Source organism: Melanostigma gelatinosum (genome assembly GCF_949748355.1).
Source record: "Melanostigma gelatinosum genome assembly, chromosome: 8".
In the NCBI taxonomy this organism is placed as follows: Eukaryota; Metazoa; Chordata; class Actinopteri; order Perciformes; family Zoarcidae; genus Melanostigma; species Melanostigma gelatinosum.
The window spans coordinates 11082859-11153403 of record NC_136641.1 but is presented as its reverse complement, the minus strand read 5'-3'; the positions used below and the strand labels follow the sequence as shown (position 1 = coordinate 11153403).

Here is a 70545-nt window from a genome sequence, read left to right as displayed (position 1 = left end):
GCACTTAGTCTTTGATTTGTTTTTCTTTCCCTTTCTCCGTCTCTGATTTACTGTGTTGCCTCTGCTTCCTGTCTCTCTGTGTTTGCTCTCTCCCTCTCGCAGCACCTCGACTGTCGGTCGCTATGTGTGTCTGAAAGGGTCAGAGCAACCAAACATGAGGTGGGTGAGAGAGAGAGAGAGAGTGAGAGAGAGAGAGAGAGAGAGAGAGAGAGAGAGAGAGAGAGAGAGAGAGAGAGAGAGAAGCCTCAGTAAATCCAAGTACATGCAAGTGCAAAATTCTTAGGTTTTTTTCCGTGGCTTCTTCTTACATTATGGACACACACATACACACGGAACAATAATACAGATACAATTAGAGCACAATGCCAAAAAGGAACATCATCCTTGATACCAACAAGCCGTGTGTTTGTACACTCAGTGTGTGTGTGTGTGTGTGTGTGTGTGTCAGATTGAAGGAAGATGATGAGGAAGATGGAGGGGTCTGTAATTAAAACAGCTGATAAACATTTTTCTTTTACTTGACTTTTAAAACTACACTTATGACAACAACATATATTTGTGTTGTGTTAGTTGAAAACAAAGACAATTAAACCATGTCATTAAAGAGTATTAAACAAATGCTGCACTCCTTCGCTGATGTCGAATAAATAAATTTTCTCTGTTTTCATTTTGAAAGAGTTAAATATTAACACTGGCTGTGTAGAGGTGAGTGTTCAAATAAACAGGAGGCACAAATTGAAGAATATGGGCATGCCATCATGTAAATATATTTTACGTAATTCACTCTAATATTGTATTTTCCTGCTTAATTGTACTTATGTGCTGACCTCAAACATTTTATTTCACTCATTTTTGAAAACTGCAGATCAGGAGGGAATCAGTGAGGATCCCAAACGGCTAACAAGTTGTAACGTCAGTTAAAAATTGTTAAATATGCTCAACGCTGTCAGTAAAAACCACTATCCACCACTACTGCGCTCTTTCTGTCACATGACCATTGTCAGGACCACATCCGGAGAAGCACTTCAGCTGAAAAGACATGAACCAAAGGATGGAAACACTACCAAATCACATTTGTTATAAAGTTCTTCATCATGATTTAGGATATCTGGGTGACGAATGCTGAAACTAGAAAAGAGACAGAAAAAGGATCGGATATCAAGGAGAAGTGAAGACGTGAGAGGGGAAGAAAAAGTGAAAGAGCAGCAAGAATATCTTGTATGTTTGACCTGGTAATGTGAAAATAGAAACTAAGAGTGGCAGAGAGACACAGACGAGGTTGCTCTCTCTGACCCAGCACATGTGGAGAGCCATTAGGTCATTAAGTGAAATATTCAATTACCTATTAGCTATGTTTTGATCTCTACATGCTCCACTGGCTAGTTGCTAACTTCGTCTGCCATTTGGTGCCAAGCAGATGGCGTACAATGGGCTACAGCTGAAAACAACGCTATGAGAGTGGTGAGAGTGAACCAAAACTGTAAAGTTGTAGGCCTGAAAACCAACGCAATGAATGAATGAATGAAAGGCTGCATGAGCTGAGTGGATCAGCCGAACCAGGTGAGTTATCAGTGTTGCTACGAGTGACCCCTTTCTACCCCTTTAAATGAGACTAGAAGGAAACATCAACTGTTTCTTACCCGGCAACTGAACAACTTCTGAATCCTAACGCATCTGAGAGTAACGTGCCCTCTGCTTCGACTTCTGCGGTTGAGAACAAGCCTGAGGACAAACATGTGTGTTGATGTAGTTGTTATGTAGTGGGTCATTGTTGTCCTCATGCTCCACCTCCCCCGCCCTTTTTTCTTTTTCTTCCTCCTCTAGGCTATCAATGCACTGTCTCCACTGGGGGACAAGGCAAATGTGCAAAAGCCAAAAAAGGGACGCAGAACGGGTGGGAGAGGGAGAATGGGAGGAGAAAATGTCAGGGAGCGGGAGTGCGGGAGAAGAAATTGAGTGTGACAGCATGTCGGTGGTATTAGGCTTGAGAAGAGCGAGCGTGTCCTTGCCAGAGGAGAGGAGCTGTTGATTCTACTGGTCCCAGCCAAGGCCTTGTCGCCCTCGTCCTCATCTCTCTCTCTCTCAAAATCCCTTCTTACTCAGTCGCTCCGTTTCACTCATGCACATTATAAACAGGACATTTTACGTAATCCCAAATCTCTGCCCCTCCTCCTTTGCTTCTTTGTCAGCTCGTAAACTGTGAATTTTAATCTGCAGAGAACTGGTTTTCCTGGTTAAAAATACCTCAGACAATAACTTATCACCCTATGGACGATGACAACAGCTTCACCGTGACACACACTCACACAGGGTTTAGACGAGGTTCAGACGAACATCACTGCTGAAATGAGACAGTGACAGGTAATTGCTACTGTATGATGCTTTCTCATTTTTTTGACTGCATTTTACTGTCCACATATAATTTATGCACAACATAGTTTTACATGCTAGCTGCACAGCAGCTGCACCGTTTGCTCAACAATGCAAACACTACAGCTAGATGCATCAGTCAAACTGGGAACAATCTGCCAATTCAAAGCTATTTTGAGATTTTTTTTTCAACCTGACTGGAAACCAGGTTGAAATTAGGGAAAACCAGTGCCACTTAAACGGTCAAAATATAATAAACTGAGTCTTTCCTAAATAATGTGCCTCAAATTTCCAGCACCCGCTGCACTGCAAAGCAAAGCAGCTTAGAAAGCATGGATTTTCCATTTCAATTATTTGTCACCTGACAAAGGATAAAACATACCGTAAAAAGTATTTGCAGGTGGTATTTGGTTGTATCTGCAGTCTTCCCTGTCGTCTTTCTATTTATCTATTGACTGTGAATGTCTGTGCAACATTGACAGCTCCAGGCATATAAAACCAGCCAATAAAACAAGCCTGGCGCTCTGAATGCAACACTGGCTTTACTGTAATTGGAAGCAGCGCAGTCAATGTTAAACTGTGTCAGAAGAGATTTTAAAAAGGCGTGCATGTGTTCATGAGTATGTACTTTGTTACAATAGCCTTAATGGAGCGGAGTGTTTAAAAGCTGCTAATCCCAGTCAGTGGTGGAAACAAACGTACCTCGAGCCTTGGCCTTCTATTTTTGCCTCCAGCATCCACAGCGCTTCAAGCATGCATGATACCGAACTCTGGCTTAGGCACCTCATTACCATTCTGTAAACTAAAGCGTTTAACATAGCTGGGGATGCATGTCCTCCAGTGAGCAGACGGGAGTCAAAGCTGGATGCACCGGAAGTTCATATCATTTACATTTTTTATGAGCGATTGGCTGCTTCAGTGTTTCTCTGGCATGCAAGCATTTTTGGGGCAGTAAACAAAACAGGCATATTTCCATGAGCTTGAATCTCATACAAGAGGACCGGCAAGCAGCTGCTGAAGATTTCAGGAAGTTATTGAATCAAGTTTTTCAACATTTTTGACAGCAGGTGAAGCTCTTATCAGAAGCTAAACCTCCTCTGTTATTAAAGCTATTATTGACATTTTAATGAAACAATTAAAGTAATGACATCACAGTCTCTTCCCCATGTGTCTTTGAGTTTCTACAAACCAGTGAATCAGGGCCCCTCTATGACGCTACATTAGGAAAATATCCCTCAATGTGTTGCAGCAAAGCAAGAATACTTCACACATTTTGAATAGTTAAACATGTGTGTTGTTAGACACACTGTAGAAAAAAGATAAAGAATGAAACTTAAAAACACGCACATGTAAACGAATCAACAAACAACTTAGCTTCCACTGGCGCGGGACAACTGCAACCCAAACTCAGAAAGCTGCAACTTATCTTAACCTACTGTCTTAACTTATTGTCAAGCTTTACTGTTCTACTAGAAAGCATCATGAGATACAAGAATACATCAAATCAGTAACCTGGTGCAGTGATTGTTAGACCATGTGGTGAAAAGAAAAGATATGAAAAGAATTTGGCTCTAACGCAATCTGAAAAATACCAAACACAAGCTTTAACTCCTGCCAGTTTATGCGTTTCATGATCTGTAATCAGTGGTCAGAAGACAAGTAAAAAATGGAAAACAACCGTATGGTTTCTCTGCTGCAGAAATGTTCAGCCAAGCAGCAACCACCACAGCTGGTCCTGCCAACGTCAGTACAATGCACAATGTCTATGTGGAGGTCAAAGGTCAGATTTCAAACTCATCACATATCTGTCCGATACCGAGTCAAACAGCTGGATTGGGTATCTGTGACAATAAGCCGATCTGGTATTGGATTATACTAAATAACAATTCAGTAAATTTATACCTATGTTTGTTACATTTAGTTTTAGAAAGTTTGGAAAGCAATACTTAAGTCAGGTCTGATGTTTCTTGACGTAAAAAAGAATGATCCCAGTCACTTACAAAATGAGGCATACAGCTTATCAATTATACACTGGTATCGGATCGGTACCCTATATTGGCCGATACCCAAAGTCAAGGTGTCAATATGGGGACTGAAAAAGCCCAAAAGACTGGTGCACTCCTAGGGTTGTGTGAGCGTTTGAAAACTGATTTTTAAATAGTTTTACTGCTGTTTAACCTGGCCTCCATTTACGTTGTCGGATTCTCCATTGACATGCGACAAAACCAAAGTTTTCTTAATGAATTTACTGGAACACGTGTGAGTAATTGATAAACAAATGGTTGGTTTAAGGGTGAAGGATTCCTTTAAAGTCGATTTTGTAGCTCCAAACAGTTAAATCAGCTACAAAATAAGCAACCTGGTGAAGAACATATACTGTAGGCTTACATGTCCCGTACTGACCCACTTTGCAAAGGCGCTTACAGGCAGGAATGTCATCGTTATGGTCGTGACACCCATGTGACATACAAAACTGTTCGGTATTCCATTGGGTGCTAATATTATACACCAATGCTAAACCCCGTACGGGCACATTAGTGAGCTACAGAAAAACTCCAAACAGTTTGGCTCTCTTAACAGTCTGACCCAAAATATTCAGGCAGAGTGATTCAAAACTTGTTTTACTGTGACAGCTCTTGGTTAAGAGAATCAAATCGACCCAGTGGGGGAGAGAAGGAGAGGCGTCTATTTTGGCCGTCCAACTGACGGTGTGACCCCTCACAGCCTCCTCGGGAGCCGACCCCGCTGGTCATAAATCACCACGAGATGTTTGGGTCACTCTGAATGTACTGCGAGGCTGGCTGGATTAAAAATATATATATATTGTTCTCACAGTGTGCCTGGATGTGTCTGACTGAAATTCGATGACTGAAATTCGATGCCTACAGTAGCCGGATGGACAGACAGAATAGACAGGCAGGCATGACAGGACACTGGGACATTGATTAACGAGAATAAGTAACCAAAAGAAAAAGAGGACGGACAATACAGGTCAAGATATTCCTATTCTTATTGATATTCCTATAACATGATACAATAAATGAATGACCAACTACTGTCATCTCTAAGAAAAGGAGTGAGTCAAAAGCCTTGACCCAGTTCTGACCTGGTGGCGAGGTCTGATGGACCTTTATGTTTGACTCATTCAGTGCGCGTTCCTGAGGCATATGATTCACATGCAACCCTGGCCTTCAATGTCAAGTCACGGCAGGCCTGGAGAAAAAGTCGTTGATCACATCACCAACAAACTGCAGCGCCAGTGCGAATGCACATTTTCCTACCATGCATTTTCCTTAAGAGTTTACAGCCATGCTAGCAAGTATGTGAGACTGCTAAATGCTAACATCAGCATGTTAGCATTTAGCAAGAATAATGTTTACCATGTTCACCATCTTAGTTTGGGTTAGCGTGCTAATATTTGCGTATTAGCGCTGTATATAAAGAACAGCTGAGGATGATGGCAATGTCAGTAGTTTTGTATTTGGTCATAAAAGCCAAATTTCAACTATTCGACCAATAGTTGTGAGACATTACACATAAAACCAGATTTGTAAACACATTTCGCTCTTGTCACACAAGACTGACTTGAATGAACAAACAATGGTGCCATTTCTGTGACAATGGCCACTCCCAATAGCTTTTAACATCTTGAAGGAAATGTAATTCTTTTACATTGGAAATCATCTATAACTCACATTTAAGACACACTGGGTTAGAGATGTGTTAACTTCTATCAGATTGGAGAAAATCAAACTCTTACTTTCTGGTAAAGTTCATCTCTTTGCTAAGATCTATGATCTCATAAAAGGTATCGGAGGACTTCATTTTAACCAAATTGTTCTGTTAATGTTATGATGTACGTATATATTTTGTTTTATATTGTTTGGATGTGCATATATATAGACATACATATATGTGTCTTTAAAAATATACACGTTAAATATTATAATGCCACAAAAAAAAAAGTACACAACCCTTTCTTATTGGATTAAATTAAGTAGACCACAATTATCAGAACTATACAAATATTCAGGTATATATAATATATCAAATATATATTTGTATTTATTTATTTTGTAACCCATAACAAAATCTCTGCGACCCACCTATGGGTCCCGACCCAGTCTTTGGGAATTACTGCTGTACATGAAAGAGACCAGGTCATGTTGTACACTGTGGATATCATCAAGCTGTCAATATATATATATATATATAAATATATATATATATATGACCGTCACTGTTGGTGGTCTGCCCCGCAATGTCGAGGCCACTTTCCCATGCTCCTCTCTGCCTAGACGAGAACACATACACACACAATTAAAGGCTATCATTTATCTTAGGGGAGCTGTTCAAAATCAGAAATAGCATCAAAACCTCAAAATATAGGTTCTTAAATGTTTTCTCAGCTGTAAGTATTCTCAGTCAACTTTCGAGCAATAACTACGGAGGCAATCCTCCCAAACTCTGAAATCACTAGAGATTTCTGGAGTTCATAATAATGATTTTTGAGCCTCAGCATCTCAGGAAGTACGGCAAACTACAACCCTATGATTAAACTCATATGTATACTATATACAACCAATCCAAGTGCATCTATATATAAATCGACATACTTATTTTAAATAAGTATACACATTTTAAAATAGGAGGGAGGACAAACCTTTTGTAATACAACAGGAAAATATTTCAATGTTAATTGGCCAGATTTTGAACGAACAATACATTTCAAAAGGTCCCTCACAGCTAAAACACAGGAGACAGGTGATGCTGACCAAACACAAATACACTCAAATCCTTGAGATAAAAGCAGGGTGGCACTGACTGCTGTCTTGGTACCTTAAAACACGAGAAGAGCATCTAAAGGCCAGTGAGTACACCTGTACTCAGAGAGAGGGAGACAAACAAACCTCCCCAGCAGCTGGTTAAACAACACACACACGCAAAAACCTCAAGCCTCTTATTTATAACCTCGCCCGCACAGCAGAGAAGACGCATCCACACAGAGCGACAGTAACAGCTGGTTTCAGGAGGGAGCCTAATAGTTCAGGTCACACAGGAGGAACATTCAGTTTGAAAAAAGCAGAGAGAGAGAGCAGTTTAGGGTGTGTAAAACACACATTACTGATGATCTATCAATTACTTTGTCAACCTATTGTTTCGCCTATGAAATCAAGTATAATAAGAGATGCCCGCAACAACTTTCCAAAGCCCAGAGTGATGTTTTGAAATTGCTTAAGGAAGGTTACCAACATATTATATATGTATCTTATATTATGTATATATAATATATTATGCATTATTTATCATTTCAATGATTTCTTTAAAAGACGAAAATCAATTATTCATATTTGTGAAGCTAAAACAAGCTATTATTTAGTTCAATTTAGCTAATACAGAAATTAAAAATGAATATACGCTGATTATAATTAATATTCCAAATGTGTGTTACTTCACATCTTCTGTCCGTTATTTCACCTAATTGAGAAATTGTTACATGACGATAGTTACCTCTTTCATTTCAAAGGGATTATATTTATGTACAAAGAAAATCAACTTTTATCTCAAACCAAAATTACTTTATGTTCAGGACATGTTAAACTACAGTATTTTGGCATAATTGAAGACTGATATGACAAGAAAATAGTTAATTTACAAACACGTCATGTTCTATATACCCACCAGAAGAAAAAAATATGTATAACGATCCTAAATGAATCATGCAATTGTGTAATAAAATAATAACAGCTTGCAGAGGTATGGGTGTAAGAGTACACATCAATGGCCTTTTCACAAACACCTCATTCAGTAACAAGACTCTCCAAGCAGAATAACACCGGTCAATGATGAATATCAAATATCAACCCTTTAAACAGGAGTCAGACCTTCAATCACGCTAATTTTGACGAGTGACACTTGAGCACACTGTCTTGCATGTGTCATCACATCATCAGTCTTATTTGCTCTGCCTGCAGAGCAAATAGTTGGGAAGAGTATCACCTTCTTGTTGGCTTCAGATTAAAAGAATATCTGCATGAATTAATTCATCCACTACTGAAGTGAAACACATCCTCAGGGTGCTGATGTGTGTTTGACAACAAAACATAATTTAGTCATTATTCAGACAGCCTTGACACACAGACTTGTTGATGATAAAGTGTAAGATTTAGTTGTGCTGCACATCAATATGTTATCAGATTGGATCTGCATATTGATTAAAATCATTTTCAAAATCCATTATTGCCAGATTTTATCCATAGAAAACTAAATCAGAATTCATAATCAGACTAGATCCTGGACCTCCAGCAGTAACGTACTGCAGTACATGCATTTATAATAGAGACTTCTACAGCTTAACCATTATGATAAAATAAACACGATATGTCTCTTTTCTACAGTTATGTGTGCACATTTACGCACAGCGTTGGGTCTTTACCAGCTTATGTGCCTGGAGATTACAAAGACGGAAACACATGACATTAAACCACCAAACTGTGACTTGTAAACTAAAATCGGTTTCGTTCTGCAATTAAATCTTACTTTGAGCTACTCGCCAAAGGGCAAACAGTGCAGGGTCAGCTTGACACAAAGTCAATTCGTCACTATGTGACAACTTTAAACACAAAACATTTCATTGAAGCTTCAGTTTCACTCTGTCTGTGGTTGAAGATGAAACCATATTAATAAACGATCAGTTGTGCTGTTGTATAAACTCATAGGCCATCAATTATTAGCAGCAACATTACTTACACGCTTATAGGAGCTCTCTACCTTGCGTGTCGCTCCTCGTGTCCGGATTGGGACGGACTGTGTCAGTCCGGCAGGAACATGCTGAAGCAGCGCGAGCAGCTACCGGAGTCTTCACGCTGCGTCTGGCTGCGTCCGTATGTCCACCTGGGGGTGTGGCGGGGGTCCTGCCAAGCCCTGTTGTTGGGCTCGGCGGTGCAGCGTCTTCCTGGTGCCGCAGAGTCTCCCCCTGGCAGTGGGAGCGCGCAGCGGGGAGCGGAAATCAATGTGCAGCTTCGAGAGAGGGTGAAGGAAACGCATTTCAATCAATCACTTAGTTACATTCAACATTTTATTATACATTCATCACATTATTACAAGCAAATGAAGGAGAAAAGAAGGCTGATAATAATAGCTGATAATTCAATTATTAAAGTAAAGGCAGGCTAAATATATTTAAATGTACTCATGAAACAGAAACGTTTAACACTGTCTGATAACAGCGCGATCTTGAATTTATCAAAATGTGGGTGAATTTGATCGTGTGACACATTGCATGTTCCTGTAGTTTCATAACATTGTAACAGATTACATTTTCTGATCCAGCCCAGTCTGGTCATCTCCTAGGAATTTAATGTGTGTTACTGTAATGCAACATTACACAAACACACACACACACACACACACACACACACATACACACACACACACACACACACACACACACACACACACACACACACACACACACACACACACACATACACCACGATGATGCCTCACATGCCGCTGCTGTTTACATCACTGCTTCCTTTCTCGTGGGAACGATGAGGAGCAGCTTATTATAAGAGGCACAAAGGAAGTTCCATTGGTTTTGGTTTCCAAATCCCACTCTTCTTCTCATGTGATGACAGTAAATGCATTTGGAGTTTCACCTGACTAAGATACAGTTTAAGGTTTGTTGCAATTTGAAACATTTGCATGTACACTTTACACCAGGGGTCTCAAACTCATTTTCACTCCGGGCCACATCAGCATCACGGTCGCCCTCAAAGGGCCGGTTGTAAATGTAAGACTGTGTAAATGTAACTACTCCTAACATATTGATAAATAACTGTCTCTGCATTTGATTATTGTTTATTCAAGTGTACAAATATTGTACATGCAGTTATATAAATGTAAACATATATTTAAGCACATTTCTGTTATTATAACTTAAATCCTTTTAATTGAGGGTTAAGAAACCCACATTACTCTATCAAAGATCAAACTATTCAAGAAAATATCAAACACAAGTTATTACAATAACTTTGTTCAAAGCTTAAAATCCTTTCTAGGGTGCGTTTGCACAATCCGACATGAAGTATTTCATGTGTTTTTAAAGCCACGTTTGAAGTAGTCTTCAATGTACTCACAATACATTTCCATGTCAAATGTACAGTAACCAGCCAAAGAGCTGCTTCTGTGTTGAAGTATCTCATCATTATGTCTTTCTATCATAGTTTTGACTTTCTATCTTGGAATTATGACTTTCAAATGATATCAAATGATATATTTCTCATAACTTCGACTTTCTATCTCATAATTTTGACTATGGGGATATTTTTATTATCAAGTCCAACTTAAAAAAAATATATTAAAAAAAAAGATTTGTTTTCTTCTTTTTTTCTTTTTTGTGCTGGCGGATTCGCGGGCCACATAAAATGACGTGGCGGGCCGGGAGTTTGAGACCCCTGCTTTACACATTACGTGTCCATTATCATGTAACGCAGTAAGGGAAGCTACTTTCTCAGTATACCATGCTATCATCTCCTTACAGGATGGTTTTGGTGGGTAGAGATACAGTAGCTGTAGTGCACTGATGACTTTTGTATATATTTTGTTCTCCGTTTCATTTCGATTTTCCAGCTTCAACAGCTGACTTGCTTTTCATGTCCCAATTTTTGACAAAGGTCCCTTTCACAACAAAGTTTGAAAAAATAATTTCCGGTTTAGGTTAGAGGTTGTATTAACAACAGAGAGCACCCAACTCACCAGCAGTGACTAATAGCAATGAGATCATAGTTTTTAGGGGCGTTGCATTTAATAGGGCTAATACAGCTTGAAAACCAACAACTGAAATGATAGAGCGTCCTTCTCTTTCACTCTAAATGAAGCCGAACAACTTCATAAAGGAAGAATATTAGGGGAGCATGTTTCTCTTTTTCTAAAACTTCATCAATGACATTCAAACAATCCTGAAATGATTCCCTTGGACAAACTTCTTTCTACAAGTTTATTGAACTTTTTACTACAACACAATGGTTCACATACAATACAGCATAGTGATGGGCCTATATCTACAGAACTGTGATTCTTCACATAATCATGTTGACGCTACAGTATAGGCATACGGAAATAAATCAGACAAACATTTCTCTGAACAAAGTTAGCGTGTACCGTTCTTCTGCATTTTACTATGTCATGGCACGCTATTTTACTTACAAGATTAACAATATATAGCACATGTAGTTTTAGATATGTTGAAATCAGACAGTGGAACAGAAGGTGACAATATATTACACAGTCCCCCCTCCTGTAGATTCATTTATTACATTTAAAACATGATGTGAAATAGAGGGTTTGCTTGGACACGTACAGTAGGGTCTGACCAGAGGGATTTTTTTTTTGGGATGTCACATGCTGGAATGGAGGTTTTATACACTATGTATAAAATGAAGTAAGATCTGTAGATCCCTTCCATCTGCTAAGCGCTATGAGGATGGCAGTGGTGATGACCCATGGCGGCTGTGATTCTGAATGTGAAGCCCTGAGATGTTGTTAATGCCAAAGACCTGTCATGAATGAGGCTGCTAAGGATCAGACAACCTTCACTGAACATACTTGGGTCCTACTTGGGCTAAGTCCAGTCATGCAATGAAGTACTCTGAACTTTATCATTTTTCAACACAGAATATTTTTTTTGCGACACACCTTTGGTCTAATCTGTCCTTCAATTCAGTGACTAAGCTTTGTCCAAACACATCCATATCTTCGTCACCCACCTGAGACGTGCTGGTTTCTTCCATCCTGATTGGCTGGTCAGGATTTGTGACAGAAGAAAAACAGCGCGACTCGACAACAAGCTACAAACTTCAAGCTTCTGTCCGTCCTTCCCAGACTGGTGGCTGCTCAGCTGGGGACTGGTTTGCAGACACTCCCTAATCATCGGACTTCTGATGGTTCTGATTAAAAAGCACTTAATCACTGAATAAATTCCATGCAGACTAAAAGGTACTTCACTTCTGTTTTTAAAGTTCGATCACACAGTGTATTAACAGTGTAACTTTAGATTCGTAGACAAAGGATCATCATCATTTCAGCCTTAGGTACCAAATAGGAAAATGCATCAAGCATCAGACATTTGTGGAAAATATTTGAATGTCAACGTAGTATGACCTGTCCTGATGTGATAAACCCAAACTTTCTGGTCCTCTGCTGCACTAGAACATTTTGCAGGAACTTTTTCAGCCCATGTCCTGATCCTGTTACATGATGGAGGAGAACTCTGTGTCTGAATGAACTTCAGGAGAACATAACTACTGCTCTAATAACAGCTTTTTAAATCTACTTACAGCTATTGGTGTACATGACAGCGTGTTAGTTTGATCATCGTGAGAAGTCGGCTCTTATTAAGGCTCGGTATGAAGACTCACAAGGTGTGGGCGCAAAGCAGGGAGAAAGCCACAATAAATGGATGTGGACAGCATTACCTGGCATGTACAATGGCATCACACAGCTGCAACATCACAGTATCAAAGCAATTAACAAAAGGTTTCCTTGACATAGACTGTTAAGTCCGGGCTGGGTTTCCCTGACACATGTTGCATCTTCTATTGAATTAAAACTAGACCCTGCTGTGTCTTGTGTCGTTCCTTCCAGTGTTTAAGACACACTAACACAACAGCCCAGTTCTACTTTCAAGTAGAAAATCTAAAGCACGGCGACCATGATCAGGTTTAGGGAAAACCAGCTCTGTCTCCGTCTCGCTGTCTCTCTCTGACATCTGTCGAAGTCGATCAGACTGTTCACTCGCAGCATACCAACTCCTGACTGGAATCAGGAAACATGCAAAGATTTGAAAGCCAACCCGCTACGCGACATGCATGCAGGGTGTGGGTCTTCTGTTACAAGCTGGCGTTACACACATATGCTCTTATTTACGACAGAGAAAAAGGTCACGCCTGCCTACAGTATGTCATCCGCATGATGCCCTTAAGAAGAAGATGTGTTGCAGGGGACGGTGTGCATTCACACAAACAGTTGCTGGTCAGAAACCCTCTACTGGAGTATACAGCACTAGTATTTACAACATGTGTGTCCTAAGTCATCAGGGATGGAGTCAGCCCTGTTTCAGTTCAACCACCTAAGCAGGTAATCAGCATCAGTGATATCTGGTGACAAATTGATTGATCGATGAGTTGGTTTAGAGACATTTCTGTATTCAAAAAAGGAAAAACAAATTATGATTGAATTTACTTCCTGTACTGACTGAACTGGAAGGGACTGGACCTCAAACCTGAGGGTGGTCACCGTAGGAGGGGCTTCATTAAGTTTGATGACTATAGGGGGCTACAGATCTTCATCATCATCATCTTCATCAGTGATGCAGTGGAGGGATGGGGAGACAGGTTGCATGCAGATGGGAGGGGAGGGTCCTTGGACGGTTACAGTGTTTGGTCATCTTCTGGAGAGAGACAATAAAAGGACGTCAGCGTTTGGAGGAATACAGAAATCTGTTAAAAGTTCTGTTGAATGATTATAAATTCATTTTCTAATGTTAATCAAATATGCTTTGCATTTATTGCCACACATTTTCCAAAGTGTGAAATAACTTTGTCTGACTACCAAGCAGCCAGTGGTTTCTAGTTCATGGCAGTTTGTTAAGAAAGCAAATTTGCAGAGACTTTGTCTTCTCTTGCTTGACTCAGGGAACCCCCATCGAGGCTTCTGTAAGCAACCGCACGGACAAAGAAGACATTAAAGTGTGCCTGTGTGTAACTCGGTGTACTCTGTTAATTACCATGGCATTAACTTGCAGCGGTCTCCTGCTGAATGATGTAATGCCTGTTTGAATCATCCACCTCGCTGCCACAGTGAACATCACTTCTGCTGATGCAGAAACACTCATTAGCAAACAGATAACAACATGTAAGCTGACAACAACAAGACAAGAATTGATTTATTCCAATCGAGTCTGAAGTTAGTTAAAGTGACCAGAAACAATAAACAGCTAACTGACGTCCTCACCTGTTGTCATTGATGTCTCTCGTTTCACTGACGTTGTTACCTGTTGGAAACAAAACAATAGTTTGATTTCATTGATCAATACTAAGTGATCATTAATTGATAAATTGATCCTATCAAATTAAAAAAAGAGCATATAAAGGACACTGAGCTGAATACATCAAACATCCAGCATGCTTCACTGTCAAGTATCTTGCGATAAAAGCTGATTTGAAATCAGTGTACATGTGCTCTTGTGCTTACCGTTTTCAATGTTGAGAGGGAAGGACTCCAGTATGTCTCCAGTGCATCTGCCTGCTCTGTAGCCCAGCGCTGTGGACACTCTGTGTAAAACACCACGGAGGGAAAAAACAAAACACGGTCAAATATGAGCTCAGTTTGATGCATTACAAGTGAGGGAGACTTGTCTGATCCAGTAATTTGACAAATCAAAAAAGAGTTAAAAGGAACACAATGTTGAAGCAATACTTAATATAAAAGGAAATAGCCTGCCAGTTGTATGTTTTAATCAAATGGCCATGTTTGGATGAATGTTCTCTCAGTATGTCTGCAAACACCACAGGATGCTCTATTTTGTGAAGACCGGTGCAGAGTCCTCCTGACTGCCGTCATCTAACACAGACTTGACTTTAAGCCTGCAGCTTGAAACCAGTGGAAGGATCTAAACTCACGTGTTGCTCTGGACAGAGTTGGGGTTGCTGTTGATGCTGGCGGCGCTCGGCTGTGTCCCGTTGCTCTGGAAGAGGGCGTTGCTGTAGGTGTTGGCTTGTTCAGTGGCACGGATGTAAGTGTAGAACGGGTTGGTGGGAGAGCAGACGGGCAGCTGCTTCGGTCTCACCGGCTTGGCTGTCAGGATGATAAAGTAATGCAAGGTCAGGCACACGAGGAAAATGAGTTACTGCAGACCAAAGAGGTGAAATGAAAGAAAGTCAGTTCAAATGTCATACATGTCAGACGTTTCACTTAAGAAAATTCCAATACTCAGACCATGTCCAAAAACAAAAGCATGCATCAAAGGAGAAAGCTTGATTGCAGTACCGATCTGTGCTGCGTGGGGGCGCCTCAGGGCGCTCTTTGCCCTCATGGCATCCTTGATGCGGTCGACCTCCTGCTGGTAGCGGCGGCGGTCCATCATTGCGCCCTCCTTGGCGTCCCTCAATGCATTCTCCAGGGCCTTAACTCTCTCAGCAGTAGACCGAAGTCGTTTCTCCAACTTTGGAAGCTCACAGCGCAGATCTGCATTGTCACGTACCAGCTGGAGGGGAGAGAGCGAGAGAGGGAGGGAGGGAGGGGTGGGTGAGAAATGACATGGGGTGGGAAAATTGGAATGTTAATCAAAGATAATCAGAAGAAAAAAAAGAGGCAGAGTAAGGAGTGAAAATATGTTGCCAAGTATGACTTACAGTTTAAGACGCTAATTGAAATTCCTGTTTAAAAATACTCATGGAAGTATAAATACACAAAAAGACATGCAATTACAGTCATATGATGCAATATAGTTGTTCAGCACAATTAGCTGACATCACAAACGACTAGTGGGTTTTGAGCATACTAGTTTACTTGAAGAGTGTTCAGAATAGCAATAAATTATCTTTCTGTTATGCACCCTCTATGGTCAGGCTCCTGGTTGAGCACTTTATGCAACTAGCAGGCAAATTATCCCCCGAAAGTTCTGTATCAGCAGTGAAAATATCACAATTACACTATCTCCTGGTCTTATACAATCCAAACTGCAGACATCACTAAAGTTACAGTTCCTTTCTGCATTTCTCTCACCTGTTTGTGAACCTTTGTAAGTTGGTCCAGGTTATTCTCAAGAAAGGAAATCTTCTGCTTCTGGGTGCAAGACCCCCCGCTATCATCAGGCTCCATTTCGGAACTCTGCAGAGAGGACGACAAAGCACAAAGATGAGAAAAATAAAGACAAAGCAAGGTAGAGGAAGAGGTTTTACATTTTACTAAAGCAGAAGGTGATTGTAACACCTGATGGGTGCTGACAGAAGCTTTCATAAATACCAGTAACGCTCTGATTATCGTGAGAAGACATTTTAACATTGCTTGAGAGTTGTGGTGGAATAAAACCTTCCTTACCAGATATTAAAATACACAGTAGCATGTGCTAAACAAGCCCCTTTTAGGCCAAAAATGAGACCAGATCTTCATTTTATATGGTTACATAAGACCTTTAAATTGGATCTTTAGTCTTCACATAAAGTGAATGTCTTTTGTTAAAAATCTAAAAGTCAAGGGGATTCGAGGACTGTTGCGACACATAGTGACGTTTTTTCATCAGTGGGTATTCAGGCCACACAGTTTCCTTAACATAATTTAAAAGCTGCCTTCTCTCATCATCTTAGAGCTGCTTACTTTTTTAACCCGCGACGTGAGGTCTTGAACGAACAGCTTGCGCAGGTTGTGGAGGGTCTGGAGCTCGCGGGCCTGGAGGACAGACAGAGAGGAGAGGAGGTTAGGAAGACAACCGGATGTAAGACAAAGGATATACAAGAGAAAGAAGAGCAGACTGAGGTAATACAAGAGAGAGAGACAGAGACACAGCAGGGGACAACGTTCCAGAAGAGACAGAGGTGTATATTTTACTTACGACGGTCTCCTCCAGACCCCTCAAGTCCTGTTTAGTCTGCTCATGGCGCTCATGCAGGAATCTGACGGAAACAGCAAAACCATCATGACACATAAGACAATATTTCTGTGTACTGCAATACCTCTGTGTTGTTTTGAGTGCCCTCTGCTGGAATTGAATGAAGGGAGAGCGGACTGTATCAATTCTATACGTGAATGTTTTCATAATCTCTATTGAAATAATTTCCCATCAACTACTCTCTACTCAGACCCGTTGTTTCAACCAGACTGCGTAGTCAAGTGTGAGAAAGTGGACCTCCACAACACTCACGAGAGCTCCTCCAGGCGCTCACTCTTGGTGGTGTCCTCGCTCTTCAGGCGCTCAAAGTCAGCACGAACCTGAGCGAGCTCAATCTTCAGCTTGGAGTTACGGCTGGAGATGTAGAGCAAAAAGCACACGTGTTTGGGAGGAAAAAGGAGAACGGGAAGAGTTGAATGTACAGCAAACCTGATTATTCTACAAACGTTTTGAGCAAGCAAAGAATAATGTATGAAAAGATGTGTGCAATACTGTTAATAATAATAATAACCTTTTATAATAAGCGATTACCACATCAATAGAAACTTAATAATGAATTATTTATAAATAGAAAGGACTAATTCAATTGTCACGGACTCAGTGAGCTCGTCAATGATCCTCTGCTTCTCGTTGATCTCATCTCGCAGGCGGGCCAGCTGCTGGTGATGGAGGCCACGGTGGGACTCCCCCTGCTGACGAGGAACCTGCTGGAAATGAAAAGAGATGCGGGCTTCAGCAGGGGAAACTAGAAAATGAATGTAAAACGCCATATAATCTGTTCTTTGGAGCAAGAGAGTTTGAGGAGCTGTCTGTGCAACAAAGACAACACAGAGGGTCAGTTCCTCATGTAGCACGAAGAAATGGAACAAAGGAGTCAGATCTGAAAATAAGTACTTGCTTGTATTCTATTCTGGGGTGACAGTACGCCCATATCAGAACTTTAATCTACATACTCAGGTTTCACACGAACGCTTCTTACCTTCACATTTCCATCCTCAATCTCACCCTTCTCTCCATCCTTCTCCTCAAGCAGGGAGTTATCTGGTACAAGACAAAGAGAAAGAAAGCATTCAGCACAGAGCAACAGCCTGATAACATCTTCAGGCAATTCCCTGAGAAATTTTATGGATGGCTAAACTATTCCACATTTCCTTTAGCGTGCATGTTAATCTTGCAGTTGTGTTATGATATTGTCAACTGTATATCTTGTGTATGTGTACACGTGTGGTGGGCACGTTACCCTGGTCTTGCAGCTTGGCCAGCTCCTCGCTCAGGGAGTCGTGGCTCTCCTCCAGCAGCCTCTTCTTCTGCTCCACGCTCTGCATGTACTCCGTGAGAGAGCGGATCTTAGCTTCATGCTGTGCGAAACACAAACGTACGGACAGCAAAAACAAGTTGTTAAACAAACGGCTGAAACAAACTACAAGGAATGATTCATTCACGCATAGCCTGTCATCAATTCCACGTCTTCCATCCCTCACCTGAGAGATGAGGAGCTGGCAGGAGGAGAGCTCCCTCCCGGTCTCCTCCATCTTGCGGTGGCACTCCAGCTGCATGTTCTCCAGCTGGCGGCAGCGCTTCACCATGCTCTTCACCTCCGACTTGATCTTGCTGATGTAGAGGCGAGCCACCGTGAACTCCTCCTCGATCGCACCGCTGATCTCCACCGGCTGAGGACAAACAGGAAACTCAATAAAAACACTCACTCTATGACGTGTTGTGTACCTACAGTTATTGTACATGTTGACCTTTAATTTAAACATCTTTTTACTGTTGGATCCAACTCACCAGCTTGATCTCCCCGTTGCCCACAATGTTGCTGAACTCGCTGAGGTCCCTCATCAGACCATTGAGGACGTCAGCGATGCGTTTCCTCTGCTGCCCGCTCACTTCCTGCATACGAGACAGCTCTGCCTCCAGCTCCATCAGACTGGCCTGGAGAGAAAAAGAGAGGAAGCAGTAAGGATCAGTGAAGCACTGCCCTTTTTCCAACAGCAAGCAAGCAAGCGAGTGTCCTTCTGTTCCACCTCCTGTCTCTGATTTTAGCTTTCTTTCTGTAAATCTCACATTCACACCACTTGTCTTAATACCTACCATTTTCTGGGACAGTTGGTCGGCCAGCAGCTGGTTCTGGAGGCCTTTCTCCTCCACCTCCTGGCTCTTCTGGTCGTAGTTGATGGCCAGCTCCTCCAGAGCTTGCAGCACCTCCTTCACCTCAGCCTTGGCGCAGTCGCTCTCCACCTGCAGCCGGCCGAGTTCAGCCTGGACCTTGTCCCCATCACCCTTGGATGAGGCCAGGAGCTGGAGGGAGGGAATGAAAAGAGAGGGAGACAGATGAGGACCTTCAGTTAAGACATTTAATTATCAACATTTTGACCAGTCCTCAATGATGCAGTTTGAAAGCTAGAGCTTGGTACTAAGTTTACGTTTAGAATAGCTCAGTATCCTCTCAAACACAGTCTGTGTGTGCATACAGTGTGTGTTTATTTGCGTGAGTTTGTGATGACCGACCTCATCCTGGTCCATCATCTGCTGCTTCAGTTTCTCCACCAACTGGCACTGCAGGTTGATCTCATCATCCTGTGTAGACATTATACTGTCATTAATACCAACCTCACTACCATCCAGACTCCACCCCCTGCACGTGTGTATAAATACATGTGACACCGGAAAGTGTATAGGCTTTTATCTACCTTATCCATGATTGTTTTAAATTTATAAATCCAGAATTACATGAGAAAGACACTAAATGTTCCCGTACATCTTTCATTATACAAAATAACATCTGCATTTGCAAAGAGCTATAGAGGTGGAATTACTTAATGTACAGGCAAAAAAGTGTCTGTTGTAATATGTTCATGTTTTTGTGTTTGGACCTTGTCATCCAGCTGCTTGTACAGCTTGCGGATCTCCTCCTCGTACTTCTGCCGCTCCTCCTCGGAAATGCGGACAACAATGGAGGAGGTGTCGTTGTCCAAAGCGGGACGCTCCTCCACTGTCTCGAAACGGGTCACCACTTCTTGCGTGGTCTGCTCCGTCTCAGGTACATCCTCTCCTGAGGGTAGGGATCAAGTGACACAGAGGACAGAGGAAAGAAACACATCAGAATGAGGCCGTTTTGTTCATGATTTAAGCACAGAAGAGCTGAAGTTACTCAGCTGAATCGAGGCTTCTGTTGTCAGAAAACACTTGATGTGTCTCACCGTTTCTCCAGCGGTTGAGCTCAATCTCCAGCTTCTGTATGTTTTCCTTCAGAGTTTTGTTCTTCTCCTTCTCCTTCTCGAACTTCTTCTTCCACTGCTCCGCCGTCAGCTCCAGGTTGATGGAGGCGGTGTTCCTGATGGTCTTGGCACTGTGACAGAGGAAGACAAAGACAGAGAGACACAGGGAGGAAGAAACGTGAATCAGTTCATTAGGAGAGGGCTGATGATCAGTGTTTGTGTTTGATTAACAGTTCTACTGGGTGATGCAGCCAAAACTCAGCTTTATGTTGGTCAAATAGCTTAAAGGTCATCTGACTAGTATGAGAGTAAAATACCAAATATATGACAGTTATAATGTCATTTAATGTGAATTTCTATTTTTTTTAGACCTTTCTTGAGCCTTTTGACTCAAAAAGAAATTCATACCTCCCTGATGAAAGATATAGTCAAGGCAGTGTCAGTTAGCGATTGTATCTGCCTTGTTTGGATTTTAGGTCATGCCCAAAACAGTTCATTGCCTTCCTTTTGAGGGGTAAATACAATCAGTGTGTGTTCTTGCTGAAACATGGCAGCATGTAAAAAGACTGATTGGTTCTCATGCTCCTGCTGTATACTGCAATTTCTTTCCAAAGCTGCACTGGCTGTTTCCACAAATGTACATACCGTTGTCCAAACATCAGAGTCGACTTGGTCTCCGCGTCGTTGTAGCTGGAGGGAGAGCAGCAGATGAACATGGTGGTGCGACAGTTCCCTCCAAGGGAGTCCTGCAGGATGCGGGTCATTTTGCTGTCACGGTACGGCACGTGAGATTTCTGGAGGAGATAGAAGGAGAGAGGGAGTGGGAGGGGAGGGAAGAGGGGACGAAGCAGAGAGAAAGAAGGGAGAAGTAAATAAATGAGGAAAAAAGATCAACATCAGGAGACTATTTGGAACCAAAAGAACGAAAGCAATGCCGGAGGTATGTTTCATCTGATTCCTCATTTTGCACTTCTGCAGTGATTCATCAGCAGATTATATTTTCAGCAAAAATGTGAACTTTCCCATTTTGGATTCAAACAAACCCCAAAAATGCTGTCAAAATTGTCCGATTTATTGTTCAGCATCTAACTAATCTATTAATTGGCAGGAATAGTGTTGGCGTTTGTACATGAGTGTAAGAAATGAGATAGGAGTGCTATTTGTTACAGCATCTGAACCTGGAGATGAACTGCATACTTCCAGTTCTAGAAATGGAAATTAAAACATGTTTTAATTTAAGTTTAATCACAAAATTCAACAATAAAAGAAAGCTTCAGTTGTGGAAAGGGTACATATGTTTCACTACACTTAAACGTCTCTCAATTGTTCCTCCACTGAGTATCCATATACAGGTAAGTGGGGTTAAAATAACTCACCGTGCCCTCAGCCAACGCAGAGATGACATTTCCCAGGGCAGAAAGAGACTTGTTGATGTTTTTAGCCTCATCCAGGACGGATCCTGCAGCTCCAGTCTTACTGACCTGGAATAAAGAAAGAGAGTCAGCAGGTCAAACATGAGCGATGAACGGCTGAAGAAAACACACACAGGAGACATGAATTTGAAGCAGCTGAATTGCAGGTCGGGAGTTGTTTGTCTTTCCCTCAGAGTGTCTCGTATACCTTCTCACTGCCAGCCAGATCCACCAGGTACAGTTTTCCACACAGTTTCTGCTCAGTCTCCACGTGCTCCTGCTTGATGTTGATCAGGAAGATGCTGTGGCTGCGAGAACTGTGCTCGTTCATGTCTGCACAAAGACAGAAGTCACACAACCGTTGGTTGGAACAGAAGGCAAGAAGAGGCTTCATACAGTCTGTTATTTACCTTCCTCTCTCCAACCTAGAGCCAGCAGTTGGATCACGGCAGTGAAAGTAATACCTGATTCATTTGTAGTAATTTATCTGTTCATTTGAAGTCTTCCGTGCCTTTTTTGTCAACCAGGACAGGACATTACTGCAGCAGAATGGTACTGTCATTTCACAGAGTGCAGGTGACAGGCCGCCCTGATCTAAAAGCCCCTCTTCATCAGACAGCAAGTATAAGTTCAGGTTCCTCTGCAGACGATATCTGCTCTCAGCACAGCACTCTGCAGCGCCGTGAGTCAGCAGCCATCCACCAGGAAACAGAGAAGACCGCGCTGCTTGTGATTGCAGCCTCAAGCAACCCGGAGCCACTGCTGCATACATTCAGCTGGTTTTCAAAGCTAGATTGTTGTAGGATTTGATTGTTATTGCATTTTTAGCATTACAGCACTTAGTAGTTGCAGCTCAGTGTTAAACGTCTGAGTTGGGTCAGACACTATTTTATTGGTCTGTCTGATAGATCTGCTCAACAGATAGATGATTCATAACACGTAGATGGGCAATCTGAGCTTTTCATCTTTAAACTGCAACACGATTCAGAATTCTCAGAGCCAGTAATAGATAACTGTTGCTGAGTAAGTGCCTTTATCTGTATAGAAAACATTTTTTACAAACTCGGCTGGACACAAATATCTGTTATTATAAACATTTCCGTTTTTTCTCATCTTACATAAGACACAAAAAGCTCTGGAGATGACTTCACCTTCTCTAATTAAGTCTTTACCTGGAAACAGACAGCCCCAAAGTGCATGCTTTCATTTTAACAGATCTATTATAATGAATAATGTGATTTCTAAATAAATAATAAGCATGTCTGTGCTTCTCAACTCATGGTGCTATTATACTGGAAGTGATGAGGTATTACTGTAAACACGCCATAGGAAAACAATAATAACAGATTAAGCTGTAGACTGTTCTGGGTCTTTAAACTTATTTCTAGTGCAGCGTTCTCCACCACGCTACACTTCACTTCTTTCAACGCTAACACTAACAAAAAAATATGTAAAAAAATAAAATTACATTTAAACCCTTGGTTGTAAATGTGGCATTAATGCCTTTGGGTCATGCAGCAACATTTAAACGTTTGCATCTGATAACCAGATTCCTATGAGAACACAGCCTTCTGTTCTGCTGAGCAAATGGTCTGAAATGAACTTTGACGTAACTGTCGTCAAACTAATCCGGTTGCATATCAATTGATGTGTGACGTAACTATGAATTAGCATTCATTCATTGATCCATTAGGTATGAACTAGTCACATAAAGTCAAAGTGACTTGATCATATATTAATGGGGAGTAAGGTGAATTCATGATAAGACCTGCATTAATGAATGCATTAAATCATTGTGAGTCATGCACTTGTTCATTATTTCACCCTTTTTATAAAGTGTTGCCCACTTTACTTTATTTTGAATGTGCGTTCACTCTGACCTGTGATTCATCTCGTATTACCCGCATGCAAAGACTGTCAGCTCATCATTGTCAGGAAGCAGTGATTCAGTGATTCAGTTTGAAGTGATTAAGGACTCGCCCTGAGAAGCAGAATTTGTGAGCGGGATATGATTTTTGTTTTGTTTTTGTTTTTTTCAGTAGAACTCGGCACAACATTTTGGCAGCAAACCAAATTAGATCAATCTTAGTAATACAGACATTGTGACAACTTCTTCACTGCTGAAGCATGTTTATAGATTTGATGATCATCACTGGGTTCACTGGTAATTAGGTCACATGTTATTTTTAGCTTTTGTTTTTACACTGTAATGAAATATTGTACAATGCAGTATCAGAGCCATGAGTCAGATATTATTACTGAGCTGCAGAGGAGTGAGTCAGTGCACGGAGGCCAAAACAAGGTGCAGGACTTACAGATGAGAGAGCTTTTATGAACATACATTAAAGATATAAACATAATGTTGCCAGATTACTGAACACAGCATTATCAGAAATTCTGTTTGTTAGGAATGATTTTATTATATTTACAACAGCTCCAGGCAGAGTTTTTGTACTGCTTTGTTACTCTCGCCAAACCCAAAATAACTGCCCAATGCTGCCCATGTCATTACAGCGAATGCCATCTGACAGGATGAATGAATAAAATTATAGCTGGCTGCAACACGAAGATTACATATAACACACAAGGCACAATAACAGGCTACATGAGCTGAGCTGTCCCTTCACGCATCAGTAACGGGTCGTGAATGCTACTGCTGGCCCTGAAGCGGAGCTAGATCTTTGTGCTCTGATATGGACGTGGAGGAACAAGACAACTTGTTTTATTCTGGACATCTAAAAATGTTTCACTGTAAGCATTTGTCTTTTGGGATGTTTTTTTTCATGTGTACATCCTATGTTGCAACAACAATATTCTTAGATAAAGACTCACTGGTCACAGCAACGTGGCGGGCAGCTTTGCCCTCGTCGATCACATCCATCACCTCATCAGGGCTGGAGACAAAACGCTCAGTGCATCCCTGAGGAGAGGAGAGGAGAGGAGAGGAGAGGAGAGGAGAGGAGAGGAGAGGAGAGGAGAGGAGAGGAGAGGAGAGGAAACCATAAGAGAGACAGAATATGAGTCAGATTCAACATCATGGATGTGATGAAGCCCACAGGCAGATTATCACCCACAAATACAAAGCACTTTCACAAACCTTGACATATGGCACCCTGTTCTTATCCTCATGGACAGACAGGTTGGTCTTTGTCACTAAAAAAGAATAAAGAGAGAAAATACAAAATGAGTGTTTTAAAGTATTTTAGAGGTATGACAAAGCCTACTTTATGTGAAGGAAAACACTCAATCAGGCCCCAGCTGACAATTCAAAATATGAACATATAATTGAATATAATGCAGTAAGGCTCTCTGTATTGCTCTCAAATATTCATTCACTTGTCGATCAACTTTTCACATTTATGATTATCTCTGCTGAGTCAACAAAGGTGTCGGCATTATTTACTCTTCTCTCCTCTTTTGTATCGTTTGTTTGGGGAAGTAAACTCTTTAAATGTGCATTTGGCACCAATTCACCTTAATTAATTTCAATTCATTTATAAACCTTTCATAGCTCATGTGTATTTCAACAAGACTTCTGATCATGTTAAACATTTTCGGCATATGAAAAACACATCCGACAAAAAGCTTTTTCGATGAAAATGATTGCTCGGACAATTGAGTAGTCGCTGGAAGACGGGACATTCTACACTCTTGCTGTTGCAGGTGATCCATAAAGAGCTCATTAGCACGAACCATCCAGAAGGTCACGGATTTTGTCCATGTAGATCTCAAAGTATGAAACCTGTTGGAGAAGAGAGAAAAATAGGAAACCAAATTGAACTCGGGTTGAAATGTATCATCATTGAAATAATTATGTGTAAAAAGGTTTTTTATTGAACTGTTTGCAGAAAAAAAGATAAAGATTCCCTAAGAAAAGAAGGATTAAAACAAGAAGCATGACACAACACAAATACACTACCTTGATGTGGAATTCCAGGTTTTCATCCATGGCAAAGATGTGATTGAAAATGTCCTCAGCGATGCGAGGAATGATACCCATCTGGTGCGCGTCGTGCAGTTTGCCCTGAAACACAAAGTCACCGGTAAAGGTGTGAGAGTGAGATAGCTATGCAGGGCCAAAGGAGAACAAGTGGAGACTCCATGCAAACATGCCTTTACATTCTCAAAACAAAAAACGATTGAATCAAAGCTGACGAAAGTAAAAGTCTGACTGGTTCTGTGAGACCTGCTACCAGTTTCTAGTGATATCAATGATGTAAATTATGAAACAAATGTGCAATGTAAATAAATACAAATTCTCACGAAGACCCAAAACTCCCCGAAATGTTGGATGAATGTGGGAAAAAAAAACTTAAATCAACACAGACATTAACTTGCTTTATTGCTCTGAATACTGTACCTCCATGGTGTGAGTCTTCCCGGAGGCGGTTTGTCCATATGCGAAAATAGTGCCATTGTATCCACCCAGAACATCTATGAGAAAAAAAGAACAGATGAGACCACAACACACATATTTCAAATATCTGACATGTCTTGACGTGGCTCATCGTCCATACCTTTGACAATCTGCTTGGCGCAGGTGTTGTACACCTGCTCCTGGGTGGTGTTGGTGGGAAACACTCGATCGAACGCGTAGGACCTCCCCTGTGAGGACCGTGAACAACAACAAACAATTAAGAAAAAACATAAAAGATAAGGGGTTTCATATTCAAATTGAGATCAGATTTTTCAGTTGAACCTCAGGACATTCAAATAAATCAAAGGTGCAGTATTTAAACTTAGATGTCTTTTCCAGCAGCTAGTCATCAGTCTGAGGTTTGGGAAATGATGTCAGCCGTGTGAGGTGGCCAGTGACTGATGTATCATCTGTGTGCACTTGCCTGACCATTAAAAAGGAGATTGGGTGATGATTGGGTTAAATGGGTGAGAAGAAAAAACACACATCAACGTTACTGGCTAACACTATTTATGATGGTGTTGTCAGATTTTAAGAAAAACTATAATTCAATAAAAGCACAAAGAGGAGTCAGGACTTAAGTTTCTCAGAAAGAGTATATTAAGTACCACACTACCAGGAAGTAGGTCAACAAATACATAAAGATGAAGCTCCATGCGCACTGTTTCCAGAATATTTAATTACTGCAAAGCTCAGTGGAAAAAGCGGAGAACGACAACACACAGATGTTCTTTGAGTTTTACACTGATGTCCGCCCTGATTGTGTAAGAGCGTTGGAAGCTAAATCCACAGATGTATGTGTGTATGTATGAAATGTAATGTATGTATCCCCTGAATGTCACAGAAGGCCACTGTGCAACACAATAACATGCGCTGCCAGAACAGGAGCGGTATTGAATGGCATTAACAAATTGACTCATCTGCAGATCGCCTCCATGACAGAGTGATTTACCAGAGAGAGAATTTCAGTCCCAGGACGAGGGGGGAAAGATAAAAAAAAAATGGTGACGGGTGAGCAAAGGAGAGACACGGGTGAGAGTCAAAGAGGCAGCTGCAAAATAGAGAGAGAGAGAGAGAGAGAGAGAGAGAGAGAGAGAGAGAGAGAGAGAGAGAGAGAGAGAGAGAGAGAGAGAGAGAGAGAGAGAGAGAGAGAGAAAATGCATGGAAAGACTTGAAGCCAGAGACAAGAAAGAGCAGGTCAGCCTGTGATGCACGACCTCACTGGGGGATTATCGATCCTCTCTGTGGGCAATTAGAGAGATCAGTTTCTGGCTCCACTGTCCATCAGGAAGGTCAGACTGAGATATGTCCATTACTGCCGGAGAAAGTTTCAACATGACTCCTCCCTCTGCACACTGCATTTATCAGCCTTAGGAGGACCAAAGCGTACTATTCCTCTTCGTTTAGCACTCTCAGTCAGTCAGTCCTCAAGACGGGGTCAGGGGAGATTTTATTAGGATATCCAAATACATTTGCAGAATTTCTTTTGTAGCCTTTGATTTAACATTGATGTCTGCAGTCCACCTTTGGGCCACATGAGGGAGCCTGAATGTTCGTATTGTTCTGACAATTGTAGTCTGCTTGAATAATAACGTTGCATCTGAAAGGAAGATGTATGTTCTGTTTGTTTTAATGTGTTGAGATGAAAATAATGAGATTGCTTGTTTACTCCGCCTAAATGTATTTGTTTGTATTTACACGTGTATATGTTTTCAATAACACATGCATAAAACAAAGTTGTGATTCATCAAACGTATATATTTTCTAAATGTCTGGTTTACCTGTTTAAGATAAATGCAGAAATGGCAGTAAAAATGGTCAAGCTCTCAGAACTTAAAGATAACACCTATTGTGAATTAGGTCATGATGGTGTGTCATTTATAGTGGGTTCTCAGAAAAGAAGTTAGGGAAACACTGTACTCATGTTTCTTTTTCCTTCCTCAGACATGACATACTTGGCCAAGAACTAAAAGAGGTAAAACCAGCAACACATATGAGCAGAAAATATCTATAATCATTTAAATTCTTCCTTTATTCACACTGCAAGTATTTCGAATGATTTTGGCCTCCAGAGATGGGATCAATTAAAGTTAATTTCTGTGAATTTAAAATCAATGTGAACCACATAGCAATGGCCAAATCTCTAATCTGAAAAATATTGATGCAACAAAATCTCCCTTTTTTGTTTATAAATCATATATTTTAAACGTAGGCTTTAATTTTGAACGAAGTGTCTTTTTATCCACAATAAATGCAATAAATTGACAATATTTTGCAGTGTTGAACAGACACTTTATCTTCAATTTTGACAAAAATGTAACTCAAGTGTCCCTGAAAGTGTGTCTGTTATGTAAGCATCTCCATCTCATAAGCACGATATGTTTTATGATGTGCGGTGTGTTTACAATTACAAGGTGTTTCATCTACGAAGTACAGACCTGAGTCAGCTGATGCAGGAGGCCAGTTTGCGCACTTTGACAACATAACATGAATTTGTGCTTTGTCATGTTATGGAACATATACATTTTACAAATATACATTGCCCTGTGCTGCACTGATTACCATGTTTTGCTGCCCGGCCACGACCCAAACTGATGAGTCGATCTGATGATTTATTGATGAAGGGCCTGCATGCACAACAAAGCGCCTCCGTTTACTTACCCCGACGAGGACTGTGTCATCTCCTTGGAATTTGGGGATGAACTGGTCCCCACGTACAATCTCCGACTGGTTGAGAGGACGAAAGCGACAGAGCACTTTTATGTTACACTCCGCAGGGATATCGGCCATTGCGCAGATTCGAGGAGGAGGAAGGATGCTGCTTTCTGCTGAGCTGAGGGATGCTGCTGAGGCTGGAGGCGAACCGTCGCTGATCGGGCCTGATCCGACCGTCAAAATAAACGACGAGGGGTGCGCGAGGACTTCGTCCTTCTACGTCGAAAGGACTCGGAGGACCGTGGAGAGGTTGGACGGTTTTATCCCGACAAGCCGAGAGACGATGCAATATATTTGTGCGCAGCTGGACGGTCTTTCCTTGTCGCAGAGAGGCAGGCAGGCTAAATTAGATGTCAAATCACAAAACGATCTCCTACATCATTAAAAAACACCGACTGTGATGCTACTCGATTCTGCGTGTTGGTTTGTTTGACGCCGTCTTTCTCTCCTGACTATTTCCTTTCTTTTCCCTTTCCTTTGGGGTGCGGCGGTGAATGTGCGTCAGGCCGGTTGAAGGTGAGATGCTGCTGGAAGGGCAGCGAGGTAAAGCTGCTGATGATCGGCCTGCGTTGGACGCTACAGCGCCCTCTATCGGGCACATAAAGGAAGGGCGTGGTCTGCATCCGTCTCTGTAAAGTGGTACCCACACAGCCTCGGCATCATCTCCCTCACAGATCAGGCGGAAACCAGAGCCCCGTGTTGCAGCGTCACATCCTTACAGAGATCAAGGATACCTTCATTCCCTTGTGTAAAGCGGCAGCCAGGCCCGATGATGCAGTGAGTCATCTTCAGAGTCATATTGGCCCCTCTCCGATGCCACACTGTATTTCTTGGAAGGTATAAGACACCATTATGGGAAGGCAGCGGAGATTATTGATTAAAAGATGAGTTTAGGCCTCATTTTAGGCTCCTTGAAGGAGCATCAGTGTCTGGTCAGACTGGGATGCAGCACAATGTTAAAACTGAAAAACACATCAGCATGCCCTTTAAATAAATACTTCTTATATGAGCCAACAAATGAGTTCCACCAAGGCCACACACCTCTGTAAACTCATATTAAATAATTCTGGATATTTATCTGCACCAACATGTAGACAATTGTGGGGTATTGTGCCAGATTAATTAATTTAAGGACACTTTTAATTAATACATTTTTCTTAAAAGTATTTTTAAGATATTTTGATTAACGACAAATAAACATCTTCCTTCACTGGAGGTAATACACTTGGATTTGCTGATTTACTGAAGGTCAACAACAATGCACAAATAATCTGTAACTTTAACCCCGTCTTTATAAGAATATTGTGGAGTTGACACTTGACTGGGACACATAAACCCTCTCAATGGGACTTCTTTGGAGTACGTTTTGAAATATGTACATTGACAGTAATTTAGCAGGTATGAGACTTCCATTTGAAGCTATCAAACTAACATTTTTTTGTATTAACAGCCTACGATGTTTCACGCATGTTCATTATAATCCTTCACAACGTGTGAGGCTAATCCGGATACCTATAAACGTGTTTTCACTGAAGAGAAATCAACACAAGGTACATTTTCTGTAAATAGTTTAATATTAAATAAAAAAAGACTCCAATATAAAAAAAGAAAGCTACAGTCCACAATTTAATCGTCTTTTTAAACATAAGTATTGAAAGCAAGGGGTAGAATGAGAAAAATACTTAATTACAATTCCCAGACAAATTCACAATTCATTGTTTTCGCTCGTCTCTTTCTCCAACAATATAAAATCAAAATAAAACACATTAACTGTACATATGTACAAATCTCCAAGTGTAGAAATTGCATAATCTGCTTTCTTTTTCACTTTCTTTATTTATTTATTTTTTAAATACAGCAAGAGACGCCAGTACTCTTGGGGCAGGGCAGTGTGTGGAGGAGAGCTCAAAGAGTGACACGAGGAGGCAGAGGGAAGAAATGACTCCAAATCCACAGTAATACACAGACTCCAAAGATCTACGTAAGACGTCACCGTTCACTGTGTTTCACTTATCCAGCCGTTCGTTCAACCAATCAAATGACATACTGTTCTGTAATTTGTATGACCTCGGGATTCCTGCATAATATTCAATATCTTTTCCAGACATTTATCTCCCCGCTGAGGAGTGGACGTTTGGGTGAGGTGTGAGATCGATGGATACTAAATGTTCTCCATCACACCACAGCTTTGTGTAACTCTTCACCGTGACAAATGACAGCATGTGAAGTGCAAGTGGGTTTGCCGAAATGCGGCACATGATGCTCAAAGTTTTTCTGAGTTGTTCCACATTTATTGTGGACCTTGCAAACGTTAAAAAACCGGTTGTTTTCAGATTCACTCTGTGAACATGTCGGGGTATCCGGACGCATTTCATGACACGAGTCAAAAGTTCTACAAAAGAAACTTTAAAATAATGTTTTCTCAGTTAAGAACATCATTGGTGACCACGAGGGAGCGTCTCACGGGACACGTGGAATTACGTTAAAGCGGTACTTTCTGTGTGGCTGATGTAAACGGACTCATGAAACCTGATACGGTGAACATTATTTCCTTGGCTTGTCCCATATAAAAGATATTCTATACTTTGACAGAAAAGAAAACTCAAGTCTGTTCCTTCTTATATTCTCTTGCGGCACCTTCTGAAAACCCTTCAAAACATTTCCTTGAAATACAACCACCGTGTGTCTCTGCGGAGAACCCTTTGAGGGTCCCGTTCAATGAGAACGACTTCCACTAACGGTCGGACAGTGAGGGGCTCAGCTGTAGCACCGTGGTCCGACACACACTCGGACGCATAAAAAGACACACACACACACATCCACACACGTACAGACACACTTTCAACAGAGAGCATCGTTCAAGTAGTTGGGCTTCATCCTGACTCAGTTGTACACTGATGAGAAGAAAACACGACTCTTGTTTCTTGTGTTTTCTCATTGATATAATTCTAACAACAACCATATTTAACAGATCTCTGATCATAATGTCAAGCAACCATTATGTCGTGAACTAGACCCTAAGAGAAGAACTAAGTGAAAGAGTATCCACACAATTTCTCTTCAATATTTTTTTTTTCTTTTACACATTTTCATAAATTAACGTTTCAGACTAGATCTCTCTCCTATGTGTTTTTCATAGCGGTTGCCATAACAATGGTTGACATGATAACGGCATAATATTAGTGCAGTTGAACTAAAAAAATAAAAATAAACGACGGGTCTAAACATTGGTGGAGAGATGGAGGGAAAGGTGAGACGCCTGGCCGCCTTCCATTGGTGAACAGCTGTGACTTCCAGCTCCCTCCACCGATCACTGCCTCTGAGACCTGGCGCCTCGTCGCCTCCTGCCGCGGACCGACCTCTCGGGCTTCAGCAGTGCTGTCTGGAGCGGGACAGAGACAGAAATTACAGTCACATCAGCATTATCTGCTTCCCTCTGTGTGATGGAATGACTTCGCCACCGCAGTCAGAACTGCACCATCATTCCCAGTACGGAACAAAATGATTCCTCTTCACATCTAGCATTTTGTTTCCTTCACAGGGTTGTAAGAGTACGGTGTATGAGACACAATACTAACCCTCTAACGTCTGAGTCAACATGGACAAGAAGTCCGAAAAAAAAATGTACATACAATGGTATGACAACCCGGCAGCTCAATCTGCTGACGAAGAGAATGTGGTATTATTAAAAGCTCACCTAAAAAAGGCTTGTTTTCTCAAATGCTGTTTTTTGCTTGAATGTCATTTCGTTTTTTTATCTCGAAAAGATTTTCTATGACTCTTTTTTTTAATGACATTTGTTTGTGCTGCGCTGTAATTGCTGTGGTGCAAGTAAAGCACGCAAATGAAAACTCTTTCTCTGTTACTTGTGTATTTGAATCATACAAAGGGAGTTAAAGCAGCTATTTGATGATGCGTTAAATACTCTTGGTACTCTAAATGCTAACGGCAGCATGCTCACAATAACTATGCTAACGCTTAGCAGGTATGTTTACCATGTTCATCACCTCTTGGCTGATCAAACGTTCTGCAGGCATTTGGTCAAATACCAAAGTATGGAACAGATTTAAAAAAAATGTTGTCCTGATGATGGCGCTAAATGAAAAAATAAGGGATACCCAACATTATAGCAATTCCTCCTGAAGGGGAACATGAATGTCTGGACCAAATTCCATGATAATCCATTCAACGGTTGAGAAGACATTTCATTCAAAACCACAAATGTGAACCTCATGGTCATGCTGGAGGAAAAGTCATTGAGTCAGGCGATAACGTGGATAAAAGAATCCAGACTGTTGGAAAGTACCAGTAACATTGCAGTGAACAACAACTGGAGAAGAAACAGAACGTACTTTAAGGTAATAAAAAGTGTGAGGTAATAGAGAACTAGTGCTTCTGATAATTAAACCAATACATCAGAGTCTTACCGTGGCCTTGGTTTCCTCTAGTGCTGTAACATCCATGTCTCTGAAGTCTTCCAACACATTCTGTAGCCTGATCGGCAAAGTAAGAAACACATTAACACACAATACACCCAAATATACCTGATACAGTCGTTATGCAACATCTTTGATTCATCACAGTGCACGGTCTCAAGACCGACGCCACTAGGAAGGTCACTGGAAAACAAGAACACTTACGTTTGTTTCCTTTTCCTTCCTCTTCTGGCTCCACCCACTGCTCCCGCTTGATCCTGAGAGGTAAAAACCATAGTAAAAATGCAGTCATTGGAGTTAATCACAACGCCACATTCCTCTTTTAGACAGTCTTTGGCCCATACCGTGCTACATTCTGGTGTCTCAGCAGGATAGTTATGCAGTCCCACTTTGTGATATAAAATCTTGTTTTCTTAAGTGTAAAGGAATCATGGAGACCCAGGCACTCACCCTTCCCTGTTCGGTGCGCAGCAGCGTCCCAGCGGTCTCCTCATTGGGCCTCCCACTGCATCCATCCCTGGGACTGAGGTACCCCGCATGGGTAAGATGCCCCTGCCTGTCTACCCCCGCCTCCACATAGGGGCACACAGCCGCAGCAGGCCCTGTGCAGTCCGTCTTAGCCTCCTCAAAGTACATGGATGGCAGAGGAGGCTCTGGGTGGGTGTGTCCCTCTACCATCACCGGTTTCCTTTGTAAAGGTGACGTAGGCCCGTCGTCAGTGGGTTTGGGCGTCCCTTGGGCTGGGGAATGGGCTGCTGCTTCCAAGCTGAGTCGGGATAAGTCTGGGTTGCGGAGGGAACAGGCCCGACGTGGGCTGAGGGAGATTGGGGCACTTGCCTGGGGCAGAGTTTGAATAGGGGTGGACGGGGTATGGTGTTCCACGGGGAAAGAAACCGGTGGTAAGGCACAGAAGGGTGATGTGGGGTCAGACGGCCCCATGTGGGCCCTGCCTTCCTGCTCTTTAGCACTGACTTGAAGGAAGGAGGTATAAATGGTGTCCATGAAAGAGGTGTAAGGATCGATAACAGACCTGCCCTCAGATACCCGATGTGGGGGTGGGCTGTGTTCTCGGGCCGGGGCTGAAACTGGAGCTGGAAGAGGACTGGGTACTACTTCGGGAGCCATCTGACTGGCTGGAATGTCTTCCTGTCGGGCAGGACTTTGTGTTTCCTGCAATGACATTGGCTTGTCTCCTTCTGAGGGTGGTGCAAGGTTTAGCTGGAGGAAAAATAAATGAAAAAGGTTCAGGCAATCATTGAAATCACAGCTGTAGGCGGTGGTTTTTTTCATTAGCTACTTGATCCAAATACTTAAAAGTCAGAGTTCAAAACTATTTCGTTTATGGCGTATAAATACAAATTAAATACAAGTTAACTAGGAGAATGGGACTCCTAAAACGGCTGTGACGCAATCCGATAAAGAGAAGACGTCTCACTCTGTTGGACTCTCAGTCCACTCGCGGTTGTAAAGTGGTGTTACAGAGCGGAGGAGTGCACAGACCAGCTGAGCGAGCACTTTAACCCGTCAAAAGCCAAGTATGATATATGTCCATCATCTAGTTACTCACAGAATACAATTGAGGTAGCAACAGCTGTAAAGCCTGCCACTGGTGATGTTCGTTATTTTAACCGGCAATAGCAACAGTCAGCGCCGGCTAAAGATGAGAAGCTGTCTCCTGAATGGTTTATCCACTGAGCTACAGGCCAGGTACATACCTGTAGGTTGTTAAGCAAGTTGATAGCTCCATCAGGACCGTGCAGCAGAGGCATGCCCAAAGCAGAGGTCTGGACTGAAGGGAGGAGGATGGAACCTGCTCCAATCCCCAACAAGTTGTGGAGTCCTGTGATGCCAGAAAGATCTCCTACAAAGATGTGTCATAGTTGCACTGATTTAATGGCTTACTGATACAGACTATCTGCAATGTTTCAAGCATTAATACTCACAACTGTCGGTAGTTTTTGCTGGTATAATTGAATTTATTCCAAACATACGGAGTGTAATTCTTTAGAAAGAAGTGTTACACCAACTCACCTAATACAGCAGAGTGAAGCAGAGTGGGCAGTAACTGTTGGAGGATGGGGTTGTCTTTGCCTTGCAGACAGAGGGGGATGAGGGTGTCAAGACCAGCGTCAGTCGGTACCTTTGAGAAGAGAGTGCAGTAGAGGACCGAAGAGGAGTTTAGTTTCAGGAAAACAAATTACAAAAGAGCTAAACAAAGACAAAAATAAAAAAAGGTAGAGATGGGGGTCAGAGAAATGCAGACTGGCAAGACGCAGACAAATTCTTTACATTTGTATAAATGCAAATGTAAAAAATGTTTGCAAAAACATGTGCATTCACACCTGCAGTACATTACGATGGACGGGCTGTAACCAACCCAAAACAGGAAGATAATTTAGGGAAAACCATATTTTAGCTGTAAAGGAAAACGGTTGATGGGTTTGTGAGGAAAATAAGTTAAACTAACGCGGGGAGAAACAATGGAGCAGTCAAGGAAATGAGCTCATAGGTTTTTCTCGGGAAACTACGGCGAGCTCAGAGGAAATAACTATAAGAGGTAGGGGAGCCTACCTGAGGTTGGGTATGTTGGGTTTGCTGTGCAGAAGCTAATTGGGTGTGGGGAGACTGGTGGAGCTCGGCAGAACTCAGGGCAGCAGAGAGCAAGGCAGGGCTGAGGGGCAGGAAGGCTGTGTGGGGATGAGGAAGAGAGGCAGACAGGAGCAGAGACTGTAGGGCCTGGATGGTGCCCTCAGCTCCTGGGGGAAGAGAGAGAAGGCCTTGGGCGACCTCCAAGAGCCCTGCGCCCGATAGGGCTGAAGGATCCAGGAGACCAGAGGTCTTATCCAGGGTGAGGCCTTCCAATGTGGTGGTGATGTGTTGTGGCTGCTGGAGAGGAACGTCCAAGCTCACCTGGCTCAACTGACCCAGCCCAGACAGAGGTAACAAAGGCGCCTGATGTTGACCGAGTAACAAGGAGGCCATGATCAGAGCCTGAAGGCTAGCTTTTTCTGTGAGCCCTAAATCAGCCTCCTGTCCTGGGGTAGGGGTTGAGGCTGAAGGTGGGAGTGGATTCAGCAGGCCCAAAAGGTTCAGCGGCAGCTCCCCTTGTGCACCGCTCAACAAAGGCAACAAGGGAAACAGAGGACTGTTGTTTAACTGCTTCTGTTGTTGATCCTGGTTCTGCTGCTGTGTCTCTTGTTGGTGTATCAGTAACTGCTGCTGCTGCTCCGATTGCTGCTGCTCTGCAAGAGTCTGTTGTGGTGCAGTGGCAGGATGTATCTGTGCATGTAGCCCTCCCAACCACAGCCCCCCTAGGGGCAACGAAGCCAGGACTGCTGGGTCCAGGAGGGACGGTAGACCTCCTGTGGATGACAGCAACTGAAGCAGCTGCTCTTGGTTCATGAAGGGGAAGGCCTCTGCCAGAGGTAAGGGAGAGGTTGAGTCACCCACAGCTGAAGGTGTATGAGGACTGTGATTATCCCCGAGACGAGAGGAGATAGCTGGCCTGGGGCTCGTGGCTACTGGAGGTTTGGTCGCTATGGAGCCCTTCGGGTACACACATCTAGACTCATCTGGCCCTGTGGGAGAGACATGAATCATTTACATCTGTTCAGGCTGACTTATCAATCAGTAAACACATTATACACAAGGGGCCTGAGCTGGGCAGTTTGCTGTGTTTTATCTGGTGGTTGACTCGGGTACGTAATACTTAGCTTTACATTTACAAGATAGCAAACGCACACCAATAAACACATGCACACACGTCAACACCCAAAGAGGGTGAACCACGAGTACAGATGTGTATCCCTTGCCCTCAACCATCCTAAGAGCTACGATCAACCATAAAGCCTGATTTAAAAAACTTGACACAGTTCATATCAAACAGACTTGAATGAGCTGAAGTTGAGAGTATCTTGATGTCTATGTGGGTGCATTTTCAGCATATTGCAAAGCTCTACAAGCCATGTTACATCACTATGTATTAGAATATTATGGTTGTATGTTCAAGACAAAAAAAAAAGCACACTTCAGACTTTAAATATCTTCACCTGCAGCGGGATTTCCTTGAGACGACATCACAACATCAGTGGTATGGTCAGAGGGGCTGCCCTCCCCCTGGGGTACGGTGGAAGATGCTGCGAGAAGGGCCAGGACATGGTTGCTAAGATCGAGAGGCTTCGGGGAGCTGGATATAGAAACACAGCCTTGAGAATGACTCAGGTCCACTGATGAATTGATGCTGTTACTACCAATCTCTGTGCTCTGTGGTGACCTTTCCTGCGAAACAGAGTCAACTGTGAAAATGTGATTCTCAGTTGCTTGATGCTTGTCTGGAGTCTGGAACGTATGCCGAGATGGGCTGCAGCTGTTGTGTAAAGCTAAATTGGAGTTGGGCAGTGTTGAATGTCTCAGTAGAGGACTTGATTTAGTAGACTGAGGACGCGTTGGAGACGGCACCGACCTGAACTGGGAGGAAGTCGGGGGAGGAGAAAGCGGCTGAAGCGCAGACGGTAGAGGATTAGTGTTACTGGTTCGGCACGGCGACCGAGTCTGTGAGTGCCTGACGTTAGAATGAGAGGCGGGAGAAGAGGGCGACTGTCTGGGGCTCTGCTTATTAGTGTGTCCACCTCCTTCGTGAGAAACAGATCCTGGCTGAGCTGAAGCAGAGCTGGATGCTGAGGCCTGCGCGTTCTGCACACTGAGCAGGCGCAACAGAGCAGACAGAGGCTGAGTAGGAGGATCCAAGCCAAGAGGTGCATGTGTCTGGCCTGTAGTGAAATCCAGAGCCTCAGTTTGTCTAGGAGGCCTGGAAAGGTGTGCCATCTGTCGAGAAACAGGGAGCCTTGGCGTCTGCCCGGGGAGAAGAAGATGATGATGATGGTTTTCTAACATGACAGCATTCTGGTTCTGCACAGCTGAGGTAGAGGAGGAGTGCGAGGAGGTGGGGAAGGAAGAGGAAGAGGAGGACAGGTTGATAACTGTGTCTCCTGGTGGGGTCTTCTGCGGCCCATTAGCCAGCTGCTGGGTGTCTCTTAGAATGCTGAGCACTGTGGGAGATCGTCGTTGCCTCTTCCTGTGCGACGCATTGCGCTCTATTGTGGGAGGTAGGTGGGGCAAGGAGGCAGCCAGGGACTGGGCCAGAGAGTGGGATGGGGGGAAAAGGACGGAGGGATGGGGAGGCCTAGTAGAAGCTTTGGAGGAGGGAGGGTGGCTACTATGTAAAGTGCTGTTTGTTACCTTGGATGACTGTTGCTGCTGTCCGTCTTTCAGAACCTCCAGAGAAGCGGGCAAGCTCACCAGGTTGCTGGCCACCTTTGAGCCCTGGCCTTGGGTTATCTGGTTGGCCAGCTGAGCCTTGGCAGCCGCAGAGAGCAGGCTACTCGCAGGGAAAGAAGTTGGGTTCGACAGCTTTCCCTGATGGCTGTGATGTTGGTTCAGAAACGGCCCCAGAGGTAAACTAGAAGTCCCTGCGGAGTTCAACCCAAACCCTGGTGGAATCGGACTCATGGTACTCTTTGAGGGCTTTGAGGAGGGAGCATTAGGGTTGCTACTGCTTTGGTTGGTCAGTAAGGAAAGGTTAGTAGGGAGTAGGAGGTGGTGGTTATTAGTGCTGCTGTTGCCTGAGTTCTTAAACTGCTCCAAGATGTCTTCCAGCTTGTACTTAGGGAAGTGGGGGCTGGGGTTTGAGGAGCCACCGGGGAGAGGGGAGTGTGGAGAGGAAGAGGTGGATTTCCTCCTCTGAGGCAAGTTACTTCCCATCAGTCCTCCTCCCGCCGCGGTTGAGCCTCCTCCCTGATCAGAGAGAGGGGAAGGAGAGGCTGAAGGGTTGCGGGACCGCTGGTGAGGAGACACACAGTTCATGTTATGAACAGAGGGAGAGAGGGAGGGAGCCGGAGAGAGGGGGGAGCCTCCCACAATGACACCATGAGGGTGATGAGCGTGAATCTGTGCTCCTCTTCCTCCTCCGCCCATGCTCATAGGGGAAGAGGGGGGAGGCGTAGAGAGGGGCCCTAGCCGAGGAGAACCCGGAGTCTCTGGGGTTTTGGGAGTTCTTTGACCTTGAGATGTGGGGGTGCGAGGTGATCTCTGGGCAGGGCAGTACGCTGGGAATGAGGAGGTGGAGGAGGAGCTGGAGGAGGCAGGAATAGGAGGAGGATTTTGAAGCCGTCTAAAAGCATCTAGGGGTTGGTGAGAGTTTGTGCCTGTGTGAAGGACAAGGGAGGAACCATTGTACGGGTAAATAAAGTGGTGGGAGGATTTGGGGCTGGCAGAGGGGTTGATATGGAGGTTGCTGTGGGGTCGAGCTGGGACCGGATGGAGTTTGGGATGGTAAACGCTACGGTCCTCTTCTTCCCGATCCACAAGTATTCGCTTTGGATTACGGCTGTCCACTCCGCTGCTCATCTCTGAAAGTGGACACACAGACGCATATGGGTTATGGTGAAGTCGCTTTCCCTGCTTTCAAAGCAGATCTTGCGTAAAGTCTACAAACTAAATACTGAGAATTTAAATTCTGATTGAAACCGTTTAACATATTCAGTAACGATACTTTGATATTTTAACACTTCTGTGCACTATGGTGGATGTGTGTTCTCTGAAAGCACATGATGGAAAAAAACAACCAAATAATTAAAAGGCAGTTGACATGCATAATGTGTCAAAATATAAATACAGATGACGACGGATTGACAGGACCACAAAGACAGTACTATTCTGCTGAGCACCGTAAAACTATGGACCTGTTCAAATACACTGTTCGGTATAAACTGCAGCAAGACAACAAATCTGAGCAAACAAAGTGTCCACGAAACGCCCCCTAATCCTTTTTGCTGAATATCTTCTGTCTTCTTTTAATTCCGCGTGGCTGACAGCTGCTGCCCTGACCAGCACTCGTCGTTTTAATCCCACACACACCTGCTCCCGCAGGATTTCCAACCATCACTGACTGCTCTGACAAGATACCCCATCCCACTCCCGCCTACTCCTGTAGGGATTCGGATCACACACACAACATCCAAAATGTTTCTGGCCCTTTTTACAGGGAAATAAGACACATTTAGCTCTTTCAGTTCCTATTGCTTCAAGCTAAATCCATAAAAGTGTATTCAAAAAATGGATATGGAGCATGTCACCATTTTTCAGATAACTAATGTTGATTACCATATCAGAGACACAACCCAGATGGTTAAAGTGTACAACTTCCAAGGAGAGAGAGAGAGAGAGAGAGAGAAAGGAAATGGGAGACAAGACAGCGAGGGAGAAACTAAACGGAAACATCTGAATCTGTCCTCTGAAGGCATGTGGTTTACTGAAGGACAATGAATTTTCATTAGTGGTGTAACGGACCACTGTTGATCCGTACGGCTACCCCCCCTCACGGTTTGGCACGCATGTGAACCGCAGATGAATAACACAGTTTAACGTTAACCATCACAGTGTGAAATAATGTTTTCCTGGCGATCATTATCCGCCGACATGCAGTAAAATATGCGATCAGGACATCGGCATTTATGCTTTATGCCTATCTCTGATAATGTTACATTGTAAACAACCAATCCGTGTTTAAATTGACAGGAGAAGAGCGAAAGTTACGTTCAGTTACATTATGATGCGTTCAGGCTCTGTTCAGTGAAAACGAGTACTGTGCGAAAGTAAATTATAACGTATGATGAACAATGATCGGCAAAAAAACGCCATCAGGGATCTCTAAAAGTTAGATTTTCTCCCTTTTTTCTCTTTTGTGCTGATCCGATCCATGACGCGATCCAAACCGTGAGTTTTATGATCCACTAATGTACATGCATGGTTAAGCCCCATAATAACAGCCTCTCATCAATTATATATTATCTCAAATTCATCCCCATTACAATGTTGTTACTGATTAAGCGCTCCCACACAGAGTGAATTTGTGTTGGGTCCTGCGGGACTTGTGAGCTCATAGTCCCATAAGAGCCCTCTCCATGAGGCGAGTACTACACACACAGCACACTCAACCCAATATCAAAACTATGTAAATCAATCCAACACACCTGAACTAGAGAAACCTGAACAATAATGATGATGCTGATTAGTATCCGTTTAGGAAATCAGAAATTTGTATAGAAAGGCTATTATATAATAATAGATTAGTTTGTGTTTGAATAGTACACAGGCACAGGAGTCAAACTTTACCTGGATGATGAAGGTTGGCGAAGGGCAGCTGTGAGGCCTGCATACTCCGACACAGAGCAGCCATTGCTACCACTTTCCTGCGGTGGTTACACAGTTTGGTCATGTCCTGCTCTGCTTTGCCTAATGGCTGGCTGTGCTGCTCCACCTTCACTCCCACAGTGAAGCTGAAAACCTGCAGGACACCAGACAAAAGAGGATTGGAGAGAACTCTTTGCATAATGAGAGAAATCTGAGCAAGATCTTTGCGAAACATTTCACCAAACGTATGACCGTTAAGGGCACCAGTGAGGGTATTTTACACTTATAATATGCACACAAGGATTGTTGCTTATTGCAGACAAAGTGCACTCACATGTTTTATGAAGAAAAGGTCAGCCATGATTCTACACAGTTGGACAAACTTAACTCAAAAAGTTAGTCATAGATATTTAATCCAACACGTGTGGGGATGTCACATGCCTGCATCTTCCAGTGCTGCCAATGAGTACAGACTCTTTGAATATTTATGCAAACACAATGCCTGATATTTGAAGCTTGTTTAAGAGACGCTTTCTACCGCAATATCAAAACACATCGCGATAAACAAAGCAGCGTGTATTGACATCCTGCGTGTCCGAACAAACGACGCTAACCCACCACAGTGGTCAAGTGAGTATGAAGAGGCTCAGAAGTCATCACCATGCTTTTATAAATACAAGTTCACATTCAAGTGTCACAGACTTTACTACATCGAAAAACTCAAAAGTCACGATAATATCTGGATACACTGTACACTGAATGTATTTTGTCTGTGTCCACCCTGACCACACACAAACTGGCTTTACCTTATTGACGATGAGCGGACACTCAAGACCACATTTGCAGGTGCCATCAGTCAACAGATAGGTCTTCACCTCGTCCAGAGAGCATAGAGCAATGCCACTGGGACTATAAACAGAAGACGGGGACCAACTGTAAGAGAAAACTCAAAGCAAACTCTAAATAGATACGAACAAAGATATGTTCAAAGAAAAACTACGTTTTAAGCTCAGCACACCCATTTTAGCCCAGGTAACAATTTAGAATTTAGAAATGTAAATAAAATCCTCTTAGATTTGGGAAATCTTAATTAACACAGATTATGTGACGCCACCCCAAAACGTTCAGCATACATCAAGTATTACAAGAGAAGACAAATCTTTAAAATTGAACAAAGTTTAGTAAAATGACCAGATTCTGCAGCGGTGAAAACATAAACCTGTATTATACACCGTAGGAGTTTATTTGAATGTGATCACAGTTTCCTGTCGCCAAGTCATCTAGTTGGACTTAAGCTGTTTATACATTATATTATCAATTCAATTCAATTCAATTCATTTTTGTATAGCCCAAAATCACAAATTACAAATTTGCCTCAGAGGGCTTTACAATATGTACACGTTTGACATCTTCTTGTCCCGGGACCCTCACATCGGAACAGGAAAAACTCCCCAAAAACCCCTTTAACGGGGAGGAAAGAGGAAGAAACCTGTGGGAGAGCAATAGAGGAGGGATCCCTCTCCCAGGATGGACAGACGTGCAATGATGTCATGTGTAGAACAGGATAGTAAATTTATCAAGCTTTTCTCCATTTGACTGGCTTGAATAGTAGAAAGAACTGTCTTCAGAGAACCACGGGTCCTAAACAATTTCATATTTTCGACACTTAAAAAGATCCAAGCCACTGTTCAAAACAAAATGTGGTGCAAAACCAGCATTCCCGTTTCTCCAGATTAAATGATACACATACATTAACATTCATCCATGCATGTATACATTAATAAGCAGTCACATTGAATCAATGTCTTCAAATATGAATAATCAGCAGCAATAAGTCTGCATGTGCTTTCTGTTCAACTGGACCAACCTACCTGACATAGATCACCTGCCCGCCCTCCACTCTCCTCTGCCAGCCGATGGGGACGTGTATTGCAGTGGTGTGGACCCCGTCCTTGTCCCCGCTGACCCCGTCCTTGTCCCCGCTGACAGTCTCACTGCCTCCCATCATTTTGTAGCTGTGGCCTGCCAGCACCTTGGGAAAAGCAGCAAAAGTGTTGATACATCTTTTCTTTACATGCAAGTGGAATTTGTTTAAAGACCCCAGGGGTTTGCTTTAAATCATTACATATACATTTTGTAATTTATTGTTCTGTTCTATTTGAAAAGTAATTTTCTTCAATGTCGATATCTTCATTTTTAAAGTTACGTACTAAGACATCTTACAGTGTCAGGAGTATTCAAAAACAAAATGTATAGTCGGTATCACATTTCAATAATAATTTTGTAATGACACTTTACCAGAGCTTTAAAATAGTCAAGGCAAATGTATCTGTATGGCCTAAAGGATCACAAGAATACTAATAATAATACTAGTTCATATTAATACTTTGAAAAATGTATCAGTGTCTTTTGTCGCACCTCACTGCGAGTCTCTAAATAAGTTAACACATGGATGCATGCATAAAATGGATGAACAAATGTCTTTGCTGGGAAGTCTTCAGGATATCAGTGTTATAACCTGCATGCTAAATGTGTGGGCCACGTTCAACTGACTGGTACACGTCAGCATAAAACATCAAATAATACAGAGTGTGACCATGATGACGTCAGCCTAGGTTTACCAGAATATTGAAGGATGCTGTACAATAAGGGCTGCTAATTAAATGTATTGCACTATGCCAGTCAATGTAAGTTACTGAGACTCTACTTTCCATCTGTCCTCAAAGAGGTCTGGCAAAGTGGCTAACACGTACTTCTTTATTTTGTGTGCTCCTGACAATTCAAGCGAGTGTGGTCTCGAACATTTTTAACCCAAAATATGGTATAAACACATCACCACAGGGTGAGGCCACAGCAAACGAAAAACAGATTTGATGTCAGGGTAAAGTAACCAAGAATAGAACAACTGAAGCACATTAAGCATACCTTGTCATCTTTGAGAAGCCAGGATCCGTTTTGGCTAGGGTATCCACTGTCCAATGTACATACTGGTGGGTTAGAAGCACACAGACTGCCAGTAAAACCTGACTTGATGCCCAGAACACCTGGATGGGCAGATCCTGAATTTAGAGGATGATTCTTGGAGATGAAACGCTTCAGTTCACATCAGAGTAGGGTCTAGGATGAAGATAAAGAGCCTGTAAAGAAAGGTGGAGGTGTATTACGTAATGTGACAGGGGCGACCAAGGTGATAAACTATTCCCTGCAAGTGATGAGATCAAAGCGTATTTTTAAAAGAAAAGGATCACATCTGATGCATTGCTCTCTCAAAAGGAATACAACTTCACAGCAAGCTGCGGCTACTTTGAAGTGGGAGGGTGTGTTTGGATAGGCCCGTGGTTTACTAGATGTTTAGCTAACGTTACAAAATGAGCAGCTGCCCTTGCAACAAACAACATACACGCTAACAAGCAAGCAATATGAAAATAACTTAAAATACAATCTTGGTGTAAATCGTAGTTGCGCTTAGTCGACAGATCTGCAGTATGCAGCCATGGTGCAACATCTCACCAACTACACGACTGATACAAGGCAGGCTAGCAGCTAGGCTAACAGCTAAGCTAGTAAGCTACCCTACTTTGTACTATGTTGTCGTGACAGCTGTCAGGGGCACAAAACACTCCGATGTAAAACTCTTGCTCGTTAGCTACGGTTACAGGAAACGAGCGAGACACAATACTGATTTGTAAATAAAAAACTCTTTGAATTTGGTCAGATTGCACTTACTTATTGACAGCCGTTAGCTAACGTTAATGTTAGCAGGACCTATCAACCTTTTCTCTACGTCAACCTCTCTGTGTTGGCGAAGTTTTGGAGTCTTCGCTTTTCTGGCTCGCGGGAGAATCAAGAGTTAGCTGGTTAGCTAACAGACTAACTTAACCAGAGAATGTTTTGAAAACGGCCGATACTTTAATAAATGACCGTAAAATATAAGAACGCCATCATTCAACCCGCCTATTAACGCGATCAATCAGCGCTCAGCGTTTATGTAACGTCTGCCAGTCCGATTTAAAAACAAAGGGCAATAACGCTTCATTTTACTGCGCCTGGGGTTTGGGGGCTAACGCTACCAGCTAGGCTAGCAGAGCTAACGTTAACTGACTGAATTTACTTGATTCTGTAGGGTCCCAACAAGACTGAAGGCTGTCCCGCTCCCGGTGCACACTTATCCAGCCGCTGTTTTGGTCTCTCTTTTGCTAAACCGTCTAGCATTCAATTGTATTCCGACAACCATTAGCGATCCATGTAATCCCAAATTCACAGTTTCCCACTGTTTTTTTTTTCTACAGATTCCGAGAAAAAAAAATAATGGAGTTGTCTGTTGCGCATGCGCATTCAGCGCTCAGGGAGTATTGTACCCAACATGCAACGGGACCTTTGTAGTGTTCCAGACAGATCAATGCAGAGCTCCTTGATAGAGGACAGAATAATAACAGGCCCGTGATACGCGCCTGCTGTTCACAATAATTGGTCATACGACATACCCAATTATATACCCACGTTTTTAAAGTGTTCTATTTGTTAATGCATATCATATTCATCTCTGCTTATAAGAGTGCTCCTTCATTCCCTGATTATCCCAAATAATTCCACCATGTATAGGCTAAATTCATTTTGATTTTATATAGAAAAGTCTGTCGAGGCAGTAAAGTTATTGCCTTGTGTGTGTGTTTGTTGGTGTCTGGGCATACTATGATTTTGGTTGAAGACAAGACTGAAATAGACAATTTAGCAAAGCAGGCAACTGCCTGGCCCCCAACAGTGAGGGAGCCCAGAGCCTTCAGGTTCACCACATGGCTATTAGTCTGCAGTCATTAAATTATTTACAAATGTGTTTGGTGATGCTTTATGTAGGCCTACAATTGAAGCACAATATAAACTGAAATAACAAAGGCCATCAAGTGACATCTGAATCAATACTCTTGTAGAAGGGGCCCTCAAGACTGAGTAAATAAGTAGCCTGTATCAATTCAGTTTATACTGATCTTACATGGTGCAAATTCCTACATATATGTGCACCTTATTAAGTCACCAAAATGTAATTTCTAGTCATTAAACTAATTCATACACACTGCACAGAAGGTGGGGGAAAGGGGTGTTAAGGAAAGACCCTTGTTTGACCCGAGACACCTGGCTGGTTAATCTGGACCTGATTTTGGTGACCTGATAATGTTCCCTCTAGCACCACCACCAGGACAAACCTTCAACTTTCAAGTGAATCATTAGTTGTAAACACACAACATTTGTGGGACAATTTAATGCTCCTAACAAATATAAACATTTGTTTTTTAGATTTTTTAAGACCCAATGACCCCCCTAAAACCTCTAAAGACCATCGTCAGGGTCACTGGGACTTACAGGGGACTTAAAAAGTGATGTAAATGATCAAATAAAAAGTTCAACAAAAAGGTGACACACAGGTTTGTGCATTGTTCTTGGTCTCCAATCGATAAAAGTATAAGGAAAGTGAGCAGTATGGAAACAGAGGGAGAGAAAAGTATCTGATTTCTCTTCGTCATCGGCACTCACACTGAGGTTCCCAGCTGTTGCAAACAGTCAGTTTGACTCATGAGTGCTCAGCCTAGCATGCACACCAATACACATACAAGCATGCACAAAATCATACAAAAGTACACAAAAACAAGACATAAGTGTCTCACCAGAGCCTGAAATTACCTTGGAAATCACCTAAAAAAAGCTATAAAGGGAATAAACTTTGTGAAAGTTGACACATAATTCTGAGGGCCACGAGTGAGGAGGCACATTGGTCGGCTGGTTTCTGACCCACTGGTTGTCGAGCGCTCCAGTCATCGGCAGCAGGTGAAGGACTCGTTCACAGAGAGATTTACCCACACTGGATGTTGTCGTTTCTTCTCTGAGCTGCGTGAATCTTGACAAAAGGTATGTTCCAGTTTGAAGTTTGAGTTATTCCATTACAAAATGTGTTTACATGTCAAAAGCATGTGAGTCAGTTTAATCAATTTCATTTCAGCAAGGTAGTAACATAAAGCTTTGAAATACTAGTTAAATAACCAGCCATATGTTGTTGCCTATTCACAAAAACAGATTTTTATTGCCGTCATACTTTTGAGAATTTTGCTCTTCTTTCCCTGACTGGCAGAGGCACCTGTGATGAGATTGAATTCCACAACCCGAAAATAGTTTGGGTAAAAGTGGACAAGGGCACTTGTACAGTGTGTGTCTCTGCCAGTAGCTTGATGTAACTTTTTTTGGTGAATACAGACACAAGAATACATCCTGTTTGTGTCACGCTAAATACAATGTTATTTCATTCTGTTGCGTCTCAATGAACACTTAGAAATATGCACATTTGACTCGTGCTACTTTTTTTTTTACCAACTATGCCATATAACAATTGACATAGTTAAACACAGACTTGTGGGCACATTATTTGAGGATTAATAGAAAAAGAAGTTTAGCTCTTTAATATGGGAGTCTACTTCCCTCATCTCTCAAACCAGTTTTAAACAAACGTCAACAGAAGTTTTAATCACAAACTGTTCTTGTAACAGTCTGTAACAATTTTGTCATGTCTTGATGCCTTTTTTTAATCGTACGATTATACAGTATCTGTGTCTGTTTATCCTCTTCTGTTGATGTGTGGACTAGTTTTCATTCTGTAATTTATTGTTTTGTTTTTATTGTATGTATAAAATCAACATGCACTCAACGTTTAACTTTGCCGCCTTCTTGGCCAGATCATCATTGTTAAAGAGATTTTATATCAATTGGTTTTATCTAATTAAATAAAGGTTAATCCATTATCCCGCTGATCTGCTTGACTTGTTGCAAAACTCCTCACAATCAGGTGCTTCAGAAAAAACTAACAACCTCTATATGTATATTTATCTTTCTAGGTGGGGCAGTAGTGACTTTATCCACCAAACAACATGGACCAGTGAGTATATATCCTGTAATAAGTTCAATTACCACAATACAAATTGAATGCTTGCCCTACTTTTCCTTCCATCAAGTCTCCATTCAAATTCTCGTGAGCTAAATGTTACAACAGTCAAGAGTGAAAAGCACAAAAGCTTCCGAACCAACGTAATCTTTCTACAGTATATTAAAATACAATAGTGATGAAGCAGCGACATGTTCATTTGAAAAAATGTGTCATAGGAGTCTCCCAGAATAAATAATCAAGACTCAACTATTTCGAGGTGGAATGGTAATTTGATATCGGCACAAAGCATGTCGGTTACATCAGGTCACTCCGTGAGGTTGTCCTGTGGAAACATTTTGAACCCAAACTTTAAAATGTCCTATTTAAGCTTTACATGTTTGAAAACAAAAGAGAGGGAAACTTTTCACAGGAAGGTAATGATATGTAGCTATATATGCTATGTTAATGCTATGTAGATCTAACTCATGGCTTTGTGTTTCTTGTGTTTGTGTTTGTGTGTGTGTGTGTGTGTGTCAGGGAGGATGACAAAAACTCTGTTGATATCCATGACAACCCTCCAGCTCCTGAAAACGTAGTGAGAGAGGAAGGAGACACTGTGAGTGACAGGACCACGTCAACCCCCCACTATTAGCAGTGCCATTCCCGGGCTGGTTTAAAATAGCCCCCAGCTGGGACAGGAACGCAGTGCAGCGTCAATTGGAGAAATAAGAGCCTTGACTCAAGTCGTTCTGTCTTTTGCCACCCGAAGGCTGATATGTGAGGGACGTATAGGGTTAGAAAACACTTTAAAGTAAAGGATGAAGCTGAACTGTGTAAATGACTGTGAGTGCACATCTTTAGAATACTTCACTGCAGCTACAGTCAAATCCAATTGAAGGGTATTTTTCTTTTCTTTCAAAACGTTGCCCTTGTGTGGTGTTTTTAAAATAACCTTTTGTGTGTCCAGGTCTATTTTATATATGACGAGGAGGTGGAGGTGGAGGAGAAGGAACCAGAACCTCCTCCTCCTGTACTCCGGATCAACGACAAACCCCACAAGTTCAAGGACCACTATTGCAAAAAACCCAAGTTCTGTGACGTCTGCGCTCGCATGATAGTCTGTATGTATTGGTAATTATGTCAAGAAAATATACACACAAAACGTCAACAAATTATGCTGTCTTATACATGTCATTTATTTTCTACATATAATGCTTAATATTGGCTTACGCTATTGCTGTCCCAATGTTTATTTTTCAGTGAACAACAAGTTTGCTCTGAGGTGTAGAAACTGCAAGACCAACATCCACCATTCATGTCAGTCCTATGTCGAGTTCCAGAAGTGCTTCGGCAAAATTGTGAGTCCTATTCCCTCTCTATAAAGAGCAATGCCACGTATACATATTCCCATGACCTTGCCCCTGGTGAGACAGATATTCATCACTAAAATGGTTGGAAATAGTGAAACAACATGCTATGTTTGTTTCCTGCAGCCACCTGGCTTCAGAAGGGCCTACAGCTCCCCGCTGTACACCAGCGACATACCAGATCCAAGTGAGTCCGCCGAATACCAATATGTGTCATGAGCGTCTAGGTTGCTTAACCTTTCTATTCAGTTTTGTTTGTGAAAGAGTGCAGCCCATTTGTGAAAGTGTGTAATCTAGTTAGCAGCACTTTCATTTAATAATCTGGCCAACTACTTTGTCCGTAACCAGACAACCCGAACCGGAACGACCCCGTCTTTGACACCCTGCGGGTCGGCGTCATTATGGCAAATAAGGAGCGCAAAAAGAATGAAAATGACAAGAAAAATGTGAGTGTGCAATAAATGGTTAATCCAACTGCAAAACCTAAAATCCTCAGATAAAAACTTCTACATGTCTTTCACTCATTCATTAAGTTTGCCTAACGCCAGTAGAGGAAATTCTTTAAGTAGGAATCTAGACATAACAGTATTAAAGCAAAATGAATGTTTTGAATGGATATGAAATGTGATATTTGTGTACAGTTGTGATAAACAGCTTTTTCCCTCTAGATGATGATGATGATGGAGGAAGAAGAAGAGGAGAACAACAAACAGCCCAAAGAGAATGAGGAAGGAGGAGAAGGTAACATGTTCTCCTCTGCGCTAAAAAGACTCATTCATGAAAATAAGAATTTGTGCATATTTCTAGATCCAAAATAAAATGTATCGAAATCAAAATACTACATGTGGAAAAAAAACATTAAAAAGACGATGTCCGATGTCCGATGTTCCTACAGGAAAACCTGATGATAAGAAGGAGAAAGGAGGAGACAAAGCAGATGAAAAGGTGAGAAACATGTTCACTAAACAATTACAATTTTGAGCATTTCCTTTTTTATGATACTTTAAACTTCTACTCCACTACATCTCAGAGGGAAACATTGTAGGTTCTAATATATTATTTTAATTTATCAATCAGGTTGGTATAATTATTGAAATGACAAATACATCAATGCCCAGTAACATATATATTATTCTGAAATGGGCTAGTCTTTAAACTGAGTTGCTTTTGATATTTTAAGTATATTTTGATTCTAATATTTTTGTACTTTTACTAGTTTTTTGAATAAAGAACTTTTACTTGTAACACAGTGCTACTTTTACTCAAGTAAAAGTTCTAAATACTGACTAAAAGTAAACTAAAAGTACTGCCCTGGTCCACCAGCTGTATTACTGTATGTGCACATGTGTTCATTATAAATCTGTTGTCATGTGCAGTAGCATCAGTGCTGTTTTGTCAACAGAGCAAGGGTACATTCTCCCAGACCCACTACTACCTGGCTCTCTACCGCTTCAAGGCCATAGAGAAAGACGACCTCGACTTCCAGTATGTTTGAAAGACACATATAATGCCCAACATGCAGTTATTACAAACAGTATATATAGCATGGCCTATTCAAACCTACCCTCATTTTCAGTACACTTTTTTTAAACTGTAATGTATTTGTTGACTAAAAAAGCAATGATTAATGAAATGTATTGTGTGTTTGTGTATTAGTCCTGGGGATCGGATCACAGTACTGGATGACTCCAATGAAGAGTGGTGGAGGGTGAGTTGAACTTCATCATCTCTTGATTATTTTAGCTTCCACCTTTAAATCCGCTGTCTGCAGTCAACCACTTAAAGTCGTGTGCTTCTTTTTGTTCTAATTTCTTGTGGCGGATGAACTCAAAGTCTGTTCTCGCTCTATTTTTAGGGAAAGATGGGGGAGAAGTCGGGCTACTTCCCCACCAACTACCTCATAAAAGTGCGTGCATCGGAAAGAGTTTTCAAGGTGCTACGTTCCTTTGTAGGAAACAGAGAGATGGGGCAAATCACACTGAAGAAAGATCAGGTATAACTGCACTAATGTGAGCAACTTTCCAAGTTTGTTTTCATGCATGGTCAATCTGCAAAGGACTTATCACGGTGTGTTTCAGATTGTTGTAAAGAAAGGAGATGAGAAAGGCGGCTACTTGAAGGTCAGCACTGGACGCAAGCTGGGCTACTTCCCTGCTGATCTGCTGGAGGAGATCACTGTGACATAAAAACAACAACAACAACAACATGCACTGAAAGAGCACGCAACACACTTTCAACATGAGCACAAAGTAGAGATGTTCTGGAGATCAGACTGATCTTTCAGCAATTTTCTATGTTTGATACCTAAAGAAGTATCAAAATTGTGTCTGCAACGGCAGAACTGTATTTTGCTGTGATTTATTTGTGACTTTAACACAAAGTAAAAGCAGGAGAGATGATTGATGCGTACATTAATAAGTTGAAAGAGACAATCAGATGATGTATTGGCTTTGTCGTGACTAGCATGGTAATACAAATGCTTAGATGCTTTAAGTTACCTGCTGATTATAGCCAGCATCAAAGAGAAGTAGAGACAACCTGTAGAGCCTTGCACACGGTCATAAATCAATGCATTAGTTGATATGAAGGCAGACAATTAACATTGAAGATTGAACAAATACATCAATGTATTTCGAAATCAATTTCACCGTGTTTTAAAGTGAGGGTCCGAGGGGATCATACCCTTGATAAACAAGCTGTTTTGATGCTTTTTATTGCACTTTCCATTTTTATGAAAAGTTTGAAAATCCCGTCAACATCACAAACGCTTGTACAAATTGATTCAACTGACACAGAAGCAGATGAACCTGAATGAGAAACAAAAAGGAAATATTTTCGATTACTCTAATAAACCATATTAATTATTAAATTAATTAAACCATATTTTTAGTTTCGGCAACCAAATGCTGATGCTTGGTTGCCAGCCTGGTAACCACTTTTAAAAGTTAGTGTTGAGCCCTGCATCATCAATGACTTTGTTTTAATTGGTTGGCTGCTCATTGAGTTTAGTTACCAGAGGAGGTTGAGGGTTAGAGGCAGTGGTGGGCCGTCAGGGCCAGCTAAGCCTTCTCTGCTGGCCTAAACAGAATCACAAAGTTATAGCTATTTCATAATTTACAATTTTTTCACAAATACACTACATGTATTATAATTTTTTTTCCCATGAGCTTATTTTCTCATTGCACAGCTCCTGTCTTCCTCTGTTGCTCTGCTTCCAGCACAGCTTGTTTTAAGGAGAGCTTTTATCCAATCAGATTCAGCCCCTATGTCTCTATGTAAGAGAGGCCCGATGCCCGCTAGAGAGCCTTTGCAGTTCCAGTAAATGGGGACGATATTGTTGATTGTCATAGTCTTCAGCCAATCAGATCTTTAGTTTGACATGTTGGGCGTATTCTTTGACGTGCCACTGCTACCCAGGTAGCCTGCTAAGTACGTCAGCATCAACGTGCGCCGTGATTGGTCAGTGGGCCAGCGTGTGACGAATGTGAAATTGAAGGAAGCTGGCAGAAGTTAGTTGGAGTAGTAAGAGTTCAAATTGCAAGATATGGAGCGTTTGTTTTTGTACATCTGCAGTAACGTTACTGCTGTTCATTTGTCTGTCGTGTCGTTTTCATGAATAATATTTGAATGGCTCGTGCTCTTGTGTGGTGGAATGCGTGGATCCGCTGCAGTGTTGCTGGATTGATGTGTCATGCTTTGTTGTCATGTGAATATATGTGACTGGTTCTTATGACTTTGTTGTTGTCATTGTGTTAATTACGTTGATTTGACTATGCATTGTCCGTTAATGACGCAGCGTCCCGTCATGCACGGATTCATGGCTATGCACCGTAGCTGTTCAACTGTAGTAGGACAGCACAGAAGGCCCAGGTTTAAAATGCACGGCCCGCCACTGCCATGGTGTAATGGTTAGCACTCTGGTGGGACCATACTTTAAGCTTTAGTACGGGTTAAAGAATGCAACCTTTCCACCTTCTTCATGTTAAAGACAGTAACGTGTGCATTGTTAGAAAATCTGCTCTCTTGTCAACTATGCCCACTTAGTTTACACCCAAGACCGAGACAGTAAACACTTCAGTTTGAGTTTCTAAAACACTGTCCAGTAAGAAGTACTCAAATTACAGTGTGGAGTTCTCCAGTAAATAAACAGGAGTTCTGAATATTTGTCTTTACCAAAATTCACAAAACTCAGTTCAAATCTCAATTGAACCTGATTTAAAGCAGGGTTGCAGGTGACAGGCTTCTGTCTCAGAAAGATAAATATATTGGTTCACGATGGTCAGGATGGCAGAGCGGTCCAAGGTGCTGCGTTCAAGCTTCATGCTCCTCTGGAGCTGTAGGTTTGAAATCGACTCAATGTTTTTAGCTAATGTGGTAATGACAAAACTGTGACGAGTAGTCAGTCACAACCAGTGTACATTACGCAATGTGTTTGTGTGGCACCCTGGACATTTTAACCTTCTTAACCCCAGACCTATTTTTAGGCCTCTGCTCGAAAATTGCATGCTGTTGAGGCTAGGAACAAAGGATGAGAGCTTGCTAGGCCGCTGGACTACGCTCTGTTCTGTTTACTTCTTACAGCGCAGGTGCAGCCAAAAAGTTACTGGATCCGGTTTAAAATCAAAACAATATTTAATGTACTACACAAAGCTAACAATTACAATCTGAATTACACTATTAATAGTAATGTTCTCGAGAGCAGAGATCACATACACGCATCTCACTCACAGGTCTGGCCATTCCAGGTGCTGAAAAACGAGAGCGGATGTGGTCTAAGGAAAACTCCCTAAAACATTGTCTTCATTTTCTACCATACTGTCTTTGACATCTGATTCCTCCCTCAATATAAAATATAATAAACACATTTTTGCCCCATCAGTTTCTATATTTTAGCAAACGTAATTCAAGGTTTGAACAATGACGTGTCAAACAGAGCAGCACCTACAACACAAAGAGTACCGCATCTTTACGACAACAGAGCAGAACAGAATGTTAAGGAAGAAATTTAGCCAGATTGTACTTGGTGAAAACCAGCTGCGGCACATCGGCAGGGAGAAGTCTGTAATCTGGAGCAACGGCGTCTTCTCCTGTGCTCAAGAGCCTCTCGGAGGAGACACTTGTCGGTGGGCAGGCCAAATATTTGACAGCCACTCGAGCCAGTGCAGGATGTTGTGCCGTCTTTGCTGACCAGTATGAAGACAGCGGGTCAGAGGCCAGTGACTGCGGGCTGCTCTCTGCTAGGTAGGTCTCTAAACCAAGCGATGTCACCGTCTTCGACAAAGACGCGGCATTATTTGCCATAAGGCTCTGCATTGCACCCCAGAAAAGGCTCGTCGGCTTGCTGCCGGCATCCTCCGGTTCTGGCACTGCACCTGATGAAGAGCCAGCTTCACCTGCTGAAAGCATCCTGTCCTGCTCCAGCAACTCCTCGACCTCCACTGTCACGGCGGCCTTCAACCTCTCAAAGTCCAGCTGGCTGAGCAGCACCATGGGCATGATCTTAAACCTCGGGTCCAGCAGCGTGGCTTTAAAATAAGTGTTGGTGGGCGTTTCAAAGACATGTTCAAAGTATTCCTCGAGGTGGCTCTGGAGTAGGCCAACCAGCTTGCGAGTCTCCAACAGATCACTCACATCCTTGTTGGCGATAAGTTCGTTGAGTGCAGCTCTGAGGGCCTGGATGCACGGAATCACGGTGGAAATAGATGCGTCATCTTGGCACACTGTGCTCGTCGCTTCCTCAAATGGCTCCAGCACTTTGACGATGGCCTCCATCAGAGTCCACTGGTGCTCTGCGACGGACCCACCGAGGTCCATCTCTGCTGACATGTCGATCAGCGCCTTCTTCTGCTCCAGCAGCCGCTGCAGCATGAACAACACTGTGTTCCACCTGGTCGGCACGTCGTGAGTTAAGGCGGCCTCGGCGAGTCCGAGTCGCTCCTGTATCTCGTGCAGCTTGGCTACGGATTTGGTCGACATGTGTACAGTGTTGGTGATTCGTCGGGCAGTGTTTATTGCGGTAACCACACCGTGGCACTCTTCCATAGCCCCCGTCACAATCAAGTGTATGGAGTGAGCCATACATATAATGTGCTCAATGCCACTGTCTGACACGGCTTTCACCATGTTGCTAGTGTTGTTGGTGACTAAAAACCCAACAGTAAATCTGTGCGGAACCACAGTTTGCCACTCTTCGACGAGGCCCAGGAGGTGTTGCAAGATTTCTGCCGGAGTGTACTCTGTGTCGATGAGCTTCATACCGAGCAACGCACTGACACGTGTGCGCGTCACAGCCCCGCGCGCCGCTGTCTTCTGTACAAACCAATGTCCTGTGAGAGAAAGGTAGGAGCTGGTGGACAACTTTCTCGTCCAAATATCGGCCGTGCAGTGCACAACATTGCCCTCAATGTTCCCAAGGCTCTCGGTGACTTTTGATCTCACTCTTTGGTGAAGCTGCGGAACAACTTTGTTGCTGAAGTGAATGCCTGCTGGCAGCGTGTAATGAGGCGCCACCACTTTCATGAGTTTACTGAACCCTTTGTTCTCCACAAATGAATACGGCAAAAGATCCATGCTGATCATTTCACCCACGCTGTCAGTGATGGTCTGGGTCACCGTGTGACCCGGTCGATCAGGTGCATAAGCAGGAGGCGTTGGGGTTGGCTGAGATCTCCTGCTGCTCTGAGTGCCTCGGATGCCTGCCACATTGCGATGTTTGTAGTATATATGGTTGTGCATATTACTGGTGGTTAGATGTCCTACATTCTTGCCTCTGCCCACAACTCTCTTGCATATGTTGCACGCCACCTTCGTGACGTCATCATCACAGATGGTGAAATATTTCCAGATTGCACTCTTCCTTCTCCTTTGCTGTTTTGTTGTCGATGTGTCACAAACTTCTTCTTGTTTATCACAAGCAGCAGCAGCAGCATCGCCACAGTCTGTTATGTCTTCAATCTTAACAATATCATGAGCATCCATGACTAACTCATGAATGATCAGCAGTTTACAGGTAACACCATTTTACACGTGAACCTATCTCAGCTGGTGGAGACATGTATATATTCCTCATCTGGCCCACTTGACGTATTGTCTTAGGCACTTACCAAAATAAACCTCCACGAGTTTATTTTGTTTTCATGCAGCATGTAAACGCTCCTCTTTCACCAGCTGGCACACAGGACGGATGTCAGCGATGTACACAATAGATCCACAGACGAGAGAAAGCATCTCTCTGGTAACCTGAGACAGAACAGCAGCGTGTCTTTTGCTGCTTCTTCTTCTTCCTTCAATTTCCTGCAGATTTCACGCCGCCGGTGTTTTGCTGCCCCTCACAGGCGACTTGGCAAAATGCCGCTCCCTTTCACAGACCATGATGACATTCAGCAAAAAAAAGGTTTTCTGTTGCACAGAAATATATGTTTCTGCTGCCATAAAAATATATTTGATTGCTTTATTGTGAGGGGATACACAACTTTGTTGTTTGTCATTGAAAATGTCACACATTGGTCGGCTTGATAGATATGTCGAGAAGATGATGTGGATTCTTGTGGTTTGGGTTTATTTCTAGGTGGCGCCCTCTCGTGGTCACGTAGAGCAACTGTTTTGATGCCTGTCTTATAGGAAGGACTGCTTCACTGTTTTAGAGATGGAAATGATTGTGCAACATATTCTCAGTGGTGTATAAAGTATCCAAAAGCCATACTTGAGTAAAAGTAAAGATACCTTACTGGAAAATGACTCCAGTAAAAGTCACCTATTAGAATACTACTTGAGCAAAAGTCTTAAAATATCTGATATTTATTGTACTTAAGTATCAAAAGTAATTTTCTGATATTAAATGTACTTAAGTATTGAAAGTAAAAGTACAAGTAAATGCTGTTCATAAAAAAGCAAAGGGTCAGAATGTTGAGAATTATGAAGTTTATTCTTTGGTAAGTGCTGTGGCCACCATGACCAAGGACATGAGCTGTGTTGACAATAATTGGGTGTATAAATAATGATCCATTCAGGAGCAACAATGTTCAACATAATATATTGTACATAAGTCTACTTTTGCATCTACTATGAACTTATCATCATAATTCTCCGAAAAGCAATATGACACTATGAAGGAGTTGTAACAGTGCGTTTATAAGTATGCTCATTCCGACTAGAGGATGTAGAGGCCAATGCATAATATTATGTTCAGCAAAACATATCCACTTGATGCATCAGGTCAGTGTTTTGAGAAAGGACACCTGCCTTGTAAACTCCTGTGGGCCTGATTTGAACACAATAGACAAAGGTTTTGCTCAAGCTGAATCTGCAATTGGGCGACTGCTACCATCATAACTCCATCTGATCATCCACAACATGACTCAAATATCAAAACATGATCAATACTAAAGCAGCACCGAAAGTAACAACCCAGTCATTACTTGAAACTGAAAAATGTCCTGTTCATCTTCAAAAGACAATTCTAATAGAAGGCAAAGAAGTTACATTGTATTAGAATGTAATTTCTTTACCTTTTATTAGAAGGTAAAGAAGATCCATTGTATAAGAATGTAGCTTCTTTACATTGTATTAGAATGTAAAGAAGCTACATTGTATTAGAATGTAGCTTCTTTACATTGTGTTAGAATGTAAAGAAGCTACATTGTATTAGAATGTAAAGAAGCTACATTGTATTAGAATGTATTCTTTACATTCTAATAGAATGTAAATAAGCTACATTGTATTAGAATGTAGCTTCTTTACATTGTATTAGAATGTAAAGAAGCTACATTGTATTAGAATGTAGCTTCTTTACATTGTATTAGAATGTAAAGAAGCTACATTGTATTAGAATGTAGCTTCTTTACATTGTATTAGAATGTATTCTTTACATTCTAATAGAATGTAAATAAACTACATTGTATTAGAATGTAGCTTCTTTACATTGTGTTAGAATCTAAATAAGCTACATTGTATTAGAATGTAAAGAAGACCCATTGTATAAGAATGTAGCTTCTTTACATTGTATTAGAATGTAAAGAAGCTACATTGTATTAGAATGTAACTTCTTTACATTCTAATAGAATGTAAATAAGCTACATTGTATTAGAATGTAACTTCTTTACATTCTAATAGAATGTAAATAAGCTACATTGTATTAGAATGTAGCTTCTTTACATTGTGTTAGAATGTAAATAAACTACAGTGTATAGAATGATTCTATTGAAGTTATTCCTTTTTTAAATGTTTTAGACGAGTCACTAATCACTTTAAAAGAGTGATTATAGCTGATTTAACTTACAGACATGAGATTGATCTTCTCATGTCACTCTCTTTATACAATGATATAAATTCATCCCCGTTTTATTGATATCTTACGAAACGTTACTCCTCATTTTTCCTGCGTTTTTCCTGCAAGAGTCCAGCAACATGAGTCTGTTTTCGCTTGTTACATGTATACTGTCTTTTCAAAATAAACTTCCATCTTCAACAACTACTTAGTTAGGTTTAGGAAAAGATCGTGGTTTGCGTTAAAATATCTACGGAAGTTGCGTTGCTTAAGTACGGAAGTCACGTCACAAATAAATCAACATTGGCTTCTCGTTTCACACACGGCACAAACTGCGGCCTCCTGGAGGAAACACCAGTGTTTGTTTGACCCGTCCACCTCTCCTCATCCCACCCGTCCTGTGTGGAATGCTACTCATGTTGTCGCTCGCTAGCTATAGCATGTAGCATCCTGGGCATCACTGGGAATCAAAACACCGCGGCTTTGAGAGCACTTGTTTGCAGTCTGTGTTCCACCACAGTCCCCGACGCTGCTCTCATGATTCATTTTGTTTCTAAAGATAGATTTGATTTTGTAGCGAGTAACGAAGGTTTCAGGGGAAATGTATCGGAGTCAAAGTATCAGTTTTATTTGCAAAATGTAGTGAAGTAAAAGTCAACAGAAATATAAATAGTAAAGTAAAGTACAGATATCCAAAAAAACGATTTAAGTACAGTACACCGCTGCATATTCTGTACAAAGTAGGAAAGCGTGTAAAGATATAGAGCGCGAATAAAGTTCAAAGTTCAAAGTTCACTTTATTGTCAAATTTTCCACATGTGTTATGCATACAGAAAATTCGAAATGCCGTTTCTCGCAGTCCCACAGTGTAATATAGACATGAACATATAACATATAATAGAATAAAATAGAAAAAAAAAAAAAAAAAAAAAGTTAAGAACATAAGGGCCTAGATAAAGGATTAACAAATGAAAGCACAGAGAAAACAGAGGTTTTTGTTTTCAAGGCAGTGGCGACTAAAAAGCAATTTCAAGCGTCTCAGCGATGTATTCATACGACTAGGTACATTTTGAAGACAATGTGTGACAATTGTCAAAGCTTTCCAGGATGGCTCTGGCTGAGACGTTGTGCAACTTACTCAGACTCACTAAGACCTCCGCTGGATATGATGACGTCGTTTTAAATTGCGTAAGTAGGACGCCCCGCCCAGTGCAGGGTATCAAAATGTAGATCTATTGACACTTCTCCATGATAATCTTTATCAACCAACATCCTCGGCATATTAATAGTCGCAATGACTTGGTCCAATGCTGGTACTATCAGAGTTTTATTTTTGTACACCGGTAGGAAGCCCCACATACGCAGGGTATCAAAAAATTAGTTGAGACTCTTGTTGATCCTCTCCACGGAAATCTTTAGTAAAAGGCGAAAGATTTATGCGATCTGAAGAGAATCAAGAGTGTATACTCTCTAACCGACTGAGTGTCCGACGCCATTCTCCGCCTTACAAGACTAACTCAGGGTTTCTTGTTTAAATACCACCATTGATGAAATTGTTTGGAGTCCCGAAATAAACCGTATATATCAAATACCTCGAATAATCGTACCAAAATAACATGGATGAGCGTTACACGGAAACGGTTTAGCCTACAACTACCACACGTGCGCTATGCATTGTGGGAGTATGGTAATCTGACCACGCCTCTGCTTCGAACAAAAACCGCCCCTAGTGTAGATACTCTTTTTCTTCCTTTCGCATTCATATGTTTTATGTCTGTTGTGTAAAGAGAGGGTGTGAACTGTTTTCACCATGAATTAGAATAATGTTTGCTCTCCTACAAGTGTTTACAAGCATATAGTCGTACGCATGCGCAAACAAAACTGAATTTCGGTCCACATAATGGCGTAGCCTACCTGTTCAGGGCATCCCACATGTATCTCTCTCTAGCTGCGTACTTTATGTCAACAAGATGTTGACTTATGAACATTTTCAGAACAATGTCTACGCATACTTAGTTTAATACATATCTAATCATTTTTCATTTGTCTTGTGTTGTTCTTTCCTATGACTATACAAAGAAGAAAGATAAAAAAAAAACACAAGTCAAATTTCTCCAACGGCCATAACTGAACTCGACCTTCATTTGGACCTCAAAAACAAAAAATAAAAAAGAAATATGATTTCATCGGAAATGTCGTCAAATAGTACAGCTTCAATTCAATTCAAGTCAATCACAATCATCAATTATCATGAAGCAGGCGAATAAGCTCCTCAAATGTTGAGGAAGGCCTGTTTGAACAAAGAGGAGCTTAACATTTCATGGGTCTCTATTTGCACAGGCCTCATTCTTTATTAAAGACAACTTCTCTGGTTGGTTAGTGTCCTATACTCACAGTGATTCGTTGGCTTGAAATTCCACTGAAAAGCTGAGGCACTGGAAGAATTTCACCAGACTTGTCAGTGATTTGAACATTTCTCGGAGAGAGCCCTTGTCATTTTGTCAGCCTCCCCGTTGGTGCAGTATGCGGGGACAGCTAGGAGGGCTGTCAAACTGTGCCCGCCTGAGAGCGCCTTTCCCCGGGTTGATGATTCATAATGAGGGCCGGCCAGGTGGTGAACATGAGCAGGGAGGCAAGTGTGATGGACGTGCGTGTGCGTGCGCTTATACATTACCAATTAGCCAACTACAAATTAGTCTCAATTGATTCATTTCTACTCAGCACAATTTTCCTCCAGAGGCATTTAATGCTTTATTCAAAATTGTGGCCATGTTAAAATAAAGGTGTGTGTGGGGGGAGATAGAGAGAGGAAGAAAAAGTGGAGAGAGAGAAGACTGGGGGGGGTGGGGGCGCACTGAGCCGAGTATTCACTCCAGATCTTGGGGATTTGTGAGTCGCTCGCTGCGGAAAGTCTTCTCTACTTCTAAAGTGAGCGTAAGCTTAAACTCAGTAAATCACCACTTATTAATTTGGGCAGACTGCCTTGAAGACACGCAGGCTCTCTGCGTGGAGAAACGTTGCTGCTGTTACTGCAAAATGAGGGCGCTGTGTTTGAACTTTGCCATCACCTGTCTGTGGCTTCTCCCTTCAGCGGTGAGTAAGATCAGCGAACCGCCGCTCTGTTGCTCCGTGTTGCTCATTATTAACGTTTTATGTTGTAAAGGTGGCATCTCGGAAGTGTTCTGCAGGTCATTTGTGGGTAATTCCCTCATGTTCTAGATCTGCCACTGCTCACATATTTCTGCATTGTCTCCCAATCAAATGGTCTTTTTTTTTCCACCAGTTTTTTTTCTGAGGATATGTTGGTTCTGAATTCATTAATAGTAAATCAGCATCAATCATTTCTGATATATTTGAAACCGTTATGTTGAGAAAGAATATAGAAAGAAATAATGATCAGTTGTATGGCAGTTTTAAAGGATAATATGTAAGTTGACAGAAGCAGACAGAGTTGAGAACGAGTTAATTGACATGTACTCTGGTGTGAAGTAGGAAGGTTTTGATCTGATTTCAGATTTGACTTGAAAATATTCCATTGAATAGTTTGTGACGTGCTGTTTCATTCTAGGAATGACATGCTTTTATTCTGATGTGATCTGTTTTCCTTCATGCAGGCTCAGAATTGAAGACTTGTATCTTATGATGTGAGACTGTCTAGGGGACTTGATCAAAGTTGACTCTTCTTTTAGATGGTGAAGTTCAGCCCAAATGGGTCTTTTCCATCGTCCAAATTTTAATTTGTTCCAGTGTTGTGGTCTGTAATTCTCTTCCGGGCATACTTGTAACTTAATTGGCTCTCTTGTCTTTAATTTAACTTACTTTGCTGCATGAGCAGCAGACTGCAGCATCTGTAACTTTAACATTGAAACTGTCAGAAGAATACCTCAGAACAACCTCATTTAGTGTTGCGTTAGCTGAGCTATGATTGTGCAGCCTTTGTCAGTTTGACAACTTTAATCTCCCCATCACTTTGTTTTTGAGTGGTGAAAAACGGACAGAGTTAGTATCTTTTTAGCCAATGGCAAAAAATGTTCTCTCGGGCCCTTAAAATGCAATTACTGCTCTCAGGTTTCTCAGTTGTTCTGCGTCTGCAGGTGCCTTTGCACAGGTGTTGTGTGTGCATCCACTCCACCGCTGTTGCTCAGTTGCAGTCACTGTGCTGGCATCTTGACACAGAGCCAATGACATAGCTGTCACACAGTGGGCTCTAATTAGTGAAGGTGAGCACAGCACATAGCTGGAGATTCAGGCTTGTGACAATAGGCACAGCTAGAGCTGACTTGGTTACAGGAGAAGACGGAAATTGGCACACAGGGCTGGGGTGGTTAGAGGTGTTGTGAGTCCCACCTGTTGGTGAGGAACAGCGCTGTTGTTTAAATTAGAAATTCAGTCCGTCATGAAGGTGGCATTGAAAATAGGATTGATAGTTTGAACAAGGGAGAGAGAAAGAGAGAGGGCATGGAGGATAACTAATTAAAAGTGTGTTGAAGGCAACATGAGTGTGTGTGTGGGTATGTGTGTGGGTGTGTGTATGCTCCCTGTAGTACTGTAGTCCTTGCCTGAAGGGGCTGACCTATTGATCACAGTCAATTTAAAGACGTTCTCATTCAGAGGACATCAAACCATAATTATCTTTGAATCGATTATCTGCCACCTTGTGATGCAGTTACACGGAAACTGTCCTTCATTTGCGGTCGTCCTGTTGACTCTCGAGGCCTCTTTCTTCTTGCTCATCAGTCTTGTCACCTTCTACAATGCATCCTACACAAAACAAATCCTGTGATACGGTGACTGAAGAGTTTGTTTGTTCTGAGGCTATATTTATTATGAATGAGCTCTTCAAAACTTTTTACAAGTATTAAAGTACCTCTGATGAATGTGGAATGACAATAACCCCACTGGAGCTGTTTCTGGCCCTGTTTGAGCTATCTGGGTGTATCGAACCGACACAGACCCCGTACTCTGTTTAAAATGGACAATAGCAGTTATTTGTCAGTATGATTTGAAGAGCTACATCAGAAACCTTTAAAACCATCAACCAATTTATTGTAGGATGTCAGTAGTCCGCTTTTGTTGCCCACTGTTATCAGCATCCGTCCCAAAACAACAGAGGTGAGTGGGATATTGTTTGTGGTGTTAACGGCATAGAAAGTCACCAGCAACACATCTCCCAAGAAACAGTGTCCCCGTTACTCTGGACAATCCCTACTGTCAGTGTTTTCTTAATTGGGAAGGTTTCTCAGTACAAACTAGCACCACAAACGTGGCCCCCTAATCTCCAATAGGCAATAGATATGCTCTTTTCGAGTTCAGCACCGTAAAGTTAAATAAAAAACAAAATCATCTGCATGATTACCACTGTGGAATAAAGGTTAAATGAGAAATGTGCTTTTCAGGGATTTGTGAGAATTTACCCTTTAATTTAAGAAAAAAAGAGCACTTGAAAGTCTTTTCTTAAGTTACATTTTGTTCTCCACAGGTCCAAGAAACAGCCAAGCCCTTGGAGTTTCAGAGCCAACAATGGAGAGAGGAAGAAGGAGGGACAAGAGATACTGTGGGAGCTGATTTGAAAGTTAAACATATCTTCAAAGACCTACAGATCATCTCCACCAAACAAAAAACACCTGCTTACGGCTCTCTCGGCCCGTACGGATGGCCACAGAACTTTTCCCAAGCCCTTCATCAGTATCTGTACCGCCCCCCTCCTAAATCCAAACCCGCGGCAAAAACTTCCCCAAAGACCAAGAAGATCCTGGGCTGGGGCGATTTTTACATTAACGTGAAAACAGTGAAGTTCAGCCTCCTGGTGACGGGGAAAATCGTTGACCACATCAACGGCACATTCAGCGTCTACTTCCGCCACAACTCGTCCCGTCTGGGGAACATATCCGTCAGCATCGTCCCACCCTCCAAAGCGGTAGGATGGGAGGTTTTGGATCCAGCGGCTCAGGGCGTTCACACCAAAAACTCGGTCTTGGTTCCAGATCTGACATCCCAGTTCCAGAGCCCACTGACTCAGTCCACCAGCTCTACTCCTCCCGACCATCAGAAGCCGCAGCAGGACATGATGATGGTGGCCGAACTCAACTGCCGGATCGAATACCAGAGAACCAACCGGTCCAAGAAGACCAAGCCCTGCATGTATGACCCGGGGCAGACCTGCTACTCAGAAAACACCCAGTCCCAAGCAGCCTGGATCTGCGCCAAACCGTTTAAGGTTATCTGCATCTTCATCGCTTTCACCGGCACCGACTACAGGCTGGTGCAGAAAGTCTGTCCGGACCACAATTTTCAGACAGAGCAAAACCAGCAGCACTTCGGATGATCAATTCTGAGATATCAAACACTGACTTCTCAAACATCTTTCAAAAACCATGTGTTCAGTTTTCAAAATAGGCTTGAGATTGACTGTTTTTATACGCTGTTAAATACTGTTTTCAACACGTCAGTGAGTGCAGTTCCTTCTGTTAATGTGTCAATGAGATGAATGAGATTGATAACGTGAGCCTTGTGTTGTCTGAAACTACACTCATCTGCTAAAAGCTCCACATTGTCTTGAACAAAAAGCAGCGACTTAATTTACCATATCACTTTGTAGTGTTGTTTTGTTTTCTGAATATGCATTGACAGAAGTGAAGACGTGAAATAGATACATCTTTAGAGACTAAATTGTGTGGTTTTTTTATCAAATAAACACCTTGCCTGTTCATTGTAAAGACGGATAAGATATATTCCTTCTTCAAAGAACTGACGCAGAGTGGGATGAAACAGATGATTTACTGTTGCAGTTACTTTTATCAGTGACACAAAGTACAAATGTCCTTGGCTTTCCTCCAGTACTGATTTTACTCTCACCCTTTGCACTTTGAAAGGTTTTCTGTTTACCCAGCGCTCAGCGGTCACAGGCATGCTTTCTCTGTCGTTACGGCAAACAATCCGTGTGAGTACATTGTGCATTTATTTTAGAGCTTTTTTAAATGTACCCACATTTACACTTGCATCTGTGTTGGAAGATCTCTCACCTTGCTTCCTGAGAGCTGTTGTAACTAAATCACCTCTTACAGCACAGTAGGTCAGCTTGTCAACCCAGGTCCCCTCAACCACGAAGGAAATGTGTGGTTTGAAGAAGCCCGTTGTGTCCGACTTTGTGTTTTTAATTTGTCAGTCCCGTTGAGTAAGTGTCACCGTATTTGTCTGATAACTGTGATTACCGCAGGTCCTCAAATAAGAAGAGTGCTGCTGTTTGTCCTAGAATATTTGTATTTGAAGGAAAGTTGACTGTGCACTCCGCCCTTTGTGTAAGACTTAATTTACTCAATGCTTACAAAACATAATGAACACAACAGATGAAAGGAGACTAGCTTCAACATATATTATGCCTGAACAGTAATCGCTCTATTAAGCCAAAGGAAGGGTTCTTTAACTATCACACAGCTACAAGCTGACCTTCAACAAACAAAACCCTGATAAATAAGTCACTGCCTGCGTGGCCAGCCACATATCACTTTTCATGTCCAAGGTTTTCTATAACCGCTCTACTGAATAGCACTTCTTTTTTTCACCGCCTTTCATTGAATGGATTGTTTAGAACATCAAAAGGCCCATTATTCTAACTCCCTGGTTTCCAAACCCCCGGTGCAAAGTATTATAATGTTGAGTGATGAAAGTGTGTTTTGCTCACGCTCACTCTTTCTGAGGTTTTCAAAAGACACCAAAGGAGCAATCCTGGAAAACAACAAAACGCCTCAGAACGTTTTGCTCTGCACAGACAGTTTATAACAATGGAGAGTTGCATCAAATCCTGTGTCTCCTCATGAAGGTTTTTACTAACCACCCTGAGTCGTTAAACAGAACAGTAAGTTGTAAGAAATACCGCCCCGTGCAGCCCCTCTTCCTCAGGGTCTCAGGATGTCTGGGCCGAGAAGGGCAGGTCACAGCGGAGTCGTGCAGGCGAGGCCTCAGCAGCGCGGACGGGTGGACGGGGCAGGAGAACCTGGCCCGGGACGACCCGGAGATGTGGAGCCTCCTGCAGCAGGAGAAGGACAGGCAGTGTCGGGGACTGGAGCTCATCGCATCAGAGGTAAAGAGGAGAGAGACAGAAGCAGTCGAGTGTTGATGTTCAACAAAGACCATGTCAATAACTAGATGGAGAGATGGATTAAGGGTCCGGAAGGAGGATGATGGATGTAGGGAGGGGGGTCGAAGGATGAAGGGTTATGGGTAAAGGGATGAAGGGAGGGATCGGGGTTGCTGGATGTTGGTTGTCAGCTGGAGGGGAGCCGTCTCTTAGCGAGCTCTAATCCCCCAGTGGTTCCTGTATTCAAATGAGAAAGAGAGAGAGAGATAGAAAGAGTTTCAAGCATTGGTTTGGCCAATTTAAGTTGTTACCAGCCACAACACACTACAGCGCAACCGCAAGTCACCAGAGATGTAGTATCTAGAATTTATTGTTTTCTTCAGAGAGTTCAGAGATTTCCTTTGCATTTTTCTCCTCGCTAGTCAGTGATTCCATCGAAGTGGAAGCTGTGGGAAAAGAAGGGTGCTCTCATGCCACTACTCTCCAGCAATTATCAATCCACAGCACTATCAATCACAATGACATCTAAAATATGTTCATCTTCTTGTGTGTGCAGCAGGCTGACTCCCAATGGAGAGACACCTTTTAATTTCTTCTTCAGGAACACAGCCAAGTGATCCCATTAGGTTCCCAAACTGATCTCTACCATTGATCTCCACATTTTAAGTTGAGACAGAGGAGGGGGGGGGGGGGTGATGGTGTGTGTGTGTGTGTGTGTGTGTGTGTGTGTGTGTGTGTGTGTGTGTGTGTGTGTGTGTGTGTGTGTGTGTGTGTGTGTGTGTGTGTGTGTGTGTGTGGAGACAGTGTTTTGAAAAGTCATGGAGAGAGTCACATGGGGGACTGGGTTCAAATCCCACTGGAATGATTGAGGGATCCCAGAACAGTGACAGGTTTAGTATAATAACAAGGCAGAGGAGGCCAGAGAGGGAGACAGAGAGAGAAGACGGGCAGAAGTGAGAGTGGGAGAAAAAAAACTGACTGAGACGGGGAGAAAAAATCATTTACATTCATTTCCTTTTCTGCAGCTCCATCTCTCCTCTGACTCTCAAGTGTCTTTGGGAAAATGGCAGTGCTGAACCCCACAGGGATTCAGTGTTGGAGTCCTCCATATTTCTCGTTTAATTTGAATATATCACCTCTAAAACGTTATTATTTTGAGATAAACTAATCCGTTTTGCAGTTTCCAGAAAAGACTGTAATGAACATTCTGTAAGATTTATGAAACACATTCAACAGATTATAATATCTTTGCTTATCATCCTCTGACTCTGGAAATTGCCTTATTGTCATAATTGGTTTCGTTGAAGTAAATTGCATACTGGACAAGTAAAGTTTGGACTGTGGTTGTGCTGTGTAGCTGGGCCTTGCTGAAAAAGAGCAGGGGTGTTCAGTCACCCTTCGTCAGGTAACAGGAAAAAAAAGGTTATACTGTATTTGGATGGTGACAGTGTTCTGAATATATAAGCATGATATAAATAAAATGTTCGGCGTGTGGCTGTGGATCTTGACACTGTGCTTGTTTGTCCTGTCAGAACTTCTGCAGCCGTGCAGCGCTCGAGGCTCAGGGCTCCTGTCTGAACAACAAATACTCTGAGGGATACCCAGGACAAAGGTGACGACACAATGAACTTTCCAAAATAAATTGTTCCAATTATTATAACATTTTGAACGATTTTCAGAAGCCCAAGTGTACAATTTTGTTAAATTTAATTACATGGCAATTTTACTCCCCCAAACTACAATTTATATGATGCAATTCAGCATAATATGATACAGTATGGTAGAACATAATACACTGTTATGCGATACAATATGAAACGCTATGAAATAATGCAATGCAATACATAACAATGTAATACGATACAATACATAATGGTGTAATGCGATACAAGACATAACACTTAACGATAGAATATGTAACGATGCAATACGCAACGATACAGAATAATGCGATACGATACAAAATACAAGACAAAATAATACAATATAATAAGGGACTTTAAAATGTTGTCTTTCTCAGGTACTATGGAGGTGCAGAGATCGTTGACATGATTGAGCTGCTGTGTCAGAAGCGAGCACTCTTCGCCTTCGGTCTGGAACCAAGTCTGTGGGGCGTCAACGTCCAGCCGTACTCTGGATCCCCCGCTAACTTTGCAGCCTACACATCTGTACTGCAGCCCCATGACCGCATCATGGGCCTGGATCTGCCAGACGGAGGACAGTGAGTGAGCTTGTACTCAGAAAGAATGAACACTCTCTAAATTAAAGGTACAGTGCGTAGCATTTAGGGGGATCCATTGGCAGAAATGGAATATAATATTAATAAGTACGTTTTCTTCAGTGCAAAATCACCTAAAAATAAGAATAGTTATATTTTTGTTACCTTAGAATGAGCCGTTTATATCTACATACAGAGAGATGCCGCCATGTTTCTGCAGTAGCCCAGACCTGACAAACCAAGCACTAGCTCTAGATAAGGCCATTGGTGCTTTCGCATCAGCCTCGGCGTTCTCCTACACGCTTTGCACACGGGAGAAGTTTCAGTTGGTTGCAATCTGCTCCTTCACAGCTGGATGGCTGTGATGACGCTGACTGAACTAGAATAAGTCACATTCTTATGATTCTAACGAGATGTTACATAGCAATGCTTTTAGGCTGACATGTTATAGGCATTATCTGACAGTTATTATGGTGCCTACCGTTTTGCTAAATGTGCCATGAAATGATGTGAGATTTTATTATTTAGCATACAACAATAGATTGAAAAATACAACCAGTGGAACAAGTAACAAGACAAAACAGCATTTTACTTCTCAAAAGTAAGGAAATAATATAAAGGAAGATCTGGTCTTCACATGAGGTGAATTGTATTTAAATGTACGAATATACAAGCGGCAGCTAAAGATGAACATAAATAATTCTGGTCGTATGGAAGAGAGGTCAGAATAAGTTCACAATGTTTCAGAAGAACTCTGTGAACTAAAATTACTTTTCTTTTACTCCACCACATTTCAGCCTTACCCACGGCTACATGACAGACACCAAGAGAATCTCAGCTACCTCCATCTACTTTGAATCGATGCCTTACAAGCTGGATGTGAGTAATTCGGTTGACATGTTGTAAATATTTAATCTTGTTACAAAAATAAAACTACAAGGAGCTCACTTTTGACGAGCGTGTGACTCCTTCCTCTATCCTCCTGTATCATCTCAGCCCAAAACAGGTCTGATAGATTATGACCAGCTGGAGAAGACGGCCCGACTCTTCAGACCCAAACTCATCATAGCAGGAACCAGCGCCTACTCTCGCCTCATCAACTACTCTCGCATGAAGAAGGTGCCTCTTATTTCAGGAATTATGTCCACTACTACATTATAATAGCCATTTTATCTCCCTCAGGGAAGAATAGCCAAATATAATGGCAACTAAAATAGGAAACCCAAAGAACATAAAATAAGTTAACGGAAAGACGTATGAGTATGTACAATGAAGTGAT

General features: G+C 42.2%; 6 protein-coding genes across 8 annotated transcripts in view; 3 read left to right on the top strand and 3 right to left on the bottom strand.

The window, feature by feature from the left end:
* Positions 1-11430: 11430 nt before the first annotated feature.
* LOC306781114 (kinesin heavy chain-like) lies at positions 11431-29303 on the bottom strand. 2 transcript variants are annotated; one of them, XM_079273803.1, is made up of 29 exons: positions 28753-29303; positions 26192-26279; positions 26035-26108; positions 25594-25698; positions 25368-25416; positions 24772-24827; positions 24507-24594; positions 21883-22007; positions 21639-21743; positions 20908-21056; positions 20245-20393; positions 19918-20096; positions 19553-19621; positions 19136-19342; positions 18830-18976; positions 18523-18711; positions 18282-18399; positions 18021-18082; positions 17639-17748; positions 17294-17395; positions 16985-17045; positions 16750-16821; positions 16159-16263; positions 15421-15637; positions 15054-15228; positions 14626-14705; positions 14386-14425; positions 14159-14244; positions 11431-13822 (listed from the first exon to the last, which is right to left on the bottom strand). In XM_079273803.1, the coding sequence occupies exons 1-28, from the start codon at positions 28879-28881 to the stop codon at positions 14166-14168; spliced, it is 3129 nt and encodes a 1042-aa protein (XP_079129929.1). In that variant the 5' UTR covers positions 28882-29303; the 3' UTR covers positions 11431-13822; positions 14159-14165. The 2 variants fall into 2 exon arrangements, with proteins under 2 accessions (XP_079129929.1, XP_079129930.1); XM_079273804.1 differs by lacking the exon at positions 14159-14244.
* Positions 29304-30357: 1054 nt separating this feature from the next.
* Positions 30358-44471, bottom strand: mbd6 (methyl-CpG binding domain protein 6). Its single transcript, XM_079273449.1, has 12 exons — positions 44358-44471; positions 43304-43464; positions 42239-42341; positions 41415-41586; positions 37292-39649; positions 35814-36820; positions 35274-35382; positions 34958-35103; positions 33693-34460; positions 33447-33499; positions 33234-33300; positions 30358-32188 (listed from the first exon to the last, which is right to left on the bottom strand). Exons 2-12 carry the CDS (start codon positions 43438-43440, stop codon positions 32117-32119), a joined length of 4992 nt encoding a protein of 1663 aa, XP_079129575.1. The 5' UTR covers positions 43441-43464; positions 44358-44471; the 3' UTR covers positions 30358-32116.
* A 2550-nt stretch (positions 44472-47021) lies between these two features.
* Positions 47022-53439, top strand: stac3 (SH3 and cysteine rich domain 3). 2 transcript variants are annotated; one of them, XM_079274221.1, is made up of 13 exons: positions 47022-47333; positions 48311-48351; positions 48877-48955; positions 49307-49460; positions 49600-49697; positions 49833-49893; positions 50055-50152; positions 50375-50447; positions 50602-50651; positions 51109-51191; positions 51363-51414; positions 51562-51699; positions 51785-53439. In XM_079274221.1, the coding sequence occupies exons 2-13, from the start codon at positions 48344-48346 to the stop codon at positions 51890-51892; spliced, it is 1002 nt and encodes a 333-aa protein (XP_079130347.1). In that variant the 5' UTR covers positions 47022-47333; positions 48311-48343; the 3' UTR covers positions 51893-53439. The 2 variants fall into 2 exon arrangements, with proteins under 2 accessions (XP_079130347.1, XP_079130348.1); XM_079274222.1 differs by lacking the exons at positions 47022-47333; positions 48311-48351; positions 48877-48955 and adding an exon at positions 49056-49182.
* Positions 53440-54698: 1259 nt separating this feature from the next.
* On the bottom strand, positions 54699-56684 carry LOC306780651 (zinc finger BED domain-containing protein 4-like; the record flags this gene model as incomplete). The annotated part of the gene is made up of 1 exon (XM_079273086.1): positions 54699-56684. One exon carries the CDS (start codon positions 56682-56684, stop codon positions 54699-54701), a length of 1986 nt encoding a protein of 661 aa, XP_079129212.1.
* A 4883-nt stretch (positions 56685-61567) lies between these two features.
* On the top strand, positions 61568-65296 carry LOC306780650 (neurexophilin-2-like; the record flags this gene model as incomplete). Its single annotated transcript, XM_079273085.1, has 3 exons — positions 61568-61607; positions 61949-62064; positions 64451-65296. 3 exons carry the CDS (start codon positions 61568-61570, stop codon positions 65294-65296), a joined length of 1002 nt encoding a protein of 333 aa, XP_079129211.1.
* Positions 65297-65454: 158 nt separating this feature from the next.
* The window catches only part of LOC306780649 (serine hydroxymethyltransferase, mitochondrial-like), a gene marked incomplete at both ends in the record, with an annotated part of 13218 nt that continues 8127 nt past the window's right edge, over positions 65455-70545 (top strand). Inside the window, 7 exons of the mRNA XM_079273084.1 lie at positions 65455-65486; positions 65809-65911; positions 66857-67051; positions 68581-68660; positions 69069-69269; positions 70064-70145; positions 70263-70385. Of these exons, the coding sequence (XP_079129210.1) occupies positions 65455-65486; positions 65809-65911; positions 66857-67051; positions 68581-68660; positions 69069-69269; positions 70064-70145; positions 70263-70385 (816 nt within the window). The remainder of the gene's footprint in view (positions 65487-65808; positions 65912-66856; positions 67052-68580; positions 68661-69068; positions 69270-70063; positions 70146-70262; positions 70386-70545) is intronic.

Bases quoted from the DNA above. Each gene is read 5' to 3' on its own strand.
- mbd6 (XM_079273449.1), bottom strand. From the start codon at position 43,440: ATGATGGGAGGCAGTGAGACTGTCAGCGGGGACAAGGACGGGGTCAGC. The intron at 36,821-37,291 runs GTGAAGATATTT...TCTCTCCCACAG, and splicing joins TCAAGGAAATCCCGCTGCAG to GGCCAGATGAGTCTAGATGT. The intron at 33,301-33,446 runs GTAAGTGTTCTT...TTTGCCGATCAG, and splicing joins GGAAGGAAAAGGAAACAAAC to GCTACAGAATGTGTTGGAAG.
- LOC306781114 (XM_079273803.1), bottom strand. From the start codon at position 28,881: ATGGCCGATATCCCTGCGGAGTGTAACATAAAAGTGCTCTGTCGCTTT. The intron at 18,712-18,829 runs GTGAGTTGGATC...GTTTGTCCTCAG, and splicing joins GCAACGGGGAGATCAAGCTG to CCGGTGGAGATCAGCGGTGC. The intron at 16,264-16,749 runs GTAAGCAGCTCT...TCCTCTCTGCAG, and splicing joins TCACGTCGCGGGTTAAAAAA to AGTTCCGAAATGGAGCCTGA.
- stac3 (XM_079274221.1), top strand. The intron at 49,894-50,054 runs GTGAGTCCGCCG...GTCCGTAACCAG, and splicing joins CAGCGACATACCAGATCCAA to ACAACCCGAACCGGAACGAC. The intron at 50,448-50,601 runs GTAACATGTTCT...ATGTTCCTACAG, and splicing joins GAATGAGGAAGGAGGAGAAG to GAAAACCTGATGATAAGAAG.